The 71,755-nt window shown below is 39.2% G+C and overlaps 4 protein-coding genes and 2 pseudogenes across 7 annotated transcripts; 5 read left to right on the top strand and 1 right to left on the bottom strand.

Annotated features, from left to right (window-relative positions):
* Nucleotides 1-17,779: 17,779 nt before the first annotated feature.
* Nucleotides 17,780-20,493, top strand: LOC139193744 (receptor-like protein kinase FERONIA). The gene has a single exon (XM_070817362.1). The coding sequence runs from the start codon at nucleotides 17,863-17,865 to the stop codon at nucleotides 20,365-20,367; it is 2,505 nt and encodes an 834-aa protein (XP_070673463.1). The 5' UTR covers nucleotides 17,780-17,862; the 3' UTR covers nucleotides 20,368-20,493.
* Nucleotides 20,494-20,754: 261 nt separating this feature from the next.
* LOC139193746 (eukaryotic translation initiation factor 3 subunit M-like) lies at nucleotides 20,755-21,818 on the bottom strand. 2 transcript variants are annotated; one of them, XR_011578207.1, is made up of 4 exons: nucleotides 21,668-21,818; nucleotides 21,471-21,580; nucleotides 21,175-21,244; nucleotides 20,755-21,030 (listed from the first exon to the last, which is right to left on the bottom strand). XR_011578207.1 is itself a non-coding variant. In XM_070817368.1 (4 exons), the coding sequence occupies exons 2-4, from the start codon at nucleotides 21,549-21,551 to the stop codon at nucleotides 20,941-20,943; spliced, it is 261 nt and encodes an 86-aa protein (XP_070673469.1). In that variant the 5' UTR covers nucleotides 21,552-21,580; nucleotides 21,668-21,818; the 3' UTR covers nucleotides 20,755-20,940. The 2 variants fall into 2 exon arrangements, 1 of the variants encoding a protein (XP_070673469.1); XM_070817368.1 differs by having other exon boundaries at nucleotides 21,175-21,264.
* A 7,223-nt stretch (nucleotides 21,819-29,041) lies between these two features.
* LOC139193651 (receptor-like protein kinase FERONIA) lies at nucleotides 29,042-35,367 on the top strand (annotated as a pseudogene).
* A 733-nt stretch (nucleotides 35,368-36,100) lies between these two features.
* On the top strand, nucleotides 36,101-43,506 carry LOC103421906 (uncharacterized). 3 transcript variants are annotated; one of them, XM_070817364.1, is made up of 7 exons: nucleotides 36,101-36,310; nucleotides 36,453-36,538; nucleotides 36,678-36,740; nucleotides 42,078-42,291; nucleotides 42,383-42,416; nucleotides 42,690-42,788; nucleotides 43,326-43,506. In XM_070817364.1, exons 4-7 carry the CDS (start codon nucleotides 42,197-42,199, stop codon nucleotides 43,458-43,460), a joined length of 363 nt encoding a protein of 120 aa, XP_070673465.1. In that variant the 5' UTR covers nucleotides 36,101-36,310; nucleotides 36,453-36,538; nucleotides 36,678-36,740; nucleotides 42,078-42,196; the 3' UTR covers nucleotides 43,461-43,506. The 3 variants fall into 3 exon arrangements, with proteins under 3 accessions (XP_070673465.1, XP_070673466.1, XP_070673464.1); XM_070817365.1 differs by having other exon boundaries at nucleotides 36,670-36,740; nucleotides 42,690-42,773; XM_070817363.1 differs by having other exon boundaries at nucleotides 36,670-36,740.
* Nucleotides 43,507-44,101: 595 nt separating this feature from the next.
* LOC139193745 (uncharacterized) lies at nucleotides 44,102-47,540 on the top strand. The gene is made up of 5 exons (XM_070817366.1): nucleotides 44,102-44,283; nucleotides 45,046-45,145; nucleotides 45,241-45,395; nucleotides 45,976-46,105; nucleotides 47,222-47,540. Exons 1-4 carry the CDS (start codon nucleotides 44,239-44,241, stop codon nucleotides 45,988-45,990), a joined length of 315 nt encoding a protein of 104 aa, XP_070673467.1. The 5' UTR covers nucleotides 44,102-44,238; the 3' UTR covers nucleotides 45,991-46,105; nucleotides 47,222-47,540.
* Nucleotides 47,541-52,813: 5,273 nt separating this feature from the next.
* Nucleotides 52,814-65,273, top strand: LOC139193650 (uncharacterized; annotated as a pseudogene).
* Nucleotides 65,274-71,755: the final 6,482 nt, after the last annotated feature.

Here is a 71,755-nt window from a genome sequence, read left to right as displayed (position 1 = left end):
TTCGGTTTTTGTGGAAAAAACTCATTTTCACATAAAGTAAACTTGGTCTTTCCCTTCTTCATCTTTCATCCAAAATCTAGCATATATTCTTTCGGTGGGCTCCTCCTACAAACTCTGATCCACACGACACGAGAGAGGTTTGGTTTCATCGAATAGGAAACCAAACTGTTAAACAGTTATGCAGATAAAAAATGGTAAATGGGACAAAAACGAGTAAACGGTACGCGGTTATAGTTAAATGAAGAAAGAAAGAAAAAAAGAAAGTCGACTTCCAAACTAAAATAAAATGTATATAAATATAGAAAATTGTTATTAGCACTTCAAAAATCTCATTTGGCACTCCAAACTTTCTATAATTAGAAAGAAAAATACACTTGTGCGGAGTGTAGAATGAGATTTTTTCCACAACGACTTTGAACAAACGAATCGAAATACTTCACGATTTTCATGCAACAAATCTATCACAATTATTGTACTCAAGCAACAAAACAAAACCAATTATATTTTCCAAATGTATATTAGTGAATGACATGTAGGCTTGTATTATTTCCATTTCAATATTTGTCAGGTACGGTCAGCGTTGTACCAAAGTCCTACAGGCTTATCCTTGAACTGACCTGGAGGGTTTTCTGGTTTCCTTCAGAGTATAAGGCCGACTCAAGAATTTGAGGGACAAAACAAGTCCATCAAATCTAGAGTACGTTCGACCCTGATGATATGAGATACTTTTGCTGTTGACAAAGTAGTGGATGTGGCATGGCAAGGCTTTGCTCTTTGGCGACGACGTCAGTGAAAGGTTGTTGAAGCTTCTCGAGCTATTCGGATAAGGCAACGATGTTGAGCTTGGATTTGACTTAGACTCCTCCGTCTAGATTATGCGGTTCTGCAGGGAGAGCGTCGTGCTATAGTGATATGTTATAGCTCATCGTTGAACCTTCTGCTTCAATCTTTTGCATCGCGGAAGTGGTGCGCAACCTTTGCATTTAAATGGTCCTTCAAAGCACTGCTCCTCATCGACTCATCCATGTGTGGCAGCTTCAGTGTAAAGTGTCAATATCGTATCAACTGTTCTGAGGTATTTGCCGAATGACTTCGTGACCTTGACAACAGTTAAGGATAAGTACTCAAGAGCAATGTTAGGCAAGCAACCATGCAAAGATTCCGGGCAATCAGTTCCAGATCGGAAGTTTGATTCTAACTTTGTTCTGACATTGACACGTGTCGTGTTGTGATTAGCTTCTGATGTTGTTGATGCACAAAACCGGATGGTCTTGGAACAACGTAAATCCGACCGTGGATCTGCACAAACGCTCAAGAACACGATTAACACAAAGAACACAAGGATTTTATCGTGGTTCACCCCAATGTATGGGCTACGTCCACACTGTAGTTGATATTGTTTCTCTGTATGTGTATGGATACAAGTGTTTGGGGAAGTCCCCCGGAGAAAGGAGGGTGGGGGAGAAGGAAGGAGAGCCTCTTGAATTGTATGAGGACTCTCTCTCTAAATGTATGAGAGTTTTGAGCCTTGTAGGATGGTTTGGCTATCCCCCCCAGAATGAGGGGAGGAGTCCCCTTTTATAGAATAAGGGGCTCCTCCTCTTTTACAAAGTATGGGCTTTTAGTGTGAGGCCCAAATACAAGGCCCAAGTCCCAAATATACGAGGCCCTAAATATGGTATAAACAGTAGTCCCCCAAGTCTTCAGTCAAGAGAGTCTTTTGGCTGGAGACTTGAAATTCAGTCCATGTGTGGGCCGAAGTAACTAAATGTTGTCTAGAACTGATGCTCGATATGAGGCGGTGCCCAATCTGAAATGATGCTCAACTAGAAGTAGCACATGTTGCGAGGCCGTTCTGCTTGTAGCTTGTGTTGCCTTGGTTGGCTCGGCTTGTGGCGTTTGAAGGTGAGGGAGTCCCTTTTATAAAATAAGGGTTCGCTCCTCAGTACATGAATAATGGGCTAGAGTCCCCCAAGTATTTTTCATAAGTGCTCTCTAAAAGTGAAGGAGTCCCTTTTATAGAATAAGGGCTCGCTCCTCAATACATAAGTGATGGGCTAGGAGTGATGTTTGCAGCAAGACGGTTGCTCAGCTGGCGGCGTTGCTCTCTAATGAAGGTAAGGGAGTCCCTTTTATAGAATAAGGGCTCGCTCCTTAATACATAAATAATGGGCTAAGTCCCCCAAATATTTTTCATGAGGCCCAATTGAGGCCCAATCTATGGTACATAATGTAGTCCCCCAAGTCTTCGGTCAATAGAGTCTGTTGGCTGGAGACTTCAAATTGAATCCATGTATAGGCCGAAGTGGCGGTTGTTCGGAGGCGGTATTTGTATACCCTGCACTGAAGCTTTGTAGGTGAAGCTTTGTAGGTGAAGCTTTGCAAGTGAAGCTTTGAAGCTAGAGCTCTGTAAATGAAGTCTTTGAAAGCCAGAGCTTTTGTAAATGAAGCTTTTAAAGCTAGAGCTTTTGTAAAGGAAGCTTTTGAAGCTGATTGACATGAGTGATGCTCATGAATGTTTATGTTGATTGACATGAGTGATGCTCATGGATGTTGTCATGAGTGATGCTCATGAATGTTAACATGAGTGATGCTCATGAATGTTGACATGAATGATGGTCATGAATGTTTATGTATGATTGTCATGAGTGATGCTCATGAATGTTTATGTATGAATGACATGAGTAGTGCTCATGTATAATTTGGAGTACTAGGCGTACTTTTGATCATCTGGTTTGAGCTATTTTGAGCTGATAGGCTTTCGCCCTCCACAACATGCTAGCCCATTTGTTTTGGGCTTTGCCTTTTTTTTTTTTTTTTTTTTTTTTTTTTTTTTTTTTTTTTTTTTTTGACCCTCTGATGGGGTTTATATATATTATCCTCTGATGGGGTTTATACAGATGTCTCCGAAAGATAATAAAAATAAATTACATCATTCGGATGGGGTGTTTATTCCTCATTTTTAATTTCTTTTTGCTTTCTCTTTTCTGCTTTGTTCCCCATTGCTTTTCTGCTTTTCTTTATCTCCGCACCTTTGTTGCTTTAGACTTGCTTGAATCGACGAATATGACTCATTGGTGACAGCTTGCATCTCTTTTGCTTTTGTGTTTCTTTTTTGTTGGATAAGACCGAATCTTGAAGCTTTTTCTGGATGGACGAAATGTTGGAATCCTTCTTTTCGGATTTGGACTCCAGTTTCTTAATTGGGGCGGGCAGATGGCAGACAGTCATCATATCATTAATAATAAAGAAAATTTATTATTAACTTATCTTCTGCCTGTCTTCCACTATTGTCTTCCTCATGTCCGCTCATCTTTGACCACCATCTCTAAAAGTACAAACCCAGAGTCCTTAGGTGTAGACCGGATCTGTGATTGCAAGCGGGTCAACCGGGCGAATCAGGAGGCGTCGCTGCCTCTCTCTTCAGATCTTCCTCGCAGTTTTGGCGAGAACGTGGTTGCCTCTCTCTTATTCCAACTTTCTCGATTTCATGCAATTCCTGAGCTTTAGACGCCATTTCCGAGTTTAAAGTTTAAAACTTTGGCCTCCAACCCCTTCTCACGCTCCTCAACCTCCTGCTGCCGTGTCTGGAGCGAGTTCCGCTCCAAGTAAAAAAAACCGTCCTAGAGCTCCTCGAACCGAGTCTTGGACGAGTCAATGCGGTCCAAGAAGTGTTTCCACTGCAGGGCCAGATTCCTCTGCTTCAACTCCAGTTCATCCTAACCGGACAACATCGATTCCATCGCTGGCGTTTCTGCAACTTCTAAGTTGCGATTTTCAGTTTTGCTGCAATACGACGATGTATCGGCTATGGCGGAAGCTTCAAGCTTTCTTTTTCAGCTTGACGTTCTCAGTCCCTCAGAGCATATGCAGTGCTCAGTGGGTTAATTAATTGCAAGATGTTGGATCGGGACGGTGTCGTTTTCGATCTGGTTTTCGTCGTCCTCGGAGTCGACGGCGGAGACTGGCTGGTAGAACTCGGCGGCGGGTGCATCGTCGTCGTCATCGAGGTTGGTGTCAGAATCGCTTCCGTTCTAGTAATCTATGACTTGGATGATGTCAGGCGGAGCTGTGGCGTTCATCGTCGTCTTCCAACTTCCAGCGGTGAAGAGAACCAAAAATCTGAGAAGAGTGAAATTGTTGGTGGGGAAATAGACCGGAAACAAAACCTCTTTTCCTTTTCCCCATTACAGTGGGTAACAGATGCTCTTAGGCTCATATCTGAACCAGATCTACCACCGCGGCGCCACCAACAGAGTAATCGGTGGTGTTGGTCGCAGCACATCCTGAAACCGAGCCACAAGTCGTGTCGCACATACAGAAAGTGGTACGTGCCCGGAGTTAGAGGTTGGATGCAAGATCCCAACCAGATGCGACGCCACCATAGAAGTGGTGGTCGGTGTTAGTCGCAGGTGCAACCGAGTAATCGATGATGCTGGTCACAGTAGTAGCTGCAGCCGTGGTGGTGAGTGTGAGGCTTGTGAGCGGCAGATGCAGAGAACCCAGAAAGGATTGGCCCGGAGGTTTGGGTCCTTGCGGTAGAGGATTAGCCTGGAGGTTTGGGGGAGATGGGGCCGGGTCGAATGTCTCACGCGGATCCGGCGGCACCGAGAGAGAAACAAAACACACGATCTTTCCCTTGTTCGGTGACAGGGCTAAAGTCAAGGGTCTTGACGGCTTGCCCGTTCTTCTTCTTCGCATCAGACTTAAAAACCCTGAGGCTCTTGTGGACGGCATTGAGCCTGATGAGGGTTGGCTTTCTTGCTTCTCTTTTTTGTGATCTGGGTTTTTCTTATTTTCTGGAGTTTCTTTTTGTTTTCATAGTTGTTGGATGGAAGAAGAAAATCACAAAAGTAAGAATCGTGAGAAGAGTTGTAAGGCAGCCATTTGATAGCACTGGAAGTTGTTTGCAGATTCACGGTGGAGGTGAAAAAATGAAAGAGAACCGACATAACTTTTTGTATCGTTCCCACAGACGGCGCCAAATGTTGATGCACAAAACCGGATGGTCTTGGAACAACGTAAATCCGACCGTGGATCTGCACAAACGCTCAAGAACACGATTAACACAAAGAACACAAGGATTTTATCGTGGTTCACCCCAATGTATGGGCTACGTCCACACTGTAGTTGATATTGTTTCTCTGTATGTGTATGGATACAAGTGTTTGGGGAAGTCCCCCGGAGAAAGGAGGGTGGGGGAGAAGGAAGGAGAGCCTCTTGAATTGTATGAGGACTCTCTCTCTAAATGTATGAGAGTTTTGAGCCTTGTAGGATGGTTTGGCTATCCCCCCCAGAATGAGGGGAGGAGTCCCCTTTTATAGAATAAGGGGCTCCTCCTCTTTTACAAAGTATGGGCTTTTAGTGTGAGGCCCAAATACAAGGCCCAAGTCCCAAATATACGAGGCCCTAAATATGGTATAAACAGATGTTAACACATATCGTGCTATGATTAGCTTCTGATGTCGACACGTATCGTGCTATGATTGGCCTCCTGGTTGGAGGGAAACTCTTCTGGGTCCTTGACGGTATAACGTTGACTGGTGCTCGGTAGTTTCAGAATTGATCAAGTATGGTACAAACAGTGCTCCCCTAAGTTCCCGAGTGAGGGAAGCTCATCGGTTGGGGACTTGCAAGATCCAAGCCGCTGAGTAATCATGAAACTTCTAAGTACCGAAGTGTGGTATCGTTTTCACTTACCTTTTCTGTCTCATAGGTAGATGTGGTATCTTCTCTGGAAGTATTTTTCCTCCATCCAGGGGTGGTATCTTTAACCAGTGGAGATGTACAAGGTAATGTATCAATTTCACTTGAAGCTTACTTGTAGTTTCAGGCTTGGTCAAACGCGATACATACCATGTAATAGGAGTCCCCCAAGTCGCCGAGCTAGGAGATTTGCCGAAAGAAGTAACAAACAAGGTAAGCAATCAGAGTTCCAAGCAATCAGTCCCAGATCAGAAGTTTGATTTTGAGTTCCGGCTGATTGTTCTCATTCTCTATATTTTACAGGCAGCAATAAGGATAAAGAGAAGAAAAATGAGAAGAAATGATATGAGATACTTTTGCTTTTGAAAAAGTAACTTTCCACAGGCTTATTCTTGAACTGGGCTGAAGGGTTTTCTGGTTTCCTCCAGAGTATAAGGCCGACTCAAGAATTTAAGGGTCAAAACAAGTCCATCAAATCAAGAGTGCGTTCGATCTTGATGATATGTGATACTTTTGTTGTTGACAAAGTAATAGATGAATCGGCACGTGTTCTGTTGCGCTTGTCTCCACATGCTTCCTTGTATCCTTCTCACTTGCCCTATCTGTTCCTCAGGCAGATGTGGTATCTTTTTTGGAAGCATAAGATGTTAAAGATGAGTACTCAAGAGCAATGCCAGGTAAGTAATCAGGCAACGAGTTCCAGGTAGTCAGTTCCTGACTGGAAGCTTGATTACAAATGTTGACTGATTGCTTTCTTTCTCTTTGTCTTGCAGGTAAGAACAAGGTCAAAGGAAAAGACATGGAAAAAGCATGATATGGGATACTCTTGCTTTTGACCCTAATGATATGAGATACTCTTGCTCTGGTGTGGCTGGTTTGCATAGGTATTATTGGGGGGAAGAAAGCTGAGTATTTCGAGAGGATTCGTTGGGAGTGCCCTCTTAGATATGACGAAGGGTTGAGCATTTTTGCAGGTCTGCCTGTCCGTGGAGGATGGAGGTCGACATATATAAGAGTCTCCCTAACAACAAGTAGTAATGTTATTCATTTACCCTTCTTGGTCATAGCAATGTAGTGAGAGCTGCAAGCTTCAGGTGTTTTAACTTTGTCAGAGCATTTTGAAAAAATGGTCTGTGGTATCTGGAAAGTTGATGTTGCGTGTGAAGATTGCAGACAAATTTTATCCAAGGAAATCTGGCTCTCGAAGTTCGGAAAATGGTGCCTCTTCGATTTTCAAACAAGCAATCCTGTTAGGGATCTGGCTCTCGAGATTCAGATAGCGTTGCCTCTTCCATTTTTTAACAAGCAATCCTATTGGGGATCTGTCTCTCGAGATTTAGATAGCGGTGCCTCTTCGACTTTTGAGAAAGCGATCCTGGTAGGAGTCTGGCTCTCGAGATTCGGATAGCGATGCCTCTTCAATTTTTGAGAAACTAATCATGGTGGGAGTCTGGCTCTTGAGATTCGGATAACGGTGCCTCTTCGATTTTTGAGAAAGCAATCCTGGTGAGAGTCTGGCTCTTGAGATTCGGGGAACGGTGCCTTTTTGATTTTTTAGAAAGTAATCATGTTGGGAGTGTTTTCTTGATGTGAGTAAAGGTTGGGTATTTTTGCCAGTCTGCCTTGCCACAGAGCACGGAGGTTGACACACATAAGGACTTTCCAGTTATCAAGCAGTGATGCTGTTCCTTTACCATTGTGGGTAATGGTAGGGTAGCTGGACCTTCAAAATTTATATGTCTAAACTCTGTCAGAGATCTTTGGCAAAGTTATCTGTGGTACCCGAGGAGCTGATGTTGCGTGTAGAGATTGTCAACATATTTTACTCAGGAAAATCTGCTTCTCGAAATCCGGAGAATGGTGTATCTTCGATTTTTTAACAAACGGCCCCTTCTCGAAATCCGAAGAGTGGTGCCTCTTCTCTCTTTTTCCCTCTCTTTTCTATCATTTTTCTCCCCAGGTAAAGTCTCTGTCTAGAACTCTCTCTCTTCTTGTCTCTCCCCCTCACCTCTGCAACTCTCTTTAAGCTCGCACACAGCAAACAACAACGAAAATCCTCCCACCAAGACTCACGTCGGTGAACCACCACCCTCCGGACCTTCTTATAACGATCCTCAAACCTGGAATGATAGAAAAACCCCTTCAAAATCCCCTTCTATCGTGCTGCACTGTACACAGAGTTTTCCCAGCTAGTTATCGCTGTCTTTAGCGAATGTAAGGCTTGAACCTTCCAAAAATTTGGTAGATCATTTATGTGGGTATGGTTAAGATGTTTTTAAGTTGTTTGAGTGTTGTTGGAACGCAATTATAACTCGGGGAACCCTTCCCCAGTTTTCGGACAAGGATCACAACTTTTGCAGGTGTTTTTCGGCAATCTTCGGCCACCACTCGGCCTCTTTTTGGTACTAACCTCTTCGCCTCATTCTAAGCTTCATTTCCATAGGTGAAACATCGATTTTAGTAGAGAAATAAGCTCGAACGGAACTCTGGAAATGTTGCCCAGAAACCGACCAACCTCAGGCCTCGCGAGGAATGTGGGTACGCATGTACTCGCGGATGCGTGAGGCTGCGAGTGGGCTACAATGCTAGCTGCGTGGAGCACACGCGCCTCCAACGGAGGTACTATGCTATGTTGCCGTCCACGGTATCTCCAGTGACTTTTCCGGCCAACTTTTTGCAACGCAAATCAATGCATGCAATGGTGTATGGCCTTTTGGGCCATCGTCCCATGGCGGCACGTGAGAGAAACTGAGGTCCCTCCTTACATTTTTTGACGTCCCAAATCTGAATCTAACGTCCGTTTTTCCAAATTCAATCGTCTTAGTAGGGTTTTAATAATTGTTCCCTTTATGTGCTTATGTGCATGCATTTGTTGGTGGCGATCTCGTCCTCCCATGCCTGAATGGCTCTTCGGCGACGGAGTATTTTGAGCATTTAAGCCCCGATGATTTGGAAGATTATTATTTATGTTTTCGATGCTTATCTAGCAGGTAATCATACAATAATACACACAACTTGAGTATGTATATGTCTATGGCCATAGGACATAGTCGAGGAACGGTGAGATATTATTACATACTTCTAGCTTCATTGGCAAAACCAGTGTCAGACAGCTTCACTAGCCATGGCTAATGTCGGTGTGTTATGTTATATTTATTCTCTGGCGTAACCCAGAGTCGTACAGCTTCACCTTCAGGTGATAGGACCTACCATAATGCTTCACTGGCGTAACCCAGTGTAGTACAGCTTCACCTTCGAGGGATGGTCCTTCGGACGACTATGATACCCCTAGTTGAGTACTTTATTATTTTGCGTTTATGAGCTTTCTCGGATTTACCTTTGGGCGATTTCGGTACCACTTTTAAACATGGTTTTATTATCTACGAAGGTTTTCATGGCATGTTAGAGTTTTCAGAAAAACCTACTATGTAGTATTATATAATATTTTCAAAACAAAGGTTAGTAAGTTCAGAATGGGTTTGTATGTTCGGTTTTAGTATTACCTAATGTTTTCAAAACAAATGGTTAGTATGTTCAAAAAGAAAACGGATTATTATTATTATTATTATTATAAACTTTGGTCCACTCACATTTTGTTTTGCGCTTCCTTCAGGACTTAGAATTGAGACGTACAATCCCGGCATCAAGGCAAACCCGTATCGGTACCTTCGAGTCCTCTCGGTGTAGGACTCCCCTTTCTTTGTAATCTCATTGCTATATAATATTCCTTTTGTAGTATCATTGATTAGTTGTATACTCTAAACACGATCCCGCATTCACCTATTTCATTATATTTAAATTTACTTATTTTATTTACATTCGTCCTTTCTTCATAACTTGCATTCATGTTAAAATAGCTTCATCACCCTCCGGTGTCGGCCAACACGGGACAATCCTAGTGTTTGGATGATATTGGGATCAGAGCATGTCAATACCAGACTGAGATGAGAAAAACTTGATGTATAAAAAGTTAAGAGCCAAAAAACTTCAAAATATTAAACTGAGAATTACCAATAAATTAACATTGAGTTGTTGTAATGTTTCACTTTTGACTTGGTGTAATGCTTTGCCAAAGCTAATTTTTTACCCATTTACCCCTTGTTTTACATGCCCACATGTTTTTTTAACAACTTGAAACGTAAAATAAAAAAATTTCATAATTTTCTTTTTATGACAACTAAACATAGGAACTCTGTGTCCATGAAATAAATTAAGAAGCAGTCTGGGACTCTGGCCTGGAGATTAGTCAGCAGCCAAAAACAATTGCTTCCCTTCCTCAATTATTTACCACATGTCAGACCAATCCAAACCTCCATTCTAATTAATCCGAAATATAAACACTAAATTAATTTGTGGTTGATGGAAGTTGGAATGAGGTGCCGTCATCATCGACGACTAAAAATGGGCAACGAATCCACTGTTTTGCCGGAGATGAGAGAGACGGCGGCGAGGAGAGAGATGAGCAGCGGGAGTGAAGAGGTCGAACAATTTTAGGGTTTTTAGTTTTTTTTTTTACATTTTACATATATTAATATAAATGTTTAAATGAGTATTCGTGATCCCCGTGGATAATAATCATAACCATTTATTTAAATTTTACAGATAAATAATTATATTCATAACCGCTTATTTGTTTAAACGGTTATTCATAATCGTAATCGTAAATTTTAAATGGACCGGTAACCGTAACTATACCTGTAGATATTTTGTTCATTCCTACTCTTGGGTGGAACTCTCAGTCTTGTAATCAAACTTTTGGTTCTTGTGGAAAAAACTCATTTTCACAGAAAGTAAACTTGGTCTTTCCCTTCTCGATCTTTCATCCAAAATCTAGTGTATCTTCTTTCGGTGGGCCCCTCCTACAAACTGTGCTCCGCACGACACGAGAGAGGTTTGGTTTCATTGGATAAGCAACCAAATTGTTAAACGGTTATGCGAATAAAAAATGGTAAATAGGACAAAAACGAGTAAACGGTACGCCGTTAAATGAGTATCTTGTTATGAGTATGGTTAACGGTTAATAACAAACTTGAAGTATTCCTGAATTATTAACAGGTCCCTGTTTATAACCGCATTTAATACCCATAACCACATATTTAAATTTCACATATAAAAGAGTACACCTATAATCGTTTATTTATCTAAACAGTTATTCATAACCATAACAGTGAATTTTAAATAGACGAGTAACTGCAGTTATCCATAACTGCGGGTATTTTACCCATCCCTAGTTGGAACTGGCCTAAGGAAATTGAATTGAATTAATATGATGCAATAGGTACACACAAGTTAGTGCATATCATTAATAACCAAAATTTGGCCATCAAATTCCATAAATGTCAATTCTTTAAGAAACTTCCAAGTATAGCAAAAGCAGACTCGCAACTTTACCCAAATACCCTCACATGATCAAGAGAAATCACAAGTTCTAATCTAGAAGCTGCTCTTTTACTATAGTCGGTATGGATGCAAAGCCATTGTTCTATTATCCAAGGAACAACTTTATTCGAGAAAAAAAAACTACAATGTCTTACAATTTATAATCAAGCAAAATAATAAAAATTTAAATTCAAATTACTGAGTTGCCTAAATCGTGAAAGGGATACAAATTTGTTTACCAGATGAAAGATTCTTGATTGATGCTTGATCAAAATTGCGTTTTTATGCCTTGAGATGAAATGGACATTCACTTCTGAGCTCACCCTTTTTATTTCCACAGAAATTTTTTGACATAGATAAAGTACGTGTTTAGTTTATAAAGGAGAATCAATGATCTTAATTATGAGCATGTTATCAATATGAATTGGAAAAGAAATTATGAATTTTCACCGAGAGAGAGAAGTGGAAGACAATTCAAGAAATATGGACGAAGAATCGCCTTGATAAAATTGTAACAATGGTGGTTGTAGAGATGAGACCGTTGAATGTGGAAGTTTTCTGGGCTAGTTCGACATTTCCCGGCAATTGGCATGCGACTCCCGGGTGTTTCTGTTGAACAAAAAGAGTATCCAAGATAACTCTAATGATCCCAAGGAGAAGAAAATAAAGCACACTCTTAAAGAAAGCTCACAAAAACACTAATTAGCAAAGCTTTTCTTATTTAGCACTTAGCTTTGTTTTTCCTTTGGATGATTTACAAGGCTTGGGGACTTGGGTATTTATAGCAAACCAAATGAAAGCTACTTAATTAAACTAAGATTATTTACTACCACACAAAACACATTAATTGCACCTAATTATTTGTTTTCACACACAACATAACTTTGCCTAACTTTGCTTTGTTTTCACACACAACCTAACTTGCCTAACTTTGCAATTGTAAGCACTTACATCATCAAACTAGATATGGACTTGGACTTTAGATTGGGTTGTGGATTACTTATGGTTTTGGGTTGACATTGATTCTCAACACTCCCCCTCAATGTCAGCTCTCATTCTTTGCACTGTGTTGAGCAGACAACGAAACATTTCGAGCTTACCTGTACTCAAACTTTTTGTGAACAAGTCTGCAACTTGATCATTCGTCTTAACTTGTCTCATCTCAATCTCTTCTTGCAAGACCTTCTCTCTAATGAAATGATAGTGTACCTCCACATGTTTAGTTCTTGCATGAAAGACTGGATTTTCTGCCAAGCGAATTGCCGATTGATTATCACAGTACAATGGTACCGAATAATCTACTGGTTGATGTAGATCACTCATCAACTGTACCAGCCATGCATTCTCTTGAGCTGCCATTGCTGGTGCTCTATACTCTGTTTCTGTGGTTGAAAAAGATACTGTCGGCAGTCTCTTGCTACACCAAGAGATGATTCCAGAACCAAGCTTAAACACATACCCAGTTGTTGATCTCCTGGTGTCATGATCTCCCGCATAGTCAGCATCACAGTAACCAACTAACTTGCAGTCTTCACATTTCTTGTACAAAAGACCATAGTCAATTGTACTCTTCACATATCTCAGTATTCGTCGAACTGCTTCCAAATGAGGCTTCTTTGGATTTTGCATGTACCGACTCATCACACCAACTGCATAAGAAATGTCAGGTCGAGTCAAGGTTAAGTAGATCAGACTACCTACCAATTGTCGATACATAGTTGCATCTTCCAAATCGTTTCCTTCATGTGCACACATTTTGGCATTTGGTTCCATCGGTGTCAAAGTCGGCTTGCATTCGAGCATTCCAAACTTCTTCAATAAATCTTTGGAATATTTTTGCTGACAGAGAAATATTCCTTCTTGTGTGCGATCAATCTCTAGACCAAGGAAGTGCTTGAGCTGTCCAAGTTCCTTCATCTGGAAACGGATTGATAAATTCTCCTTCGTCCGAAGAATTTCTGCCTCGTCATCACCAGTTATGATTAAATCATCCACATACACTAGCACAATAGCTAGCTTTCCTTCATTGGCTTTGACAAACAAGCTGGAATCTGCAGGTGTTACTGAATAACCACTTTGTGTTAGAAATTCAGCAATCTTACCATACCACGCCCTGGGTGCTTGTTTCAATCCGTAGAGTGCTTTCCGCAGTTTACACACATATTCAGGATGATCTTGGCTTTGAAATCCCATTGGTTGGATCATGTAGATCTCCCGATCCAACTCTCCATGAAGAAAAGCATTCTTCACATCCATTTGCCACATATTCCAGTCTTTGTTGGCTGCAAGTGCAAGTAAGACTCGTACTGTTGTAAGTTTCGCCACTGGACTAAACGTTTCATCATAGTCTAGTCCATACTGTTGAGAGAAACCACGAGCTACCAATCGTGCCTTGCACCTCTCGATTGACCCATCTGGACGGCGCTTTATCTTGTAAACCCACTTGCACGATATGGATTTCACATCTCTTGGCTTTGGCATGAGATCCCAAGTCTGATTTTGCTGAAGTGCATCGATCTCTTCTTTCATAGCTGTCATCCACTCAGAACTCTGCGATGCTTCTTCGAACGTCTCAGGTTCTGTTGATTCTTCAATTATGGCTGCATTGGCGTATTTAGGATTTGGCCTTCGGGTTCTTGTTGACCTTCGGAGTTGAGATTGTGGAGTTGATTCTTCCGTTTCACTCGGCCCACCTTCTTCGTTTGGTTGTTGATACACGCCAGTTTGCCAAGGATTCTGAGCCACTATTTGTTCGACATCATTGCCATTTGGATCTCCTGATTCATCTGAACTTGGTTGGAGTTGGATAGTATGCTCCCCCATCTTCTGTTGCAGCTGTTCTCCAAATTCTCTGGAGTCTGGTAGCACCTCATTCTCTGAGGACCACCAAGAGGACACTTCATCAAACACCACATCTCGTGAAGTGTAACATCTTCCACTTGTTGGATCATTATTGTAGTCAATTCGTTCTGGTGTTATTACCGTGAGAGCTAATTCTTCTTCCTCCGTAGCGAATAGTGTTTCAGCATCCCAACCATCTTCGTTATTCTCCTTAGAACTGGAAGTAGCAGCATTACTTTCAGCAGACTTTTTCTTGGCCCAACAATCTTTTGCCATGTGGCCCATCTTCCCACAGTTGTAACACTCGTCATTGAACTTTCTACTATTACTGCGATTCTTCGAAGCTCCCCTGGACGAGAGCCTCCATTTCCTTGGTGATTTTTCATCTTGTCACCATCCTTTTTAGATCCACCACCAGTGTGCCGCTTGAAGGTGTCTTTGCTTTTGCTGGTGTAGAGCGCTTCTTCTTCTCCCTTCAACGAGACTTCTCCCATTTGCTTGGCCATAGCTTCTTGACCTGCAAGCAAATTTTCAAACTCAACAAGTGATGGTTGTGTCGGCCATCCCTGTATAGCGGCAATAAACCCACGATATTCGGGTCTCAAACCATGGATAATTATTCTCTTCATCCTGGTTTCCCCAATAGGAGCTGTTGGATCTAACTCTGAAATTTCGCAGCATATCGACTTCACCTTGTGAAAGTACTGGGCAATCGTCATGTCGCGTTGCGCCATCGATAGCAGCTCGTTCTCGAGAAGTTGCAGTCTTGTATCATTCTTCTTTGAGAAGAGTGTAACAAAAGTGTCCCATGCTTCCTTTGGTGTTTTGGCATCCCGAATGTGCTCCAACATTTCTTCTTCAATTGTGGTCTTTAAAGCAAACATTGTTTTGCCTGCTTTAATTTTCCACTTTCGCAAGACGCCATTGGCATCTTCTGTCGCCGGTTGTGTAACTTCTCCACCACCGACAACCTCCCAAAGGTCCTGACCTTGTAAGTAAGACTCCATACATGTTGCCCACGTGTTGTAGTTTTTGTTGTTGAGCTTCTTGATTCCTCCAACTACTTGAAGGTCACTCATCGTGCCGGCAAGACTTCGACTGTACCGATCAAGCTTGACTAACAAACTTGCAGAGTACCAAACTCCTCACGACTCAAGATAGCTCCACCAAGAACGATCCCTGACCGTCTTGGCTCTGATACCAATTGTTGAACAAAAAGAGTATCCAAGATAACTCTAATGATCCCAAGGAGAAGAAAATAAAGCACACTCTTAAAGAAAGCTCACAAAAACACTAATTAGCAAAGCTTTTCTTATTTAGCACTTAGCTTTGTTTTTCCTTTGGATGATTTACAAGGCTTGGGGACTTGGGTATTTATAGCAAACCAAATGAAAGCTACTTAATTAAACTAAGATTATTTACTACCACACAAAACACATTAATTGCACCTAATTATTTGTTTTCACACACAACATAACTTTGCCTAACTTTGCTTTGTTTTCACACACAACCTAACTTGCCTAACTTTGCAATTGTAAGCACTTACATCATCAAACTAGATATGGACTTGGACTTTAGATTGGGTTGTGGATTACTTATGGTTTTGGGTTGACATTGATTCTCAACAGTTTCCCCTCCCTCTTTGAACAATGACGCAGAACATAAAAAAGATTTTGATTTTTGGATGTAATTAGATTTTAATTTTAAGAGTGTTTGAAATTAGAGATCAGATTTTGGCTATTAATGATAAAAATTCTATTATATACTTCCACTACGATGTTAGTGAAGTTACATACAAAACATCGAAAGGCAAAATTCATTCACTATATTTGTGGAAATTTTCAGGTCGACGGGCCGAGGGCCCACTCCAACAACATCGATACTGTCCCCACTTAACCACCTGCACAATCCTCAGGTGTGGGGTTTTATCACAAAAGGCCTCGATGTTAGTTAGAGAGGGGTATTTCTATTTAAAGCATTTTCAATTGGGCCCTCTGGCCGATGTGGGACAACACTGGGGTTCCAACACTCCCCCGCATGTGAGACCCCATTTATGGGTCACACGTGAAAATCCACATCGGCAACCACGTGGAGCCATTGGGGACTCACCCATCACGCGGGGCCATTGGAGACCCACCCAAACACGTGGCATCTTTGGCCTACGTGGACATCGCGCGGGGCCAAAGGGGACCCACCCAATCACGTGGCAGTACGGGCCCGCCTCCTGGCTCTGATACCATGTGGAAATTTTCAGGTCGACGGGCCGAGGGCCCACTCCAACAACATCGATACTGTCCCCACTTAACCACCTGCACAATCCTCAGGTGTGGGGTTTTATCACAAAAGGCCTCGATGTTAGTTAGAGAGGGGTATTTCTATTTAAAGCATTTTCAATTGGGCCCTCTGGCCGATGTGGGACAACATTGGGGTTCCAACAATATTCAAATGTATGTCGACGGAAGAATAGAAACAGTCTTTCAAATTTTGTTAAAATTGAAGATAAAAATGAATTAGTCGTGAAGTAATATTATCCTCTTCAAATTAAGTTAAATATCCCGATCAATACATTAAGGATGCTTAATTTTCAAGAGTGTAGAAGGAATGAGTGAAGCACAAATATCTCGAGTGCATATTTAAAGATCATGCTTAATTTAGCGTGTAATAGAGGTTCGACATCAACGACATGCTAAAAACTTAAAGGTCATTTTCGGGTGGATGCTATATTAATGAAAGAGATTGAATCTCTACATGTGGTTGATAGACCATCACTCCTATTCTTGTACTCTTGGGGTTGAGGTACTCGGTTAGGGAGTAGGATTCTATCTCCTCCTATTCTCATCAAGCGGCATCACATTCATATTCAAAGAAGCACCTTTGGCATCGTCTTCCATCCGCAAAGTTCCATGCTCCACACATCACAGATTTCTCACTCCGATTTTACTTGCAGAATATTTAACCTCACTACTTCCGGCCAAAGCTACTTGTGTCGTTCATTGGGAACCAAGCAAAATATTTAAGTCGGGTGTGTTATCCCGTAGTCAAGAACACAAGTCTTAAGTAAAAGTATACACATCATGACAGGAAGATACATCCATCCAATGTGATAGAGGAAAAGGAATGGAAATTGCTCAAGTGATGCTTCAGCGCAAGTCTCTTCTATGCAAAGACTTTGAACAAACCCTGGCTGACTCTTCTTGTTTACCTTTCCTTGTTTGTGTTTGCACACCATTGTGACCCTATTGTACGTCCACCATGCATGGACTTAAAAATAAGTTGCGCTATTCTTCATATTGCCAATTGGTTCTATGGTGGAACATTAACTTTCTTTAGGAGATTCGCCAACGATCTACACTCCAGTGGAAGATATCACCATAAAATGTGGCTATTCCCGCAGCATATTTGATCGGTGTGATAAACGAAATTGGAATGGAGATACTTACTCAAACATTTTCTGCTTTAGAAGCACACCAAGCAGCTGGTATCACATCCATATCCAAAGCACCACCTTCAATGTCGTCGTCCTCCGTCCGCCAAGTGCCATACACCACAACACATCATTCTCGCTCCGATTTTACTTACAGAGGAGGAGCTGCTCATAGAACTGATGCAAATAGCAATTTTTGTTAGCACAAAAGTCGTTCTTTTCTACACAAGTAAATAATAAGAGATTTTACTGTATCTCCAGAAAGGTGGTATTATTTCTCCAACCACATCCTCTAATTGAATTGACAAGAACCATGTATTATTTCTCCAACCACATCAAGTGACTCATTCTTCACCGCACAAAGACTTTGTGTAGACTTGTAGCTAAGCAAGATATTAAAGTGATCATTCACAGAAATACAATGCGAATAGACCTCATGAAGAGACCAAATTCCAGTGAGAAAATGAGTTAAACAGGCAACACCTCACCCTTTCTATGTTTTTCTTACAATCATGAACAACCCCATCAGCAAACACCCTAATAAAACTCTCTCTCCTCTTGTCCTTCCCCTTTTTTTCCACATGATAACCATGTGCATGGCTGGGGACTCGCTGCCAATCTACCATCCGTCGGAACAAATCGAACTTCAATGTGGCTCTTCCGGTACCGAAGTCAGCCAAGACTCCAAATATTCGGGTGGAGATATTGACACAATTTTTTTTCCATTCGAAGCAGCTGGTAACAAATCCATATTCAAAGAAGCACCTTCTCCCCCTTATTCCGGCGAAGTGTCTTACAGCACAGCAAGGCTTTCCCGTTTTGAATTTACCTACACATTTCCAATCTCTTCTGGCCCAAAGTTCATCCGCTTGTATTTCTACCCAGCTTCATACGCCCCCAACTTCGGCCGATCCCAAGCCCTCTTCTCAGTCAAAGCCGGTGGCTTTACCCTTCTCCATGACTTCAACGCTTCAGTCACTGCTGATGCTTCTGGCTCGGATACTATATACAAAGAGTTCTGCCTCCACACTGAGTCAGGACAGAATTTGAATATCACATTCACTCCAAGCAAAGCAAGCCCAGATGCCTACGCGTTTATCAATTTTATTGAAATTAACTCCATGCCCCCATATCTTTACTACACTTCACCCCAGAGCCCAGATGGGGTTGCTTATGTAGGCAGCGAAAACACGATTCGCATCGAGAATAACACTGCTCTGGAGATGGTGTACCGAATCAATATCGGTGACGAAAGGCAGATCTATTCCTATCTCGATACTGGTCTGTACCGCAAGTGGGATAGTTTGGAACTCGAGTTCAACTACCTAGACGATTTAAGTAGGAAGTACAGTGTTTTACCGCTAATCAATAGCGTTCAGCTTAACTTTTCTGAAATACCAGAGTACTCTGCTCCGAAAGAAGTTTACCAAACCGGTCGCTCAATGGGTATGAACAAGACCATAAACAAGAGCTACAATCTCACCTGGGAATTCCCTGTGGATTCAATGTTTGCTTACTTGGTTAGGCTTCATTTTTGTGAGTTTGAAGGTGATATTACAATGCCCGGACGACGGGTATTTAACATCTACATCGCCAATCAATCCGCTGAGAAAATGGCGGATATAATCGAGTGGAGTGGTGGAAATGGAAGACCGGTGTACAGAGACTACGTTGTGTTCATGTCGGGGAACTCTGCAATCCCGAAGAAAGTCAATCTCTTTCTTGCACTTGAAGCAAGCAAGAAGGATTGGTTGACTAATTACAACGACGCAATCTTGAGCGGACTCGAAATGTTCAAACTCAGTGCAAATCAGAATCTTGCCGGACCAAACCCCGACTCACCCCCAGAACCAAGCACCAGGTCAAGAACTCCTTTGCTTGCCACGGTCATTGGTGTAGCTTCCGGCATACTTGGACTCTCTGTTCTTGGGTTCTTGGTTTTTAGGCGGCGGCAAAAAGTCAAGTATACTGCCTCAGATGGGTCGTCATCTTTACCCCCACATTTGTGTCGTTGCTTTTCACTGTCGGAGATCAAAGCCGCCACCCAAAACTTCAGCCAGACTTTCATTGTTGGTGTTGGCGGCTTCGGTCACGTGTACAAAGGGCATATCGACGGCGGGGCCACTCCCGTTGCAATCAAACGGCTGAAACCCGAGTCATCGCAGGGAGCCTGTGAGTTCAAGACGGAAATCGAACTGCTCTCACTACTCAGACACCGCCATTTGGTGTCTCTCATTGGGTATTGTACTGATAATAATGAGATGATTTTGGTGTACGATTACATGGCACGTGGGACCCTCGCCGACCATCTCTACCACACCGACAACCCACCTCTCTCCTGGGGACAACGGCTCCAAATTTGCATTGGCGCCGCGCGAGGGTTGCGCTACCTTCACAGCGAAGCCCAGGGTACTATCATCCACCGTGATGTGAAGAGCACAAACATTTTATTGGATGAGAAATGGGTGGCCAAGGTTTCAGATTTCGGATTGTCGAAAATGGGCACGACCACCATGTCCAAGACCCACATCAGCACGGCCGTGAAAGGCAGTTTCGGGTATCTAGACCCGGAATACTACCGACGTCAACAACTGACGGTGAAATCCGATGTGTACTCATTCGGTGTAGTGTTGTGTGAAGTATTGTGTGCAAGACCAGCTGTGGTGCATGCAGCGGAGACAAAGCAAATGAACTTGGCTGAGTGGACCAAGAGCTGCCATTGCGACGGGGAACTTGGTCAAATCATTGATCCGAACATGAAGGGTAAGATTGAAACCGATTGTTTGAACAAGTTTGTGGAAATTGCTATGAGTTGCATCAATGATAGTGGGATTGAACGGCCGTCAATGGACGATGTTGTGAGGGGGCTTGAGTTTGCATTGCAACTACATCAGAATTGCCGTGAAAGGAACGACGATGAAGCCTTCACTAGTGTGCTAGGTTGCGCAACGAATGAATCCGTTCTGTGTATATCCGAGACGATCTTTTCAGAAATCAACGATCCGAATGGGAGATGATGAGCAACATTAGAGTAATCTGGCTAGAATTATATGATGTGTTAGCAAGTCAGTTAACTATTTCTTATCAATTGTGTTTGTACCCAAATGAATGCTGAATTACTTGCAGTGCCTCACATTGCGTTATTCTGCTTCTGGAATAGCTAATAGCACTTTCCACTAACAAACTGCACTTTGCATGTGGTCCAATAAAAGCACTTATCAACAAAGCCGATTACAAAAGCAGTTTCATACCATCTCCAATTGGGTAGGAATGATAGATCCAAATCTTGTGGAAAGAACTATAAAACGGGTAGACAATCGAGTCAAGAAATATCACCTGGGGCTGGAATATGCTCCATTACAATTTCCAGAAGAAGAGAATTTTCCTGTTAAACGCAACAGAAGTCACTACCAATATAAGCTCATTTCGCAAGGGTACAATGTTACAACATTTGTAACCAACAAGAGCCTATTTTCCTGTAAAAAAGTTTCAAAACATTTGATCCAATTCCAAAATAACGGGGAATCAATAACAATTCCGTTCAACCTCCCATAAGTCAATCAAGCACCTACATTAAGACCGACTAATTTCTAACGAATAACTAAGCCTTGCACTGCCTGTGACCCATCGTCAGCCATCTTGTTAGCTTGAATAGTGCTGATAACGTTTGCAATATTACCCTGACAATGAGAAACTCTGTCAATATACGATTATATAATGAAGATTTATGGACAATGCAACACAAACAGTGGTTTGTTATACGGTAGCAATGAATCGGTGCTTAGTGGGCAGTTAATAATGAAAAAGAGGCTGAAGTTACTTACCCTCCAAGTTGCTAACTTTGTTCTTAGTGTAAGCCATTGTTCTTCCCCAAATACTCTCTCAGTACAGCGGCTGCAGATGAAAGGCCAATTCTGTTCAACAACAAAGAAGCCTAAAAGATTGAATAAACAACTATATGCATCTTTGTGCGTACGCAGAAGGTACGAAACACAAACTAACCTCACAATCACCACTTGATTCATCTGGTCCATTTTAGAACCAGAAAGAAGTGCATAAGCATAATTAACAATGATGTCAGATTTACACTTCTAGAACCAGAAAGGTAAGCCAATCTAACCTGAAGCGTATCTCTGATAGCACTGTAAGGAATCCGTCCAGATTCATCAGAACCAAGATCCATCAAGGAAATCAACCTCATCTTAGTTATGCAGTCTTCATGGTCAAGACCTATAACATTTCAGAAAGCATAATTTAGACGAACAGAAAAATGTATATAATCCGAAGAAAACCCAGTCAGATGAAACTAAACTTTACCGTAGCTTTTCAGTAAATCAGAATTTACAGCCTGAAACTCCAAGTAAGCATCCAGCCTCTGAGTCAGAAAGATCTTCAGAAGCTGCTATGCCAATGCATGCTTAGCATCCTTCTCCAGTTGCTCTACAGCAGGCATATTTAGTAAGTCACACTGCAGCATAACAAAACCAACATATCAGTTATCTAAATGCCTAATGAAAGGGGGGAATTTGATCATCGTCAGAGCCAAATGTCAAACACCCAGTTGTTTTGAAGTGATGATATTAAACCAGCACTCCGTCGTGTTTATACAGATATTATATGTAACTGCAGAGGAAGCATAGTAGCATCTTCAAAATGCCAGAAAAACAATAATGTCTATAAAGAGTCGATTCTAAACTACTACACAATTAGATAAGGAATGTTTTTTAACAAGAAAAAGAAACCTACTTTGTAAAGGATCTAACACGAGTAAATACGGATGAACAGTCACCAAAGCGAAACATGGACTAAAGAATTAGTTTAAAAAAAATCTTTGAAATTCCACAAGATTCTACAAAAATACCGAAACATGTCTGGGGCCTTCACAAATTCCACAATTGTGCGTACAGCTTCCTCTTTGGCTTCACTCAATGTATGCATATCCAGGGATGGACAAATACTTATTGGTTATGGGTAATCGTGGTTATCCGCCCATTGAAATTTGACGGTTACAGTTATGGGTATAACTGTTTACCCGTGAAATTTAAATGGACGGTTATGGGTATTACCTGCGGTTATAAACGGGTACCCATTTAATCATTTATTTTAATATATGTAAAACTAAAAAAAATTTAGTTTCTAGCTAAGTTTAGTATCCCGAGACATATTTGGTTATAAAGGGTCATAATATATATATGCCTCACTTGAGAAAAAAATATAGTTGATAGAAAGGGCCAATGTTTAATATATGTGATTGAATGTGCTAAAACATTAGAGTGTTCGACAGTTTTGTTTTGGAGTCTTTTGGAGCTTTGGCCAACTCAAGATAATGATTACATTGAGCTTTTAGAAACATGTTATTGTCGGCTAATGCGTACCTATATATATATTTAATTGGCCTCGTGTAACAGCCCGTCCCTGATTTTAAGAGTTTTTAAAGTTTTAATAAAGGATTTTGCAAAAATGCCCTTCGAGGCACGTGCTTTGTTCGAGGTTAATCGTCGTATTGTGCCATCTAAGATTTATTTTCTTGACATATCCTCGTAGTATTCGTCGCTACGGACGTGTGGGTGCAGACGGTTCGTGATTTGGAGTTATATCGAAAAAGTTGTTAACGTTTGAAATTTGGGATTTTAAGGAATTATAATTTTAGTTAAATCTAGAATTTCTTTACTCTTTGAGATCTTCAATTCTGTATTTTTTTAGAATTTTTGGAAATAGTTGGATTTTCCAGCGAGCCGGGGCGGCCAACCGCCACCCGCTGCGGCCCATGCATGGCCAGTGGCCAGCCAATGTCATTCTTAGCTTGTGTTTAAGGTTCTAGGTTCAGTTTTGATAATTGATGGACGTAAATTGAGTAATTGAACCTAAGTTGGTTACGATTCGTGGTTAGGTGAAAATGTGAATTGACGATCCGACCGTTGGATCGTTACCAAACTTTGATACGTTGTAATATGTAATATTTGAGGATTATAGGAACTTACGGATCGGGAATCCGATTTATGGATCTTTCAAAATTGGAGTTGTAAGTTCATAATATAGAATGTTAACCGTCACTTGGTTTTGGAAATTGATGGAGATCCAACCGTTGGATGGTAATGAAATTTTAGGATGTTGTCCTAGAGGTATATTGTGGACCTCTGGAATTTATGGATTGGAAATCTGAGTTGCGGATCTTCCGGATCGAATTGCGTAGTGACGTGTTTTATATAAGTTATATATTCTATCGATATGATTTCTGAGATTGGATTTGATTATTGTTCTAGGCGCCGATCGTCATGACGCCTTGATGTATTGTGCTAGGGAGTTGTTGGGCGAACTCCAGGTGAGTGGGCAGTATTTTCTGTTTATACCTATATACTATTGATTTTCCCAGAAATTGAAATTAAATGAAAGTATGTTTTAAAATGCCATGCATACATATATATGAAATATATGAATTGGTAATCGTTGCATATATATGTGAATTGGTGCTACGGACGCACAGGTGAGTATCAGGTGAGTTTTATATTGTTCATATGATTTGTTGATGATGTGAATTATGTTGAGAGCTCATAACCTGCACCCATGGTGTTAGTGCTTATATTATTCACCCCGCACCGCACGCTCACCTTGGATCCAAGTAGGTGCATGTCGTACAGACCATGAGAGGGTTCCGACATGTCGTACAGACCATGAGAGGGTTCCGACTGATAGGTGACTTTATATTATGTGCACAGTTGATTGATGAGAGAAGCACTAGAGTGTATTATTACATTATCCTTATCGTACAGACTACTTTAGGTAGTTCCGATTTATGTGCAGAGTAGTGCCGTACAGGTCACAGTGGTGACTCCGGTTGGATTGGATATTGAGCTATAGAATTAACCGAACAGGACCAACTGCAGGGTCTCCGGTTGATTCCTTATTGCACCTGTTATATTGATGCATCTTTATTATGTTTTGATGCATAACATGGCATATTTTCTCGAAAAGTGTTAAAGACTTGTGATTTGAGTTTTGAAATTATATATGGTTATATATATACTATTTTCTGGGAAAATATACAGGTTTTACAGCGAGGGGTTAGAAATGTTGTTAAATGAAATGTTTTCGAAAAACTTTGTTTTACTGACCCACTCAACTTTGTTTTGCGCCCCTCCAGGTTCAAGTTAGCAGAGCTTTGGTGGCCATGAGGAAACCAATGGTGTTCTGACAGAATTCACAAAAGTAGGACTCACCCTCGGGTGTTTCATCTTAGTAATTGTATTTTTTTCAAAGCTTCCGAACTGTGTAAATGGTTACGTCACTCTCACGTGACGGCCAACATGCCCTCCTTCGGGACGGGGTGTGTCAGTTGGTATCAGAGCCTAGGTTGCAGTCCTGGACATCTTGAGAATTCCCTAGTGTCTTCTGTCAGAACTTTACCGCCTCGAAGATAGCCACTTTGTTCAGATGAACTTAGTTTTCCCGATTTGACTTAGTTATAGGAAACTACTACTAATGTGATTCAGTCTATTACCCAAAGGATTCCTCTTGAGACTGTGTATAAGTTGAATTTGAATCACTTTATGGAAATGAAAGACCGGAGGGAGCAGATCGATGGCTTAATCATTTGGAAAAGGCGTTTTAGATTCTGCAAGTTAAAGGAATATTTCTTTTGAAAGGTAGGTCGAGATGACTACCTGGTTTTTGAGTATTGAAATTGCATCCTGGTGGAGATAGGAGTCTTATACGATGTTACCGGAGGAAACAGCTGATTGAGAATTGTTTAAAGAGTTGTTTAAGAAAAGGTTTATTCCTCCGGCATATATGGACGGTAAGAAGCAAGATTTTATAATTTGAGACAAGGAAAAGAATGAGAATCAAAGGAATGATGACCAAGGTAAAGGTCATGTGTCTCAAAAACCTCACAAGACTTAGAGCTTCAAAAGAAGTGGGGTTAATTCTAGTTCTGCCAACAGAGATTTTAGTACCATTGATCATATGCGCGGTGGTAGATTTACTGGAGATCCTAGATTGCAGAGGTGAGGTGACTCTGGTAGAGGAAATGTACCTTTGTGCCGTAGGTACAATAATAGACAATTTGGACAATGTGGGAAGCAGTGAATGTGTTCATGTGGACAGATGGGACATAGAGTTATGAATTCTCCCTAGAATCAGTTGATACCCAGCATTCTTCATTGATCACCAGTACCGATCCAGCAAGTTTCTGGATCTAGTAGTTATGATCAGTTGGGTCGTGGGTACAAGGATATTTGATGAGTTATGAGTCTAGTCGTACAGGTCATACTAGCTGACTCCGGCTGATATATTTTATGTTATTGATGATGTTGCCAAAGAAAGTAGTGAATGAGCACAATCGATGAGTGTATATGTATTTCTAATGAAGAGTAAGATGATAATATTACACCCTTAAGAATTGTTGCTTACTTATCGAGACGACAGTGAGTTATCGTTATTGCGGGCTGCAGACCGTAATATCTATAACTTATTTGTTGGATTCGTTAAGTAGGTAAACAGGTAGGTCATTCTATATCGATTATGATTATTCAGGGTGTCCAGTGATGGTGGAAGAAGTAGTTATGCCAGCAAATCTTATCCCGTTAGACATTGTGGATTTCGATGTGATTTTAGGCACAGATTGGTTGCATTATAATCGTGCCAATATGGATTGCTACGAGAAATCAGTTACTTTCCATTGTCTTGGATTATCAGAGGTTACTTTTGTGAGTGAGCAAAGTGGAGTGAGACATGTCGTTATTTCTGTTGTGAGAGCAAATAGATTGTTATCAAAAGGTTACCAAGGATACCTAGCTCATGTGGTATTGCAGGATCGTACTCCTAGTATTGTGGATGATGTACGAGTGGTAAACATTTTCCTAATGTGTTTCCGGAATGATTTACATGGATTGCCACCAGACAGAGATGTGGTGTTCACTATTGAATTGTCTCCAAGTACAGATTTTATGTTATAGATTGATTCCTACAGAGTTAAAGGAATTGAAAATTCAGTCATAGGAATTGGTTGATAAAGGTTTCAGTCAACTTAGTACGTTACCTTGGAAAACCCCAGCTTTGTTTATAAGGAAGAAAGACGGGACTTAAGAATATGTATGGATATTAGGCAATTGAATCGGGTAACGAGTAAGAACAGTTATCCATTGTCGCGCATTGATGATTGTTTGATCAACTTAGAGGTGCCTATGTGTTTTCAAGGAAAAGAGTTGAAGTCTGGTATACTCTTAAGTTGAAGGTAAAGCATGCTAGTCAACTTTGACAAATGTCAATTTTGGACGAATCAAGTGACATTTCTGGGACATGTTATATCCGCTTAAGGTATTCAAGTGGATCCTTAAAAGGTAGCAGCGGTTGAGAATTGGGAACAACCTCGAAACGTCACTGAAGTACTGAGTTTTCTTGGCCTAGCAGACTACTATAGACGTTTGTAAAGGATTTTTAGTCATTGTTTTGCCATTGACGGAATCGACTAGAAAAGAGATTAGGTTTGAGTGGGATGAAAATTGTGAGCAAAGTTTCAGCAACTGAAGTATTATCTCACTCATACACCTGTTTTAGCACTCCCCGATGATAACGATAATTATGAGGTCTACAGTGATGCATCGTTGAATGGTTTAGGATGTGTGTTGATGCAACATGGTAGAGTGATTGCTACACTTCAAGACAATTGAAACCTCATGAAATGAATTACCCTACTTATGATTTGGAATTAGCAACTATCATCTTTGCTTTGAAGATTTGGAGACATTGTCTTTATGGGGAGAAAAGTGCAAGATTTTACGGTCATAAGAGTCTCCAGTATCTGTTTACTCGGAGAGATCTTAAACTTCATCAACGAAGGTGGATTGAGTTGCTAAAAGATTAGGATCGCATGATTGAGTATCATCTTGATTGTGGAACTATGGTAACTGATGCACTTAGTAGGAAGACTTCAGCTAGACTTCATGCCAGTTATGATTGTTATGGTCTTCTTCTTGATGATTTACGGTTCACTGGAGTGAAGTTAGGAGTGGAAGATAAAGAAGAAGCCTTACTTGTTAATTTTCAAGTTAAGCCAAATTTTAGCGGGTCGTGTGCTTGAAACTCAGATGGAAGATGAAGAGACCCAAGAATTAATTGAGGCAAGGAACGACGAGAAAAAGAAAGACCTCAGGGTTAAAGAATCAGATGGCATGATTATGCAAGAGAACAGGATTATTAATACGGAATCAAAGAAAGTAATTTTGGACGAAGCAAACTGTTCAGCTTATACAATGCATCCTGGAGGTACTAAAATATATCATACCATTCGACCATATAAAAAGGGAGATTGTTGAATTTGTGAATAGGTGTATCAGTCGTCAGCAAGTCAAAGTAAAAAGAAATGAGTCTTTTTGGATTGATGCAGCCACTTTCCGTTCCACAGTGGAAATGGGAAAATATCACTATGGATTTTGTGTACAAGTTTCCTCGTACACGGAACGGGTGTGATGGCGTTTGGGTAATTATTGATCGACTTACTAAGTCAGCACAGCTTATCATCCTCAAACAAATGGTCAGTCAGAGAGAACCATTCAGACTTTAGATGACATGCTAAGATCTTCAATGTTGCAGTTTGGTGACGCTTGGCATAAGCGGTTGGATTTGACGGAATGTGTCTACAACAGTAGCTTTCGTTCGAGCATGGGTATGACATCGTTTGAGGCATTATATGGGAAAACTTGTCGTATACTTTTGTGTTGGTCTAAAGTTGGTGAAAGACATTAGTGGACCCTGAGATAGTAGAGGAGACTACTCAGCATGTTCAAGTGATTAAAGCTATTATGAAAGTGGCCCAGGATCGACAAAAAAGCTTAGTAGACAGACATGCCACTGATCAGGTGTATAATGTAGGTAATTGAGTATTTCTGAAGCTTTAACCTTGGAAAGGTGGGGTTCGGTTCGAGACGAAAGGTAAGTTAAGTCCTAGGTACATCGGACCTTATGTGATCACCGCGAGAGTCGGTGAAGTTGCTTACAGGCTTGAGTTGCCTCCAGAGTTGTCGAAAGTGCATAATGTGTTCTATGTTTCCATGCTTCGATATTATGTCTCAGATCATTCACATGTGATACCTCATCAACCTTTGGAAGTCAATCTGGATTTGACGTATGATGAGGAGCCAGTGACTATCTTGTATTGGAAAGACATTGTGCTGAGGAATAAGACAATGAGTTTGGTGAAAGTTTATGGAGGAATCTTTCAGCGGAAGAAGCTACTTGGAAATCAGAGAATCGGCTGAGAGAGAACTATCCCAGATTATTTTATGGTTTGATGAATTGTAATTATTGTGTGAATTTCGAGGACGAAATTCTATAAGATGGGTAGATTGTAACAGCCCGTCCCTGATTTTAAGAGTTTTTAAAGTTTTAATAAAGGATTTTGCAAAAATGCCCTTCGAGGCACGTGCTTTGTTTGAGGTTAATCATCGTTTCGTGCCATCTAAGATTTATTTTCTTGACATATCCTTGTAGTATTCGTCGCTACGGATGTGTGGGCACAGACGGTTCGTGATTTGGAGTTATATCGAAAAAGTTGTTAATGCTTGAAATTTAGGATTTTAAGGAATTATAATTTTAGTAAAATCTAGAATTTCTTTTATGAAAATGGATGGCCCAGATTAAAGGAAATATGAAATGGATGGCTTGGATGTAAGAGAAAGAAAATAAAAATAAATGATGAAGAAAGTTTTGTATGTGTGTGTGCGTGAGAGGAAAGCACTAGGGAAGAAGAAGAGAAAATTAGAGATTGGGCAAAGCTGCCCAATCGGAGAAGAAGAAGGAGAGGCCGAATGGGGAAAGGCCGAATGGGGAGAGGAGAGAGGAACTAGCTTGGCCAACCAGAAGAAGGAAAGGAGGAAAGGAGAGAGGGCGAGAAGCGAAGGAGAGAAGGAAGAAAACGAGTCTTCACCAGCAACCCGTTTCGACCCGCGACACCCACACCCAAATTCCAACGGTTTTCACCGGAATTCTCACAAATTGGATCAAGGTACCACTTCCAATCATCACCTAGGCCTTCCCTCTTCATGTTTCATCCAAAAAATCAATGAATTTCGTGGTGATTTCGCGAAGAACACCCACACGGGTGCCGCGACTTTCTTGTTCAAAATTCACCCAATCCCGACGCAATTTCTTTCAATTGCCACCACCCATACATTTCTATTGAGGCCTAGAACAAAGCCCAAACATTGGTTGGGACGGCGGAGTTGATTTGAAGACGAATTGGAACTCACCCAATTCTAGGGTTCCGCACGGATTTTGGTGAAATTGGAGCTCTTCCAGGCCAAATTGGCCTTGGCCACAGGTATAAATTTGCTCTACTCTTTGAGATCTTCAATTTTGTATTTTTTTAGAATTTTTGGAAATAGTTGGATTTTCCAGCGAGCTAGGGCGGCCAATCGCCACCCGCGGCGGCCCGTGCATGGCCAGTGGCCCGCCAATGTCATTCTTAGCTTGTGTTTAAGGTTCTAGGTTCATTTTTTATAATTGATGGACGTAAATTGAGTAATTGAACCTAAGTTGGTTACGATTCGTGGTTGGGTGAAAATGTGAATTGACGATCCGACCGTTGGATCGTCACCAAACTTTGATACGTTGTAATATGTAATATTTGAGGATTATAGGAACTTACAGATCGGGAATCCGATTTATGGATCTTTCAAAATTGGAGTTGTAAGTTCATAATATAGAATGTTAACCGTCACTTGGTTTTGGAAATTGACGGAGATCCGACCGTTGGATGGTAATGAAATTTTAGGATGTTGTCCTAGAGGTATATTGTGGACCTCTGGAATTTATGGATTGGAAATCTGAGTTGCGGATCTTCCGGATCGAATTGCGTAGTGACGTGTTTTATATAAGTTATATATTCTATCGATATGATTTCTGAGGTTGGATTTGATTATTGTTCTAGGCGCCGATCGTCATGACGCCTTGATGTATTGTGCTAGGGAGTTGTTGGGCGAACTCCAGGTGAGTGGGCAGTATTTTCTGTTTATACCTATATACTATTGATTTTCCCAGAAATTGAAATTAAATGAAAGTATGTTTTAAAATGCCATGCATATATATATATGAATTGGTAATCGTTGCATATATATGTGAATTGGTGTTGTGGACGCACAGGTGAGTATCATGTGAGTTTTATATTGTTCATATGATTTGTTGATGATGTGAATTATGTTGAGAGCTCATAACCTGCACCTATGGTGTTAGTGCTTATATTATTCACCCCGCACCGCATGCTCACCTTGGATCCAAGTAGGTGCATGTCGTACAGACCATGAGAGGGTTCCGACATGTCGTACAGACCATGAGAGGGTTCCGACTGATAGGTGACTTTATATTATGTGCACAGTTGATTGATGAGAGAAGCACTAGAGCGTATTATTACACTATCCTTATCGTACAGACTACTTTAGGTAGTTCCGATTTATGTGCATAGTAGTGCCATACAGGTCACAGTGGTGACTCCGGTTGGATTGGATATTGAGCTATAGAATTAACCGAACAGGACCAACTGCAGGGTCTCCGGTTGATTCCTTATTTCACCTGTTATATTGATGCATCTTTATTATATTTTGATGCATAACATGGCATATTTTCTCGAAAAGTGTTAAAGACTTGTGATTTGAGTTTTGAAATTATATATGGTTATATATATACTATTTTCTGGGAATATATACAGGTTTTACAGCGAGGAGTTTGAAATATTGTTAAATGAAATGTTTTCGAAAAACTTTGTTTTACTGACCCACTCAACTTTGTTTTGCGCCCCTCCAGGTTCAAGTTAGCAGAGCTTTAGTGGCCATGAGGAAACCAACGGTGTTCTGACAGAATTCACAAAAGTAGGACTCATCCTCGAGTGTTTCATCTTAGTAATTGTATTTTTTTCAAAGCTTCCGAACTGTGTAAATGGTTACATCACTCTCACGTGATGGCCAGCATGCCCTCCTTCGGAACGGGATGTGTCACCTTGAGTTTTCAATAAATATTTGACCCAAAAATTAGAAATCAATTAAATGGTTTGGATCGATGAACATATGTTTCCAAAATAAAAATCCAAATATTATCAAATTAGCTTATTAGCAAACTAATGTGTACTTACATACACACACACACACACACACACACACACACACACACACACACACACATATATATATATATATATATATATATATACAAGAATATTAATTAACCTACAACCATGCATGATTCTTGTAATAGATTGACCGTCAAATAATTAGGTGACATCGTATATATTGATAAATAATATTGCCGTTAATACAAAAATTCATGTTAAATGTATGTATAACAATATTTAATTGTTAGAAAAAGAAAATTATGACAAATTTCTTTTTAATTTTTAAGTTGTTAAAAAAATAGGTAGACGGGTGAAAAAAAGAAGAGTAAACGGGTACGCGGTTATGATTAAATGGGTATGCGGTTATGTATAAATGGGTATGCAATTATGAGTTTGGTTAATCGTTTATAAACGATTATGGGTATGAGTATACCCGTTTATGTAAATACCCAACGGATAAACGATTATGCAGGTAAAAGCTTAATCGGTTATGGGTAAATAACTGTGGTTACCCGTCCACCATAACCGTTGTCTATCCCTACTCAGTACAGCCGGCCAAAAGTTCATTCGCTTGTATTTCTACCCAACATCGTATCCCAACTTCGACCGCTCCAAAGCACTCTTCTCTGTCAAAGCCGGTGGCTTTACCTTTTTCTCCAGGACTTCAACGCTTCTGTCACTGCAGACGCTTATGGGGTGGAGACGCTGTACAGAGAGTTCTGTTTGAAAATTCGCGAAGAACAGAGTCTAAACTTCACATTTAGTCCAAGAAGAGAAGCAAGCCTGGACGCGTTTGAGTTTGTCAATGGAATTGAGATTGTATCCATGCCAAGCAATCTTTACTACACTCCTGCCAAAAGCGCCAATGGTGTTTATTATGTAGGCACCGGAAGAAAGAATGTCCAAATAGAAAACAACACAGCTCTGGAAATGGTTTTGCCGAATAAACATCGGCGGAAGCCCATTCTTACCCAATTCAGACACTGGCATGTACCGGAACTGGGAAGGTTTGGCAGATGAGGAAACTTACTTAGAGAGCCTTTTAAGTTTAAATTCGAGCAGTCTGCAACAAAATACTTATGCTGAACTCAACTTTTCCATAATACCAGAGTATACTGCGCCGAAAAAAGTTTATCAAACAAGCCGGTTAATGAGCGGAGAAACACCCGAAAACTTGCTTACCAGTCAAACAAGTTCACCTACACCATATAATCTCACTTGGCAATTCCCTGTACATTCAAAATTCTCTTAGGCTGCACTTTTGTTATCTTCCACGACAAGAATACACTTTTGGAAGTGGACTTCAAATTTACATAGCCAATCAGACAGCTGAAGGAGCCAATATATTCGAATGGAGTGGCGGATTTTCGATCCCAGTATACAGAGACTACGTTGTGTCAATCGGCCCCAGAAGTACGAAGAAGAAAACAAATCTTTCTATCGCGTTTTATCACTACTACAACAAAGATGTATTAAATGGGCTTGAAATCTTCAAACTGAATTACTCAAATGGAAATCTCGGGGGACCCAACCCTGATCCACCTCCAGGTCCCCCACCACTTCTAGGTCCTCCACTGAAGCTGCTGGTGGGGTCGAAAGGTATAAATTCTCCTCATTTGCTTGGCATAGTTGCTGGTCTAGTTTCCGGCATACTTGTGCTGATCTCTGTCCTCGGATTCTTCATCCTCATGCGGCGATGGAAAGCCAAGTCATCTACTAAGTCAACAAAGACCCACAAATCAACTTTACCCCATTATATGTGTCCTTACTTTTCACTTGCAAAGATCAAAGCCGCCACCCAAAACTTCAGCGAGTCCTTCATTATTGGAGTTGGAGGCTTTGGAAACGTGTATAAAGGATGCATTGGTGGTAGTGAGGCCATCGTCGTTGCAATCAAACGACTGAAACCGGAATCATCACAAGGGGAACACGAGTTCAAGACAGAAATCGAGCCGCTCTCACAATTCTGCCACCGTCATTTGTTGTCTCTGATTGGATATTATACTGATGAAGATGAGATGATCTTTGTTGATGCACAAAATCAGTGAGGACTTTGGTACAACAGAAAGTGTTAAGTTTGTGACCTTCGCTAGATTGCTCCGGTCACTAGTGTGGGTAAATATGTAAATGGATAGAGACAGGGAAGCAAACACAAGATGTACGTGGTTCACCCAAATTGGCTACGTCCACGGAGTTGATGATTTCTCATTAATTGTGAAGGGTTTACACAAGTACATAGGTTCAAGCTCTCATTTAGTGAGTACTAGTGAATGATTTAGTACAAATGACATTAAGAAATATTGTGAGAGAATGATCTCATTTTATAGAAGAGTTTCCAGCTTTGTTCTAACATTGACACGTGTCGTGTTGTGATTGGCTTCTGATGTTAACACGTGTCGTGCTGTGATTGGCTTCTGATGTCGACACGTGTCGCACTGTGATTGGCCTCCTGGTTGGAGGGAAACACTTCTGGGTCCTTGACGGTATAACGTTGACCGGTTCTCAGTAGTTTCGGGATTGGTCAAGTATGGTACAAACAATCTTGGCATACGATTACATTGTTGGAGCAATATTAGAAAATATGAAAATCACAACATCAATAGTATACAAAATTCATATAAACAACTAGAGATAAAGTTAGGAAAACTGACAAACTTGAATATTGAGGCTTGCATAAATGCAATGTCCTAAAGACAGAATTTCGCCCCTACTATTGTGCTTGTAGTTCAGTAGGCGTCCGTCTCCCAGGATTCAACAATCTATAATCTGAAGTCAAAACACTTCAATCTTCGGACTCTGGCGAACTTCATATATTTTGTATTCTCAAGACACGACTCGGATTTCTACTAAGACATTGGAGAAAACTCTTCTTTTCATTCTATTAGACAGGTGGGATGCTTGAGTTTATATAGAACTCAAGGCACCATTTTTGAAACAATATGACTGTTGTATAAAGTTTCAACGAACAGATACAACTCATGAATTTGAATTCAACTATGACACATGACTCTTATTTTTCATTCATACAAAAATTAAATATTATAATATATAATTTCCAACATACATGACACGAGGGACTCTCGCTGACCATCTCTACCACAACAATAGAGACATCCCACTTCTCCCTTGGGAACAACGTCTTCAAATTTGTATTGGCGCCGAGCGAGGGTTGTACTACCTTCACAGTGGTACCAAGGGCACAATCATCCACCGCGATGTGAAGGGCACAAACATTTTATTGGATGAGAATTGGGTGGCCAAGGTTTCAGATTTCGGCCTGTCGAAAATGGGAATCACCACTGCATCCAAGACCCACATCAGTACCATTGTCAAAGGTAGTTTCGAGTATTTGGACCCGGAATACTACTGATGTCAACGACTTACTGAGAAGTCTGATGTGTACTCATTCGGCGTAGTGTTGTGGGAAGTATTATGTGCAAGGCCAGCTGTAATTCATACGGCGGAGACAAGGCAAATGAACTTGGCTGAGTGGGCAAAGAATTGCCATCGCAATGGGGAACTTGATCAAATCATTGATCCAAGCATGAGGGGTAAGATTGAAATTGAGAGTTTGAACAAATTCGTTGAAATTGCCATGAGCTGCATCAGTGATAGAGGGATTGAACGACCGCCAATGAATGACGTTGTGAGGGGACTTGAACTTGCACTGCAGCTTCATCAAAAGAACATTGGTAGTGAGGGTTACAATGAGGTTACAGACCGATGTTGTGCTGCATATGGATCCATTCAGTGTATATCCGCGACAATCTTCTCAAAGATCGATGACCCGAATGGAAGATGATGAGCGTTGGCCACAAGCAAAGGCTATGATATCAATGGGATTGTAATATATGCTCTGTCAGTTTTAAATCAAATATATTTGAACCCAATTGAATGCAAATTTATATGCAGTGACTCACTTCCGATCTTAATCATTGTACTCAATACTAAATACATTGGTCTAAAAATTTCCGCCCAGCACTGCGCTTGGCGGCTGACCACCACCTCGATTATTCATGAGGTGTTTGAAAATTGAGAAAGCATGCCGAGACCTCCTTAGGTGTTTGCCTAGCCCGCCTAGATGCCCCCTTAGCCCGCCTAAGCACGCGCCTAGGTCGCGACTCTTACTTAGATATAAAATCGATAAATTTCATTTTTGGATTTTATTTTTGTTTAATAAATTATAAGAGATTTGTTGAATACTTGAATAAACACTTTTTATATGTTTGTTCTCCATATTTTTCAATATGTTATTTTATTTTGTTTTGTGAGTTATATGTTATTTTCATTTATATGTCATTTTATTTTGTGATTTAATATACCAATACAATTATATATTTTTGTAACTATTAATAGACACTTATTTATACGATATATAATAAATTTACTTAAATTCGTCTAGTCCTCCTAAACTTCCGCCTCACCGTCTAGGCGCTAGACCCAAATCCACCGCCCGACTATGCCTAGTGTCTTTTACAACCTTACTAAATAGTCCATAAAAGATAGATTAATTTGGACTTGGGACAAAATTAAATTCCTGGTTAAGTAATTTGATTTCCAAGTAGCATGTGAAAAAATGAAGCAGGCATGAAAATGTGAGGAAGATAAACTAAAATAAATAACTCAAGTCCCTATCTCAGCATCAAGAACGCAAGTCAAGTCTTCGATCGGTATCTTCTTCCTCTGCGAAGAAGATATACATCGATTGGACGGAAGAGTTGTTCCAAGTCGGAAAGTGAAGCCCACAAACCAAGTAGTGACGGTTGAAAGCCTCAAACATGGCGGGCATGAATTGGAGGTACAGTGACGGTCGACAACCGCCTCCGTCGGCGATGAATTTGGCCGTCAGAAAGAGTCTTATGGTATGTTGAATTTCTCGAATTTCCCTTTATTTGGGTTTCCTCTATCCTTTTTGCGTTTGATTGGGAGTTTATAAATTAGGGTTTTGGGGGATTTAAGGGTTTCTGACTCTTTTTTATTTTTTTTATTTTTTTATTTTTCCAGAAATACTCAAATCAAAACTGACTTTTCTGTTGCCGGCGACCTCTGCTTGCTTGCTCCCTTTCTCAGTCGATGAGTTTATAAGAAAGGTGTATATTTGTTTGATTGATAAATAATGGTCCAACAATTTTTTTCCCAAAAAGTCATGTTTCATTGGTACTTTTATTTGGCGGTTGCTGAGAAAGAAAGAAAGTTCTAAAATTTGATTTGGATTTTGAAGGGGTGCAGAACCTAAGCTGTTGGCCTTCTCTGCAGCTCTTGGCCTTACCATTGGATTATTTTCAAGATGCGGTACGTATATTTGCTAAGGTTTTCTGGGAAATCTAATACTGTTTGTGGATTATGGTTGTATATTCATTGTTGGTTTAACTTCTTTGCCGAAGTTAGTGAAGTTGAGAGGGACAACCGAGTCCTCAGGTCTCTTTCTCTCTGTGCATGCATGTATGCATACATAATGTTGTATGTATGTGGATGTGATGACAGTTTAATTGTATAAACTAGGGTTTCGGGCGATAGGATTGTTTATCATGTTTCGCAATTAAATGGAAAAAAAAAGGCTGACTCAAATTAACTTCATAGCAATTTGTTTTGCCCTGATTGAAATTGAATTGGTTGAAATATGTATAATTGGTTTGGCTGTGTATTCGATTTATTGACGAGGCGTGCAGTTTATTCAAATTGCTTATTCGTAGAAGAATTTGACTAGTTTTGTGGAGCTGCGGACTGTGTTATGCAGCGTAATCCATTAAATGTGATTGGACATGATTAGAAGAATATGTTATGTAGTATTGTTTGAGAAAAGAATAATGGGTCATAGGCTCATAGGTAGCTGAAAGCATTGTCGAATATAATTTTAGGCAAGTGCTCAAATTGTGAGAGATATTACTAGACATTGCTTTTTCTGTGGTTTAATAAAAATCCTAGCATGCCAAAAATATCTCAAAAGTCATATCGCGGAATATCATCGCAGAAATCAAAACAGTAAACGTCTAATAGATCGTCTCGTAAGCGCGGTGTGCTACTAGAAAGATCACTGAATAAATATAACTTCCGGCCCAGTGCCTGCACCGTGGTCTCTGCCCGTAGCCAGAAATTACCAACTCCCGGCCCAATGCTTGCTCCATGTCCCTCAGCCCGTAGCTAGGGATTATTTCTCCCAGCCTAAATGCCAACACTAGATCCTCGCCCCAGGCGGCATAGTGTCCTCTAGGTACGCACAAATAGTTACGCCTCTCATAAATAACCACTTCATAGTATAAAGTCATCCATCGTCTATACTATAAAGAGGGGTTTCTAAAACATGTTCTAGCATCCTATCGTCATCCATCAGATAGTCTATCAAATCATGGTTTTTATAGAAAATACGATATATTAAAATATAGCTCAATATAGGCCAACAATTAATTCCTCACCAAAAACACGAGACGAAAATCAACAAATTCATTAAACAGGCTTAACATAAATCGAATCATAAATTCGTAGGCATGCTAATCATTTATGCAATTAAATTATAAAATCATGTAATTTTAGAAGGGGTTCACTCACCTTTGTTTTGCGCTCCCATTCAGGACTTAGGATCAAGGCACCTAATCCCGGCGTCAAGACACTTCCGCAGCAGTATCTTTGAATCCTCTCGATGTATGACCCACTTCTTTATTCATTCAATTTTATCTTAATTCTTTTTAGTGATTAAGTTTAGTTGTATGCTCTGAACACGTTCCTAAAATTTTAATTCATTGTATTTTAAATTTCTAACTCTTATTTATTTCTTATTCTTCGCTTTTGTATCAATTAATGGCTTTCGTTAGACCTAACAGTTTTTGACACGACACGGTGACACGACACGAAAACGACACGAAAATAACGGGTTTCGGGTCAACACGATAACTTATTGGGTCACTATCGGGTGACCCGTTAAGAACCCGTTAATAACGGGTTCTTAACAGGTATACACGCGGATAACACGTGGGTAACCCGTTTCGACCCGTTAAGAAAAAAATTATTTTAATAATTTTAAAGTTTAATTACTAAAAGATTTATTATAAAATACAATAGTCATATTAATATATACAATATATTCTATATTAAATATATAGTTTTGTATTATTGTTCTATATAAATTATAAAAAAATAAAAAAAAGTTTTAGTCATTATTTATTTTTATTATGAGAGTTCCTTATTATCATTACTAGGATAAATTTTACATAACATATTCTTGTCCAAAATTAAAATATACTAGTATAGTATTTGTATATGCAAGAACTAAGAAGACATACATACAAGTATGAAAAATGTGAAAGAATATATAAACACTCGTGATTTATCATTATTCCTTCACGAAGAGATAATTGTTACACTTATATTATCGTTTAGATTTTTAAAATCCTTCAAACCCTCATGAATAATGTTTTTTATTTGAGAGCAAAATTAATAAAATTAATAATAATTATTGTAGAAGTGTAAAAAATGTAAAAAAATATATATACAATCACTCATATATAAAAAATGTAAATACTTTAAATTAAAGATCAAATTTATTCATTACATTCTTATAGGGTCGAGGAGTGTATATGTACAAAATCATCAAAATCGGAGCTAAAATAACTGTTAAATTATGATTTTTCGTTTATAACTGTCGAAAACTTTTGTTCTGTTACGTAATCTCTGAATGTTTGTTTTTTACAATTTTTTACGTTTGCAATCTTGGAATGTGTACAAATAAGTTTGACGGTTGGATCATTGAAAAAAGTTTCGTAGAATGCATATTGCATCAAAACGGTAGATTAAACAAACACTTAGAGTTAATATTATACTTCTATTAAGTATAAAATAAGTTTTTGTGGTATCCATTAGTGTAAATACTTTAAATTAAAGATCAAATTTATTTATTACATTCTTATAGGGTCGAGGAGTGTATCTGTAAAGAATCATCAAAATCGGAGCTAAAATAACCATTAAATTGTGATTTTTCGTTTATAACCGTTGATAACTTTTGTTCTGTTACATAATCTCTGAATGTTTGTTTTTTACGATTTTTTACATATGCAATCTTGGAATGTGTACAAATAAGTTTGACGGTTGGATCATTAAAAAAAGTTTCGTAGAATGCATATTGCGTCAAAATAGTAGATTAAACAAACACTTAAAGTTAATATTATACTTCTATTAAGTATAAAAAAAAGATTTTGTGGTATCCATTAGTGTAAATACTTTAAATTAAAGATCAAATTTATTCATTACATTCTTATAGGGTCGAGGAGTGTATCTGTAAAAAATCATCAAAATCGGAGCTAAAATAACTGTTAAATTGTGATTTTTCGTTTATAACCGTCGAAAACTTTTGTTCCGTTACGTAATCTCTGAATGTTTGTTTTTTACGATTTTTTATGTATGCGATCTCGGAATGTGTACAAATAAGTTTGATGGTTGGATCGTTGAAAAAAGTTTCGTAGAATGCATATTGCGTCAAAACAGTAGATTAAACAAACACTTAGAGTTAATATTATACTTCTATTAAGTATAAAATAAGTTTTTGTGGTATCTACTAGTGTAAATACTTTAAATTAAAGATCAAATTTATTCATTACATTCTTATAGGGTCGAGGAGTGTATCTGTAAAAAATCATCAAAATCGAAGCTAAAATAACCGTTAAATTGTGATTTTTCGTTTATAACCGTCGAAAACTTTTGTTCCGTTACGTAATCTCTGAATGTTTTTTTTTTACGATTTTTTATGTATGCGATCTCGGAATGTGTACAAATTCGTTTGACGGTTGGATCGTTGAAAAAAGTTTCGTAGAATGCATATTGCGTCAAAACAGTAGATTAAACAAACACTAAGAGTTAATATTATACTTCTATTAAGTATAAAATAAGTTTTTGTGGTATCTACTAGTGTAAATACTTTAAATTAAAGATCAAATTTATTCATTACATTCTTATAGGGTCGAGGAGTGTATCTACAAAAAATCATCAAAATCGGAGCTAAAATAACCGTTAAATTGTGATTTTTCGTTTATAACCGTCGAAAACTTTTGTTCCGTTACGTAATCTCTGAATGTTTGTTTTTTACGATTTTTTATGTATGCGATCTCGGAATGTGTAAAAATATGTTTGATGGTTGGATCGTTGAAAAAAGTTTCGTAGAATGCATATTGCGTCAAAACAGTAGATTAAACAAACACTTAGAGTTAATATTATACTTCTATTAAGTATAAAATAAGTTTTTGTGGTATCTACTAGTGTAAATACTTTAAATTAAAGATCAAATTTATTCATTACATTCTTATAGGGTCGAGGAGTGTATCTTTAAAAAAATCATCAAAATCGGAGCTAAAATAACCGTTAAATTGTGATTTTTCGTTTATAACCGTCGATAACTTTTGTTCCGTTACGTAATATTTGAATGTTTGTTTTTTTACAATTTTTTACGTATGCAATCTTGGAATGTGTACAAATAAGTTTGACGGTTGGATCGTTGAAAAAAGCTTGTCATTACGAGTGTTTATATATTTTTTCTATATTTTTTTACACTTCTACATTAATTAAAAAACTATTAAAGACTTTAGGTAAGCGAAAATATACTTAAAACAAAATTGCGTTTTTATGTTTTGGATGTGATAATATGGAATTATATACTTATTTAGTATTATGTTTTTCATTTGATTATTTATTGGTTTAAAATATATTTTCCTTAACGGGTAACGGGTCGGGTCATATTACCTGTTAATATTATCGGGTCGATTTCGGGTTGGGTCATTTTACCCGTTTATTTTAACGGGTGTTACACGACACGACCCGTTAAGATATCGGGTATGACACGAAAACGACACGAACACGGAAAACACGACACGAATGCCAGGTCTAGCTTTCGTCACCCTCGGGTGTCGGCCAGCACGTGTCTATCCTGGTATTCGTGGAATATCAGGGTCGGGGCGTGTCATTTGAAGTACTGAGGGGAGGATTAATATTTTTGGAGCTTAACTGGAGTCAACAAATGAGACTTCTTTCTGGGAAATTTAAACCCCCGTGATTCAGGTTTACATAAAATAGGACTTATGGAATAGACTTCATAGTTGTACATCTATGGCATCATTACACTATGAAATAGGACTTTAAATTCGCTGCTCTAACTTTGATGGCCTTCCAGATTAGAGTTATTATTACGTTTTCTCTCTCAGTCATGACTTAGGTACTACAGAATAGGTTTTTGTGCATCTGTTTATTTGTAATTGTCCAAATAGCAATGTAACTGTTGAATAGGTTTTTGTGTATCTTTGCTGCTCTGTATGAATTAGCTTGAGGTTGCTTGACATTGACGGTGAATTTACCTTGAGGTTTTGTAACCTTACAAATAAACGTCTCTCTGTCATGACATATATTGTGATTTTTTTTACTTCCATCTGTTTGTTGATATAATCCTTTAGGTAGAGCATGTTATGATGTTTACAATTTGATAAATAACGTTAAGTCATAATGAATTCAACCGTTGTATGGTTTACAGTTATTTAGAATTCATAGATGTAGGAGAAGATACATAGGAACTTAAAAAATCTAGAACAATGAAAAACTATGCATATATTGTGTAGCTGTGTAGCTTTTGTTCTAATAGGCAGCTACATCCAGCAGGGATCAAGCAAGCGTTTCACTTGCCAGGAGTGATTGTCACCATCTTTGTGACATTAGACATTTCTCTAAGAAGCATCTCTTCCTCTGTGAAAATCAATTCCAGAGAAAGAACTGTTCCGATGTTGACGACTTCAGTTAACAAGCCTGTGCTGTTGAGATTTTCCCATGTCAAATATAGAAGTCATCAAACGTTTCTCAGGATCAATGCCACTTGGTACCTGAGTTACAATTTATATTTCCATTGACATTGGGTTAGTTTATTTACTTTCAGTTGTATTCTTAAATTCTTGTTGTACTGAATGCAGGAAGGTGAGAGTGCTCGATTGTGATCAAATTTGGGTGAGAACCGTCAAACTCTAATCCTAATTTTTTCCTCTTTTGAACCATGCAAATTAAGTGTCATTGGATTTACTGTTTGTATTTTCTCGGAATTTCACCATAGGGTTGATGATTTTTGTATTATTAAACTTGGTCGTCGCTTCTTTTCCATCGTTGCTGTCATTTTTTTTCGTATCTCAAATCAAAATTGTATTTGCTTATTTTGTTTTTCAAGTTCAAACGAGGCCATCAGTTTTGTCAATTGTAGTCTGACTGGGTCGTTCATCAATGCAGAAGCATGGCCTCTCACAAAAATGGCCAGACTTGATCAAGCTTTTAGTTGATGGGCCAATCTGGAAGTGTATTCAACTGCTATCTGTACTTGCCCTCCGGGTATTAGATTTCTTGCAATTTTACTTTTACAGTGCTTTTATAGTTTGCCATTTTCTTTTGAGAGCCTTTTAATTCTTATCACATAAGGGAGCGGGACTTCATGTGTGCAAGTTTTTGTTTCGTTGTATTTCGTGTTTAAAAGTTAATGCATGACTCGAGGATGAGTTTTAGCTTATCCCACTTATCTTTTACACTCTTGCTTCATTCATGTACTGAGTCATGGTTTAACTGTCTAAATTCAAGAACTAAAAATGGCCAGCAGGCTAAAAAGCAATTAGATTTTGAGATGCATATTATGCTTTCTCATTAGAGGTCGCACTTGGTGCGATGGCAAGTGCCTTCGCCCATGAGCGGTAGGTCTCGGGTTCGAGACTTGGGAGCAGCCTCTCCATAAATGGGGGTAAGGCTAGCCGACATTCACCTCTCCCAGACCCTGCGTAAAGCGAGAGCCTTGTGCACTGGGTACGACTTTTTTTATTATGCTTTCTCATTATTTCTTTGTTTTGTAATTTTCATTTATTAATGTTCTTTTGGCAGCTTATTCGATTGTATTTGTGGTTTTCCGGGGACAATCAGACCGTCTCCTTAAACATCGATCCTCACAAGATTGTCAAACCCTTACTTTTCACTGCAGCAGAGACCCCCAATTCATTTTATAGTCCTTTCAATTAATTTGGCAGCTGAAGTTTTCCTCATTTTTATTTTTTTTTATTTTTTATTTTTTACTTGAATTTGATTTGATTGTGATAGGTCTAGAGTGAAAGCTCTGCTGGAGGTGGAGGTGAGAAGTATTCTTCCCGTTCAAGATGCTGCCGAGATAGCAATGGCGGGCTTAGTGTTGTCTCAAAGTGATTGTCGCACACCTCGCCTTCTCCTCTCCATCGCACTCCTTACCAGAACTCGAATCAATGGTGAGATGCATGTCGTTGTCTAACTCATCTTCAGCTCTGTCTCTTTCACTCTTGAGGTACCTGCTGTTGGATTCTGTTTGCTGTTGTCGATCTACAGGTAAAGCTTCAATTTCCATATTGGGGTTCCATTTTTCTTCATTTCTGGAATTTGGGTTTTAATTTCAGTAATTTATTTCTATTAATTTTGGTTCTGTGTTTAGTTAATTTTGTTCTTAATTTTACTAATATTTTGAGTTTTTTTTTCCTCTGCAAATTTCGATTAAATTGCTTGCAATTGAATTATTTTGTAATTTTCTATAAAACTCCCTGTATATTAATTATTTGTTTCCAATAGCAGGTAATCAGGTATTGCATTTTTTGAAAACTCCGATTAATTTTTTTCATGTTCTTTTCTGGTGAGAAGGTTAGGGATAAGCTCTGCACCCAAACTCGAGAGTGACCCAGCCTGTTTGCTCTGTTTTTGGATTTCATTTTTAAATTTGATATTTTGTTTGCAGCCACTGGAAAGAGGCCGCAGGAAAATTTCTCTTCTGGGAGTTATGAAGGAGTTGGGGAGGAAGAACAGAGTCTTGCTGTCAGATTTAGTAAGTACTTGCCTAAAGCCATGGGATTTTGAAATATCAATTTCTTGCTTGCTTATTAGCTTTAAACATCTAAGAACCTAGGTAATCTTTTTTTTTTCCCTACTGTCTCACTGCATACAATGTGTTGATTTACACAACAGAGTCGTTCCCCACATGTGTGAGGATCTGTGCGTGCAACCTCATTGGTTAAGTAGACCTTGGTGCTCCATTTTGTGATACCATGGACAAGCAAGAGAGTAAAGAGGAGTTTGATTGCATAATTACTCAGAAAAATAAGTGTATTTATTTTTAACTATTCTGAAGTGAAATCAGTGGTCATCTACTGGTCCAGTTCAATGTTGTCTGAGTTTACAAGGGACGATGCAACACTTACATGATACTTTTCTTATTGGCTGTATGTGAATCATCAATATCTTATGGATTAATATGCTTACCATTTCGTATACATATGTTTTGATTCATGTTAAACTTTGTTTGTATTATTTTTGTGTTTGTCATTGGCAGTTGAATTTGAAAACATTCATAGTTATCCATAGGACCTTGAGGGAGTATGCAATTAGTATTCATATAGATGGTTATTCGTGTTAACGATAAAAGCATCTGGTTTAGGTTTGTCCTCAAAATTTATGCTTAGTTGTAAGAATGCTTTTGCTTAGTTGTTCATGTAAAAATGGAACATTTTTTTTGTACATATATCATTTTATATTCGTTTAATGTTTGAACTTATGCTTATTAACTTGGTTATTGGTAAAGCTCTTCTAGAGGCAGTGTTGGCGTTTAGATGATGAGGAATTAGGCGATGAGGAGGAAATGGCGAAGGCGGAGGACCAAAAGGTCCATATGAAAGCTGAAGAATCCAAAGGTAAACCCCATCAAAGTTTTCGATTATGGTGTTCTTTAGTCGATTGCTAGACTAGAACTTGAAAAACTAACACATGCAAATAATTTTTTGTGAAGGAATTGCGGTCCAGTGGCTGGATAGAAGAAAAGGACAATGCATGCTCTCTCTCTCTCTCACGGTAGATCCGTGTTCCTCTCCCCCCAAACCTAATGGCTTCAGCCCAATTCGGACCCTGCTCAGATCGGGACCTCTTGGAGATTCGGAGCTCCATGTGAGATAATTTTCCCCAAATTGTATTCAATCTATGTTGCTTCATTTCATTTTCCATTTTAATTTGGAATTGTTGATATTTTAGGCGGGTATCGCATGTATAACCAGAACAATTTTTGTATTGGATTGGGGTCAAATTGTCCAGCTTTATTAGCTATTTGGTCGCCTGTGTATTTGTAATCTGAATAATATGAATTAGGGTTTTTCTATTAGTGTCCGATTAGTCAAGAAAGGATGCTTTTTTTTTTTTTGTTATCATGCATATTTAAGCTGTAAACATCTGAAAAACTGCTTTATTGAAGTGAGATTTCCAGTTTTTGAGCTCAATTTCAGGTCTTGAGCTTTGAATTTGTTTACATGTAGCCCAGCGAAAGCTATCTACGTCGTAGTTTGAAGTATTTGTATTGGTAACTATGTGTTTTCGTTGCGCAATCTGAGTTGCCCCAATATCTTTTGTATGCAATTTGGTGTAGACAAGTAGTTTTTTTGGTGGGTATTGGAAAAAAATATGAAATTGATTTGCGCTCAATGCATAGTTAATCTTAAAATGCGGTTTATTAAATTGGTTTGATGATATATAGGTGGTAGCAAATTAGCTATGTCAACTCCTACAAGGATGAGGCTGATGAGAGACTTCAAGAGGCTGCAACAAGACCCGCCTGCAAGGATTAGCTGGGCGCCTCAGGATAACAATATAATGTTGTTGACGAGGTTAGTTATTTTTTAGGCTCTGCTTCTGCAAACGTGAACTCTTTACATGGATACCTAATTTTATGTGAGTTTTAATAGTTATATATCAAACTCCACTGCACTGTGAACAATTATAATTAGAACTTGATGAAATGGGTTCCATCCAGCAAAACTCCTGCCCTATTAAAAAATATAAAAAACTCAAAAGAAAATTTGATAATTTCTCATAGTTTAGGCCATTTATCCAAGTCAGAATGAGAAACACAGATGTTTTCTGTATCTTTAGGCTATATGTTTGGCTGTAAATTGTATGGAGTAAATCTCTTGGTGTCATTCTAAATAGACTGGAAATATGTCTCATGCAAAATTTACGTTGATGTTTATCAATGGAAATAAGTTTTGAAGTGATTACCTTTCTTTATACAAGTTCTCTTCACAAAGAAACCTATATTATGGTTTCACTTTTACTTGCTTTGGCACGGGGGGAGTGTCTGGTCATGTAATTGGCGTGTCATTACACACTACATTTTTATTTTCCTTATCTTCTATATTAATATCACCATTCTCACCCGAAGGTTGCCTCTTCCAAGTCGGTATTTGATGATCTCCAATCCCTTTTGTGTGATTTCTCTGTTTTGAATCTCGGATGGTTCCTCAGGGAGGGCAGATTTTTGGGTTTTTGGTTTTTAGGGTTTTATGTCTTGGAAGTTTTCTTTATTTTTTGGGTATAAATCTCCGGATTTTGGGGTTTTTAAAGTGGTGGATTTATGGAAATTCAAATTCTTGCATTCACAAATCCATGTAAAACCCTTCAATTTTGTTTTGTTTTAACTTTTGAGGTATGATTTTATAGAAATTAACGGTTGGAATTAACTTTAGTAATCTTGATTTTGGTTTGGTTCAGCTAGGGTGTAGTTGAGTCCACCTGTTATGGTGAAGATGGAAGATGCTAAATTTTGCTAAATTTTAGTATTAAGAACTTAATACATATGTAGTTGCCCTGTTTGGCTTTGGCGTTTTGATTCGGTGTTTGTTTGGATTTTGGGAATTACCATTGATAGATAGCATTCAAGCAAGATGCATAACTCATACCCACATTTTTTTTTTCATATTCCTTTTCTGCCATCTCTTATTTAGATTTGTGTAATTGGTTGGCTCAAAGATGGTTTACAAGGCAGGGCTTTATATTCATCTTCAGATTGGTCCATATATTTGTTCAGAATGGAATTTTGGGTAATGATCATTTTCCTCAGCAGTTTGTTGTTTCATCAAAGATATAGTCCGACAATTGCTCAGGTGACAATGTCCTTTGGTGACTGGTTGGATTAGCCCACTTTTCTGTTGGTATATATTTTCTTATGTGGCTTTCTGTATATATTAGACTTCTTCTACTGTAATTTAACAGATTTAATAGTTACTTCGTTCAATGAATAGCTCTTCAGTATCCATTTTGAAATCAGCATCATTTACTTTCATATTGATTCACCATCACCTAACAAGGTTTATTTGGACCCAAAACAAATCATAATTAATTGTTCACTAATCTGCTGCTTTATTGTCAATAACCCTTTAGATTGGGAAGCACCATGCTGTTTCCAATCAATTAGTTTGATAGGTGTTTTAACAATTTCCTAAGGTGGGAAGCACTTAGCTTTTTTTGTGTGGAAGATTAATACCATGCAACCATGATAGCTATTATAACTAAGAATCAATATGTTGTAAAGATATCTCAATTATTGAGAACGACGTATATGTTCTGTTAGTTTGATTGAAACTACAATTGGTCAAATTACAAAGAAAATGAAACATTCTCTCTCGTCTTTTTCTCTCCTATTGCATTTGGGTTTTCTCCTGTTTCTATTTCTATTGATCTAATTTGGGGTGCGGTTGAATTTGGTTGTGTCAGTAACTCGAGATGATTGTAAAGCAGTACATGTTGTGTTGATGCCTTTTATTTTACATGCATATTTGTTTCGTTGGAATTAAACTTGCAACTAAAAAAACAACGTGGTACCTAAGAATCAATGAAGTCAAACTTTGCTTCCTATACATGGATATGCATGCCATAAGAAACATTCATTTGTAGATCGTATTGTGTCATCAATAATATAGTTTCAATTAATTAGTCTACTACATGGAGGAAAAACATAGAAAAGAGAGAGTAGAAAAGTAGAAGGCATAATACCTGAGCACCTGGCATGAATGGTAAGTTTTTGAAAAAATTGCTAAACAGTCTTACAAATTTAGTCGTTAAATGTTGTACTATAACCCAAGACAAATATATAGCTTGTTTACAAATCAAAACAAAGTGCTGCTATAATCCGCAACAACCATGAATTATTTCCGCATAAAGATATTCAAATTTGATGGCACATCGAATAACTAGAAAGCAAAGCAAAATATGCCATGGGCTAACACGGAGCTAAAACAAAAGAAGGATTAAATATCGAAAATTTTCCATAAGGCATCAATTGACAAAATGCTTCTTCTTAATGTGGTCTTCCAAGAAATGAATGCAGATCCAAAACAACTAAAAAAACATCTTAGAATTAATAAATAGAAGCATAAATGGACATGATAGCTCCCTAATTTTGTAAACAAACTATATCTTTGTCTTGGGTTATAGTATAATGTTTAACGACTAAATTTGTAAGATGGTTTAGCAATTTTTTCAAAAACTTACTATTCATACTAGATGCTCAGGTATTATGCCTTCTACTTTTCTACTTATTATGCCTTCTACTTTTCTACTTTCTCTTTTTCTGTGTTTTTCCTCCACGTAGTAGGCTAATTAATTGAAACTATGTTATTGACACAATACGATCTACAAATGAATGTTTGTTATGTCATGCATATCCATATATAGGAAGCAAAGTTTGACTTCATTGGTTCTTATGTACTATGTTGTTTTTTTAATTGCTTTGTGTGAAAACTATTCATGCATGTTGCGACTAATACATTTGCGCGTGCACATTTTCTATTATATGGTATAAAAACAAGGATGCTTTTAGACATTTTTCATTCTACCCCTATCGTTCGTGTCTTTCGATTTTAGCAACCATAGTTTGAAAAAATTTCTATCCGTAATTTGAAAATTTTTCTATCCGTAGTTTCAAAAATTTTCTATCGTAGTCAATTTTTTTAAATTTTTTTTTATAAACAGTATCTATTGTTATTTTTTCATTTCAACAACCAAATAATTTTAGGTAGATGTCAACGTCAGCGACTAACTTCATCATGATTCATGTTGATTATTCATCGCTCGGGACGTATCTCGATCACACTCTCTCGATAGCAAATAATAAGAAGATATACATCCAATATGAGTGGCAGGAAAAAGAATGGAAACTGCTCTAGTGATGCATCAACGCAAGTCCTTTTCATTTCTTTGTTAACTTTTTTTTTTTTCATGACGACTTTGAACAGACAAATCGAAATACTTCACGATTTGCATGCAACGAAAAAATCACAATTATTGTACTCATGCAACAAAACAAAGCCAATTGTATTTGCCAAACCCTTGCTAGCCACAGTCGCCTCCACGAACAAAGGAGAAAAAGCGTTCACCACCGCAGAAATAGAAGCAGCCACAAATTCTCCGTTTCCGTCTCAAATTATTATTCCAATACCTCTAACCTTCATGTCTATATCTAGACCTGTAAACGGGTCGGGTTTATTGGGGTTGGATCTGGTTCAACCCAACCCGTTAAGTTAACGGGTCACCCGAAACCAACCCGTTTCATCTGTTAACAATTATTATTATTATTTTTTTGTATAGAGTTTATATTTTGTTGTTAAGATTTTATTGAAATTACTAAAATATCATCAACTAAGGGGTGTTAACGGGTCTAACGAGTTGACCCAAAGTGACCCGTTATTTAACGGGTTCACCCGTTAAGCATCCACCAAAATATTAATATTAACGGGTTGGGTCGGATCGGGTTCAAAATGCCAGGTCTATCTATATCCCAAGCAGCCACAAACTCTTCATTATCTTCAATCTTCTTGAAAGTATTGTTTCTCTTAAAAAAATTGCTGACATGGAAATAATACATGTCACTAATGTACATTTGGCAAATAAATTGAACCTATATTCACTTCTATCATACCCTATCCAACTCGAGTTGAAATCTTCTGCACCCAAAGCCTCTGTGACATACCTGTGGCCTTTCTTAGAGCTTGACACCTGTCAACTACTAACTCTAGTTTAACACTGTTAACTCAGAAAAAGATTAAAAATAAATAAATAAACGGATCCATCTCCATCGCGCTCTCAGCTCTCTCAATCTCACCCTCTTCTACCTCTCAACCCATAGAAACCATAGCGCCAACTCCTTCCTCCCTTCCCTGCCATCTTCACCCCTACAACCTATCTACCACAGCTTTCCTTTCAAATTCCAAATTTATAGCACATGGCTTCCAAGCATCGGACGGTTGTCGCCACCGTCCTCATTATCCTCCCAACACCAAAAGTCTTCTTCTTCCGAGTGGTGGTTTTGTAATTGTACAAAGATTAAAGCTCGAAAGGATATACTGGGAAAAGCCCAATCAATGGCGGCGGAGGGCTTCGATTTCTCTTAACGCCGACTGGTAGCCGCGGACCTCACGGATATGGCGGGTCTCTGTGAAGTAGGTTTGTAGTATCGGGGATCTGGAAACATACAGCGAGATTCTTAATCAAGAGGCCGAGAGGGATGGTTGTGGGATGCTTTGGTGGTGGTCGGCGTTCGGTGGGAGAGATTCTTAACCACTATACCACTTATGTTGTTGTGATAATATGCTATAATATTTATATATATGGTTTTGTTTTGAATTCTTTTTACAAGAAACAAATTTGCACATATTCCAAATTTTTTGTGGTATTATATTTTAAATTGTGTCAATTAAATACTTAGTCAATGATATGTGGTTTTTAATTTTTCTATTTTTTATTTGGTCACTTACATGGTAGGGCTGGAAAAGATTCCGGAAAATCCCAAACCAAACTGAAAAGTCCCAAACCCAAACCGAAAAATCTCAAACCAAAACCATCCTGAAGTTCGGGAATCCCATCCCGAAAAATACTGAAATTTTCGATATGGGATTGGTTTCCAAATCCCATTTGTTTGGTAATCCCGAAAAATACCGAAGTATTCGGTTTCCTATTGACTTTTGGGTTGTGGTTCTTGAAAACCATTGTCATGGTTGCTAACTACTCTTCAAAATACACTCACTCTGCACATAGAGATGATGAAGATAGTGAAAATTTTGAACCTCATGGGAACTCTATGTGGTATTAAGTCACTCATGTATCTTACCATGCAATGTATAAAGTGTAAAATATTGTACTAATTCATTATATATAAATGATTATGGTGTGTTTAGACTTCTTTCATTAATTACTACATATTTTCTACACTCACAATGTTTGTCAGCTCGCTATATAATCAACTTGATAATGTTAAATCCATTATGCAATGCATTTCCTTCCAATTTTTTGTGATAAACTAATAGATAATTGACTAAATAAACATCATGCAAAATTTCAATAAAAATTTCCAAGTTTTTCTTACAATTTCCGTGGTTTCCATGTAAATTTTATGGATATCGATATTATCCCGATATTTCCATCGATATTTCCGTGTTTTCGGACTACCGATATTTCCGATATTACCGATATTTTCTTCCTTGATCCTGAGAGAGGCCACAGGGGAGCCACGGAGGCTTTTGGGTGCAGAAGATTTCAACCCATCCAACTCAAGGTAATTAATATTAGAAAACTAATGAAAAGGGTTTGAAAACTTTGAGTTTTAACGATAAGGACAAAATAAAGGGTAAAGTAAATAGTACCATGATTGACTTTTTAATGTAAAAATATGATTTTTCGTTAAAGTTTCCATTAATATTAGATTAAATTACAGCAGTGGTCGCTAGTATTGTATCGCAAGTTTTGTTTCGGTTCCCGAACGCTAATAATAATTTCTCATGTCTTTGAATTAAGTTTAATGTTATGTTTCACTAAAAGTCCGTTTCATTATCTCTGTTAACTTTTTCATTAACTTAGTGTAAAGCAGGAATTTCATTTAAAAATAATCAATAATTGGAAATAATACTATGTTTGTGAAAAATCTTGACTTATCGGAGGAAGAAAAATGTTAAATAAAAGATAAAGAAAATTATTTTGATTAATTTCCAGGAAGTTTCTTCAAACTTTTTTTTTTTTTTTTTAGTTTCTTCAAAGTTAATTATGACAAAAGAGAAACAAGAATATTTCTCATGTTCACACACAGTTGATAACGAAAAACAGGACAAGAACCAAACCAGCTTACGTATTATAACCAATTTTCGAGCTTCATCCTCCATCGCCATTAGTTCAACCCCTCACCCTCACCTCATCCATTTCATCTCTCTCTCTCTCTCTCTCTCTCTCTCTCTCTCTATATATATATATATATATATATATATATATATATATATATATATATATATCATGAAGAACGTTATTACAAGCAGCAAACACGTTTATACAACCTTAAAACAGTGTTCGCCTCGTCTTCACCTCTCACCACTGTTTCTACTCATGATCCCTACCTTGCTCGTGGCCCAAGACGACTTGCCGCCTGTATACACTCCAGTCGACTTTATCACTGTTGCATGCGGGCCCCTAAGAGCAATTACACCCATGGAGCCCTTCTCCCTGGCAATTTACTATTCAATCCACCCTATTAAACAGTAACTGCCATAAATAAATAGTAACTACCATTAATAAACAGTAATTACCATTTACATCTCCACCCTTGAAATTTTCGCAATAAGCAATTAAAATAATAATTGTTTTGTTTGTTTAAATAATAAAAAAAACTTCCCTCTCTCTCTGTCTCTCTCTGTCTCTCTGACTCTCTGACACAAAAATAAAATAAAATATTACAAAGCCCTCGAGCCACAGGCCCGTCGACTTCCCACCCCCCTTCGCTCGGCCTCCCACCCTCACTCGGGCCCTTCCTCGCTGGAGCTGCTCCCACCGGCCCTCAGGCCCTTTCTCCTCCCCTGTCGCCCGAGCAACCAGCATCCGCTGGAGTTGCTCTAATGCAAGATAAGCAATATTGGACTGGAGATATGTACTCGATATACTCCCCCTTAGAAGAACACCAAGCTGCTAGCAAATCCACTGTCAGAGAAGCCCCTCCATCGTCCACCTCCTCCTTCATCAAAGTACCTTATACCTGGGCACGGCTTTCTCACTCTGAATTTACTTACAGATTTTCCTTCAAAACTGCCGGCCAAAAGTTCGTCCGGTTGTATTTCCGCTCGGTTTCTTATGGCCCTAGCTTCGAACGCTCCAAAGCACTATTCTCTGTCAAAGCCGGTGGCTTTACCCTTCTCCACGACTTCAATGCTTCAGTCACAGATGCTAATGGGGTTGACACTTTGTACAGAGAGTTCTGTTTGAACGTTGAAGACACAAAGAGCCTGAACATCACATTTGCTCCAAGCATGGCAGCAAGTCCAGATGCGTATGCCTTTATCAACGGAATCGAAATTGTATCCATGCCGAGCAATCTTTACTACACTCCTGCCCCAAGCTCCAATAGGCACAACAAGAAAGTATGCACCGAAGAAAACGAGTTTCGCATAGAGAACAACACTGCCCTAGAGATGCTCTACCGAATAAACATCGGTGGACCACAAATCTTATTCACTCAAGACACTGGCATGTACCGCCGCTGGGATGGTTTGGAAGTGGAGATAAATTATTTACAGCCGCTAAGAAGTGTAAGCAGTCACCTACAAGAATTCGGTAGTCAACCTGACTTTGCAGTAATACCAGCATATGCGGCGCCAGAACAAGTTTACCAAACAGGCCTGTCGATTAGCGCGGAATCGGAACCAACCTGGAACATTGGGTACAACCTCACCTGGGACTTCCCTGTAGATTCCAAGTTTTCTTACCTTATTAGATTGCATTTTTGTAGTTGGCACGAACCCGGAGAAGAGTTTCAAATTTACATAGACAAGCAAACAGTTGAAGAAAGAGCAGACATCTTCTTCTGGACCTGTGATCGAGGCCATGGCCGTGGGATTCCTGTGTACAAAGATTACGTTGTGTCAATGGTTGGCCCTGAAATCATGGGGAAGAAAACAAATCTTTCTATCGCACTGAAGGACAAGTACAACAAAGGAATATTATTGAATGGGCTCGAAATCTTCAAACTGAATGATTCAAATGGTAATCTCGGCGGACCGAACCATGTCCCAGCTCCGTCCAAACCAGTGGAGTCGCAAAGCCCCCCAAATAATTCGTCAAAGAAGACGGTGTTTGAAATCGTTGCTGGTGAAGTTTCCGGCATACTTGTCCTGATCTTTATCCTCGGATTCTTGATTTTCCGACTACTAAGGAAAGCCAAGTCCTCGGGCGCCAATTGCAGGACGACCAAGTCAACAATGACCTGCAGGTCAACTTTACCGTCTGATTTGTGTCCTTGTCTGTCACTGAAAGAGATCAAATCCGCCACCAAAAACTTCAACGACATGTGTATTATCGGAGTTGGAGGCTTTGGAAACGTGTATAAAGGATGCATCGGTGATGGTGAGACCACAACCGTTGCAATCAAACGGTTGAAACCCGAATCATCACAAGGGGCACACGAGTTCAAGACAGAAATCGAGCTGCTCTCCCAACTCCGCCACCGCCATTTGGTGTCTCTGATTGGATATTGTACGGATGAAGATGAGATGATCTTGGTATACGATTACATGGCACGTGGGACCCTCGCCAGCCATCTCTACCACACTAACAACCCACCTCTTTCCTGGGCGCAACGACTTCTGATTTGTATTGGTGCGGCTCGTGGTCTGCACTACCTTCACTGTGGAACCAAGGGCACTATCATCCACCGTGACGTGAAGAGCACCAACATCTTGTTGGATGAGAAATGGGTGGCAAAGGTTTCGGATTTCGGCTTGTCAAAATTGGGAATGACTACCGCATCCAAGACCCACATGAGAACGATGGTCAAAGGCAGTTTCGGGTATCTGGACCCGGAATATTTCCGACTTCAGCAGCTAACTGTGAAGTCAGATGTGTACTCATTCGGTGTTGTGTTGTTTGAGGTTTTGTGTGGGAGACCCGCTCTAATGCATACGGTGGAGACAAGGCAAATGAGCTTAGCTGAGTGGGCTAGGACTTGTCATGGAGACGGAACACTTGACCAAATCATTGATCCAAATTTGAAGGGTGAGATTGAATTCAAGTGCTTGAGTGTGTTCGTTGATATTGCTATGAGTTGCATACATGATAAAGGAATCGAACGGCCGTCAATGAACGACGTTGTGAATACCCTTGAGTTTGTGTTGCAGCGTCATCAGAGTTGCCTTGAAAGGAATAGTCACAAATGACAATCAGGTGGCCTTCTTCAATGACACTACCGCCTAAACTAGTAGTAGTGAGCAAAGTTCTTCGGAAAGGGAACCCATCCAATGTATATCTGAGACATCTTTTGCGTCAAATCTCAAGCATTGTGCTGTCATAAATTGAATATCTTACGGTTGTATATGGGGGCATCATTGAGCTCACTATGGTTCATACTTAATAGAATCTTTGTTTATATTTTTGTATTGACACCATTTAGCCCATTGTGGCAATAAAATCAAAATGCATCCAACACTTGTCCTCTAACAAGTGTCATCGCCATCTTAGTTTAAAGTTTCTATGTCAGTAACAAACTGTAAACAAACGCATCCTTCCCATCAAAATCCACAACAACTTGTCTTCGATTTTCAATGCGAGAGATTTGGTTAGATGAAGAATCATTCTCTTTTCATCATGTCGTCATATGGATAACGACGTCGATGAACTTCCACTAGTTCGTCTCGAGATCACCTATTGTGAGTCATAAAATTTGACTCCACGAGAATCCCACCATACAGTTAGATCTGATACTAACTGATGCAAATTCGGAAGCACTCATGAAACTATGCTATCTTTCAAACTTAATTCTCCACACAGTGACGCGGAGCTAAGGATAGCTAATAGTAGCGGCCAAATTTCCGATCACCCACTCTAGCGACCACCCAAATTCCAACCGCCGTTCTCAGGCCAACATCCAAAACCCACCATTCAATTTTCGAAGTAATCTTTTACCCTCACCATGTGCACATCTGTAATAAAAACTCAGCGAAACACTCATAAAAAACTCCATCCCTGCAAACTCCTCTACACCAACATAAAAACCAAACACTCATAAAGATATTACAAAAAAAATTAGTATAATACATATTCTCAATTGGGTGGATTATTTTTATTTAATATATATATATATATTAAACAAATCTTATAGGAGTAATTGACGAGATCAAATCTTGTGTATTCAAAATTAAGAACAATACTTGACTACTTAAAGATAAATAGGAACTCTTACTTAAACCTCTTAGTGTTTAACTCATAAAGTTTTGTGCTTATGATCAAAATCGTTCATACTATTAATCACACTGTAAAGATCTTTTCTGCAAAAAATAAATTAAAACTAAGGTCGTTTAGTCAATTGATTATAACAAATACATATACAGTTTGTAATGCTTTTACCAATACTGTTCATTTGTTTTTAAACAGTTTGATGAGTGGATCTTAGTTTTAATGGATTTTCGGCAAAGGCGATTTTTATAAGATAATTTATAATATAAACGATTTTGATTATAAACACGAAGTTCTATAAATTGATAATGAACAATTTTGAGAAATTTTGAGTAGAAATTCATGCTCATTTTTTAGTAGCCAAGTATTGTTCCAAAATGAATGTGGCTTCTATGTAATCCCAATTATGATTTAACATATGTTAAGTTTATGATAATAAAATTTTAAAAAGTTAAGTTTATAAAAATTTGATAATTAATGATTGAAGCCACATTTATTTTGAGTACCGATCACGTAATTGACGGGTGTCTTGCAAGAACGCAAGTCAATGAGTTTAAATATCCGGCAAGTCCACACTGCCGACTCAAAAGCGACCGAATATAATTATTACTACCCTCATATTTGTCAAAAATCTTGACGTATCAATAGGAAATTGACGCGTAGTATCAGACAAAAAAAAAGATAAAATATTTATATTTTCAAACTCAAAATCTCATGTTCACACTGGAAATTTTTTTAATTGTCACAGAAATAAGAATATATCACGTATTTTTATGCAAACGGTGGAAAATTTTAATTTTTAAGTTATTAACTTTTTAACGTACATAACTCATAATTTATATAAAAACACATAATGTATGTCTCGTGATGATCACACTGAAAAATCTGGTTGTTCACACAGGTTCATTTCATACAAAGAAAAACAAGAACCCAAGCAGCTTGCATATTCTAAGCAATTTTTGAGCTTCATCCTCTCTCTCTCTCTCTCTCTCTCTCTCTCTCTCTCTCTCTCTCTCTCTCTCTCTCATGAAGAACATCCCTTACTTGTCATCCATGTTTCTACACATGATCCTCACGCTACTTGTGGCCGGAGACGACTCGCCGCCTGCCTACCCTCCTGGCGATCTGATCACCATTGCACGTGGGCCTATGATTGCCATTGCATGTGGGCATACCGTCCCCCAAATTCTTAACGATCGATCTTGGACTGGAGATAGGCACTCAATATATTCTCCCTCCGAAGAACGCCAAGCTGGTAACACATCCATCACCAAAGACGCCCCTTTGTCGTCCTCCTCCTCCGCCAGTCAAGTTCCTTACACCAGGGCACGTCTTTCTCGCTTTGAATTTACTTACAGATTTTCCTTTAATACCACAGGCCAAAAGTTCATCCGCTTGTATTTCTATCCAGCTTCGTTGATGAATATCGTCTTTGCTGATGAATAATCAAGCTCTCTTACTTCAATACCTGCTGCAATGGCAGCATGGTTTATATACAAGTTTACAAGCATGCAATAAACAATAATACTGTCCTTAACCCTTGCTGTACTGACAGCATGGTTTATATACAAGTTTAATACACGCATGCAATAAATAATGCAGGTGGCAGAAACCATGTGAAGTATTCCTTCTGTCAGGTTGTGCAGCTAAGTATTCCTTCTGTCAGGTTGTGCAGTCTTCTGTCAGGTTGTGCAGCAAGTGGATTGCAGCTGGAAGGTTGAGGTTGAATTGGTGGTGCTGTCGTGGACCTTGCTGTCGTGGACCTTTCTTTAGGGTTTGGAGTTTTATGTGAGGTTTATCACGCCCCCGCAAGCTGACGGGGCGTTGACGAACGGGAAGCTTGGAGATAAGATAATGGAAACGGACAGAGGACAAACCCTTGGTTAAAAAATCAGCAATTTGATCTGTGGTAGCCACATAACCAACCTCTAGTTCCTTGCGAATGACCTTTTCCCTTATGTAGTGATAATCCACTTCAACATGGCGCATGCGAGCTTGATAAACAGGATTGGAAGCAACAGCAATGGCGCTGATATTGTCACACCAGAGACGAGGTGGCTGTAATGGTAGATATAAATCACGGAATAGATTTCGAAACCATGATAGATGGGCAGAAGTATAGGCAAGTTGACGATACTCCGCCTCTGTGCTGGACCGGGACACTCCACGTTGCTTTTTCGAACTCCAAGAAATTAAATTATCTCCAAGAAATATGCAGTGACCTCCAGTGGAATGACGGTCATCAGGGTCGCCGGCGTAGTCAGCGTCAGCGAAGGCAGTTAGAGTGAGGGGACTGGGTTTGTAAATTAAGCCATGATCATGTGTGCCTTTCAAATACCATAAGATGCGTTTGACTGCAGCCCAATGTGCAGTAGTTGGAGAGTGCATGAACTGACACACTTGGTTGACAGCGTAAGCAATATCAGGACGTGTAAATAGAAGATATTGAAGGGCGCCCACAAAACTGCGAAAAGAAGATCCATCTGAGATAGGCTCTCCATCATATAAACTCAAGCGTTTACCACTGGGAACTGGCGTTGAGATGGGCTTGGCGTCAGCCATATTAGTTGTCTGTAGAAGCTCCAAAATATACTTGGATTGAGTAAGATAGAAAGCAGAAGGCGTCCGTGAAACCTCCATCCCCAAGAAGTAGTGTAAGGGCCCAAGATCTTTCATTGCAAAATGAGTACCAAGCTGCGTGATAAACTGAGACAAGTGAGCATTGCTGTTCCCCGTGATTAATATGTCATCCACATAGATAAGAAGATAAATGATTGTTGAGCCGTCAAAATAGGTGAAGAGAGACGAGTCAGCTTGGGAAGCAGTGAAGCCCAAGTCTTCGAGTTTCTGGGAAAAACATTGAAACCAAGCACGGGGTGCTTGTTTTAAACCATATAGGGATCGTCTAAGTCGACACACATGAGAGGGAAACTGTGGATCAATGAAACGGGCAGGTTGGCGCATATAAACTTCCTCATTCAACGTGCCATGAAGGAATGCATTTTGAACATCAAGCTGGCGGATAGGCCACTGAAAATGAAGAGCAATAGAGAGAATGAGCCGAATTGTGGCATGTGTGACCACCGGACTGAAGGTTTCCCAGAAATCAATTCCCTCTTGCTGATGAAAGCCATTGGCAACTAGTCTCGCTTTAAAACGCTCGATGGAACCATCAGATTTCTTTTTGATGCGATACACCCATTTATTAGGTAATACATTCATAGAAGACTTGTAGGGTACCAAAGTCCAAGTGCCAGTACGCTGTAAAGCGTTGAATTCTTCTGCCATTGCTTGGCGCCATTGGGTAGACTTATTGGCCTGTGAGAAACATGTGGGCTCAACCAAAGTATTAGTAATGTTAGTGATGCAAGCATATCTTAGATTGGGTTTTCGAATTCCTTGTTGACCACGTGTGATCATGGGATGAGTGGATGGAGCAGTAGGAAAAGTGATGTTGGCAGGTTCAATATTCACGTGAGTAGTCGGAGTTGGTGAGTGAGAATGAGAGGCTGGAATAGATAAGGGAAGGGTAGTATGGGAAGCCGTGGTAGGTAGTGGTAGGGGGTGAGGGAAAGAGGTGGGGACAATGGGGTTTTGAAGGGAAGGAGGGGTCCGTGGGTTCGGATGTGGTTGGGTGTAATGGAAGGTATCAATATCCAGGACATGGTCCAACTGACTAAGGTTTGACAAGGTCGGAGGAACAAGTTCTTTATATGGAAAACTCTTTTCATGAAAACAACATGACGAGACAGAAAAGACTTGCCAGTGGTAGGATCATAACATTTATAACCTTGATAATTTAATGAGTATCCTAAGAAAATGCATTGTTTAGATCGAAACTTAAGTTTAGTATCAGTGTATGGACGTAAATAGGGAAAACAAGCACAGCCAAATACCTTGAGAAAATCATACTGTGGTGATTTTGAAAACAGTTTTTGGAAAGGAGAGATGCCATTCAATATTTTGGTGGGAAGACGATTAATGAGATAATTTGCAGTTTGAAAAGCGTCATCCCAAAAAGTGTGAGGAAGAGACGCATGAGCAAGTAAAGTTAAGCCAATTTCAACAAGATGACGATGTTTGCGTTCCACGAGACCGTTTTGCTCGGGATGATGAGGACAACTGAGTCTATGATGAATGCCATGTTGAGTGAAAAAGTGTTTAAAAGAAGAATTGACAAACTCTCCTCCACCATCAGATTGAAAAAATTTAATTTTGGTGTTGAACATATTTTTTGTAAGCTTTTTAAAATTAACAAAGGTTGGATAAACATCAGATTTTAACTTTAAAGGATAGAGCCATGCATATCGAGAAAAATCATCCACAAAAACAACATAATACTTGTAACCATTAATGGAATAAGAAGGAGAAATCCACACATCTGAATGTATTAATTCCAAAGGAAATGATGACTGGGAAGAGGATAAATTAAATGGCAACTTATGACTTTTGCCGAGGGGACATGATGAACAAAAGTCGTAGGTTGCATTACCAGTTAATGGTAATATATTTTTGGAAATTAGATTACGTAAAACATAAATTGCAGGATGACCCAACCTAGAATGCCAAGTAGCATCCGACACTCTAACACCGACAAATGCAGAGACTCCATTGTTGACCACAGAAGAACTTGAAAATGGATAAAAACCATTTTTACTCCGGCCTTGCAAAAGCATCTTCCCCGTTTGAAGGTCCTGAACACGGTAGGAATTGGGATATAAGGTCAGTGAACAATGATTGTCTTTGGTAAATTGATTGATGGAAATAACATTAGTAGAAGCATTAGGGCAGTGAAGGGTGTTGGGAAGGGTAAAGGAGTGATTGGGTGTGTGAATAATAGAAGTGCCAACATGAGAAATGTGCAAACCTGATCCATCCACCACACCATTAACATTGTCAGTGCCATTGTAAGGACGAGGATTCGAAACCTGATTCAAATCATGAGTGATATGTGCATTGGCTCCAGAGTCAAAAAGCCAGTTTTGAATGCCAGAGGGAGAAGCAGACGCCGGAGACGGTGCAGCAGCAGCATAAGCTTGGAGACGTGGAGCAGGAACACGTCCTTCATAAGCCATATTGAGGCGATTGAAACAATCGATGGCAGAATGGCCGTGACGACGACATATTTGGCATTGGATACGGCCACCAGATTGGGTTGGAGAAGGAGGAGCACCAAGAATGCCATAATGGGTTTGTCGGGGTGGAGGAGCATGGTGTTCTTGGCCTTGTGGACGAGGAGGAAACTGGCCACGGCCGCCATTGAAGTGACCACGGCCTCCTCGAAAAGCACCGCGACCACGAGAAGGTCCTGAACTACCCCGTCCAGCAGCAAGGGCAGTGGGCCCATTTTCAAACACAGTATGAAGCTTTTGACGTCTCTCTGCACCAAGAAGAAGAGCCTCCAAGGCACTGTAAGTGATGGCCTCATCCCTTGCTTGTGCAGAAGCAACAGTACTCTCATAAGCAGGCCCAACATTATTTAAAATAATGGCAACAAGATCAGAGTCAGTCACAGGAGAACCAGAGAGGGAGAGAGTGTCAGCAAGACCATTAATACGATTAAGAAACTCAGCAATAGAGGAATCACCACGATGGGTATTCATAAGCTCACTACGCAATTGGAGGAGGCGGCCAGTAGATTGAGAAGCATACCTGTCTCGTAAACAAGTCCATGCAGAATGAGAACTTGTCTTATTAATAAGAGAGGCAAGAACGGTGGGATGAACCGAACTGTTGATCTAAGAGAGGACCATAGCATCGTGTTGAATCCATGCATCAAAGTCAGGATTGACTTTATCAGTGAGTTGGCCATCATCATCCTGCAAGAAGGCAGGAGGACATTGGTTGGTTCCATCAACAAAGGACACCAGATTCCTACTTCGAAGCAAGGGCAACATCTGGGCATGCCATAGGGGATAGTTGGTACGATCCAACTTTATAGTCAGAAAGTTGGAAGCATTTGGAAGAGAGGGAATAGCAACGGGAGTTGAGGGATTTAAACTGGACGCCATGAGAGAGAGAAGAGAAAAAAAATAAAAAATTAAAGCTTTTGGTCGTTAGACTGTTAGCTCTGTGATACCATGATGAATATCGTCTTTGCTGATGAATAATCAAGCTCTCTTACTTCAATACCTGCTGCAATGGCAGCATGGTTTATATACAAGTTTACAAGCATGCAATAAACAATAATACTGTCCTTAACCCTTGCTGTACTGACAGCATGGTTTATATACAAGTTTAATACACGCATGCAATAAATAATACAGGTGGCAGAAACCATGTGAAGTATTCCTTCTGTCAGGTTGTGCAGCTAAGTATTCCTTCTGTCAGGTTGTGCAGTCTTCTGTCAGGTTGTGCAGCAAGTGGATTGCAGCTGGAAGGTTAGGTTGAATTGGTGGTGCTGTCGTGGACCTTTCTTTAGGGTTTGGAGTTTTATGTGAACTAGGTTTATCATTCGTATCCCGACTTCAACCGCTCCCAAGCGCTCTTTTCTGTCAAAGCCGGTGGCTTTACCCTTCTCCACAATTTCAACGCTTCAGCCATTGCAGATGTGTATGGGAAGGAGACTTTGTACAGAGAGTTCTGTTTGAACATTGATGATCAAGAGCAAAGCTTGAACATCACATTTACTCCAGCAGCAAGCCCAGATGCATACGCATTTATCAACGGAATTGAGATTGTAGACATGCCAAGCAATCTCTACTACACCGAATCCCAGAGCCCCAGTGGGGTTTCTTATGTTGGTACTAGAGGAAAGAAGTTTCTTCGAATAGAAAACAACACTGCTCTAGAGATGGTCTACCGCTTGAACATCGGTGGAGACCCAATTTCGGACACTGGACTGTTCTTCAGATTGTACCGCAACTGGGATGGTGTGGCAGAGGAGGAAAGTTATTTAGATGCATTAAGTTTACGTTCAAGCGGTCGACTACAAAGCCCTTCTGTTAATCTCAACTTTTCCATAATACCAGAGTACACTGCACCATTGGAAGTTTACCAAACAGGCCGGTCAGGGAGCAGACCGGAAGCAAGTGCACGGCCGTACAACCTCACCTGGGAATTCCCTGTAGATTCCAAGTTTTCTTACCTGGTTAGGATGCATTTTTGTGAGTTCCAATCTGATAGAGGCAACCGGAACGGTTCTGGAGACTTTCAAATTTACATAGCCAACCAAACAGCTGAAGAAAGAGCCAACATCTTCTTATGGAGTGGTGGATATGGGATTCCAGTGTACAGAGACTACGTTGTGTCAATGGTTGGCCCTGAAAGCATGCATGGCAAAACAAATCTTTCTATCGCACTATATGACTTACACAGTTATGCAACCTTAAATGGGCTTGAAGTCTTCAAACTGAATGACTCAAATGGCAATCTCGGCGGACTGAACCCCTCCCCACCTCAATCAGAACCAGTGGAGCCACAAAGCCCCTCAACCGCTCATGTGCTAGGCATCGCTGCTGGTCTAGTTTCCGGCACACTTGTCATGATCTCTGTTCTCGGATTCTTCATTTTCATGCAACGACGGAAAGCCAAGTCCTCGAGCGCCAATAACGGGACGACCAAATCAACAAAGATCCAGGGGCCCCCTGTACCGCTTTATTTGTGTCGATACTTTTCACTTGCAGATATAAAAGCAGCCACTGAAAACTTCAATGTCACGTTCATTATAGGAGTTGGAGGCTTTGGAACCGTGTACAGAGGATGCATCGGTGACGGTGTGGCGACCTCCAATGTCGCCATCAAACGCCTGAAACCTAACTCATCACAGGGAGTCCACGAGTTCAAGACAGAAATCGAGCTGCTCTCCCAACTCCGCCACCGCCATCTGGTGTCTCTGATCGGATATTGTACGGATGAATGCGAGATGATCTTGGTATACGATTACATGCCACGTGGGACCCTCGCCAGCCATCTCTACCACACTAACAAGCCACCTCTTTCCTGGGAGCAGCGGCTTCTGATCTGTATTGGCACGGCTCGTGGGTTGCAGTACCTTCACAGTGAGGCCAAGAGCACCATCATCCACCGTGCGTAAAGAGCACCAACATCTTGTTGGATGAGAAATGGGTGGCCAAGGTTTCGGATTTTGGATTGTCGAAAATGGGCATGACAACCATGTCCAAGACCCACATCAGCACGGCTGTGAAAGGCAGTTTCGGTTATTTGGACCCTGAATACTACAGACGACGGCAGCTGACTGAGAAGTCCGATGTGTACTCATTCGGTGTTGTGTTGTGGGAGGTATTGTGTGGGAGGCCCTCTCTGATGCATACAGTGGAGACAAGGCGAAAGAACTTAGCTGAGTGGGCAAAGAGTTGTTATGGAGATGGGACGCTTGATCAAATCATTGACCGCAATTTGAAGGGTAAGATTGAGCCCGAGTGCTTAAATAAGTTCATTGAGATTGCTATGAGTTGCATTCATGATAAAGGAATCGAACGACCCTCGATGAATGAGGTTGTGAGGGGGCTTGAGCTTGCATTGCAGCTTCATCGAAAAAGCATTGGAAGTAATGCTGACAATGAGGTTACCTTCTTAAATGACGGTGGCGTTAGTACCGAGCAAGGTTTTGCTAGCAATGAATCCGTCCAACGTATATCCGCGACAATCTTCTCTGAGATCAACGATCCGATTGGAAGATGACGCAAGCAACATCTTCAATGAAATGGGAGCAGTGCAGCCAGAAAGCAATAGAATTTGAATAGGATATTAGTAAATATGTTGCGTCAAATTTCATATCAGTTGTATTTGAATCCAAATGAACACCAAGTAATTCAAGAGAATCATGTTCCAATTGCATTCGTAATCACTGTACTCATTACTAAATAGTCCGCATCCGATGTGATTAGTTCGGACTTTGTACAAAAATGCCTAATTGAGTAAATTTTTCACCAGGAAGCATTGAAAAATGAAGAAGCAGACATGTAAATGTGAAGAAGATGAAGCAAAATATCTAAAGGGGCCACCTGCCTGCTCAAATAACTCAAGTCTATCTCTTCATCAAGAACAAAAGTAGTCAAGTCTTCGATCGGTATAATCCTCCAACCACATCCTCTGAATTGACGGGGTGCCTTACGAGAAGCACTATATATCTTATTTTATTTTTCCACTCATTATATGTTGTATTTGATTCACTAAGTTTCGACGTGAAACTTGACGTCCTTTAAACACATCCCATTACATAAGGACACCAACACTTATAAAAGGAGAACTCGCTCAATTTGTTCTCTTATATTGAAGTCAGTGTTCACAATATCTACATTTTAAAATATTTACGAAATTGTTGATATTTCCATTTTAATATTTGAAAAATCAAGGATCAATATGGAAAGGGGTGAAATGTAAAATTCACCCTGTATCAACGAGATATAGGAAAAAATCAATGAATATAAAAAAATCAATGAATATCGATGATATTTACTAATTCACTACCTATTGCAGATTTAGAGCTTTTGAATTTATTTTTTATTTTTTATTTTTGAGAATTTGTTTTCTAATTTTGATGAATGACTTGATTGACCCACCCATTGCAAATTTCCATTGAAGACTACCGATATTGATATATTCATCGATATTTCCTAAAATTGCATATTCATATTTTCATCTATATCGTTATTTTAAACACTGGTTAAAGTACACGCATAAAGATTTGAGGAAATGACTTATGTACACCTTTTTTTCTTTCTTACACAATCATTTTTTTTTTCTAATCATTCATTTAAACAAATAAAAAAAATCAATGGCAATAAGTCAGAGAAAGTGTACAAAAATAAAAAAGAATGTACAAAATTCAATTTTCGAATCCCAATTGAATTGCATGCAAGCCAATGACTTAATCAGTGGTTATCCGAGAAAAGTCTGATAAACTTAAATCTCGAGAACTTGCAATGAGAGACACACACACACAACCACACATGACATATCTACTCATAAAAAAGAGCTAAGTGTATTCATGCATACAACCAAATCAACAAATAAACACCTTCATAAAATTTACCATGACGAAACCAATTTTCTTCATCTTGTTGGATTTGTTGCCAAATTCTATTGGGCCTTTAGTTGATCTCACCTGCCCACCAATGGGCCTTTTATCTAGCCCTTTTGAAAAGCCACGGGGTGGCTAGGGTTCTTTAATAAGGCAGGGCAGCCGCCCTTTGGTTTAAGCAGCAGCAAAGAAGATTAAAAAGAGTGCCGCAGCCTCATTTTGAAAGCAAAGCGCTCATTTCTTTGGTTAGCAATCACTCTATCAAAGTTGTAGTTGATGTATTAGGTTTGAGCTTTGTATACGGAGGAAATTATTCTCTATATTTTCTTCTCTATTTGTTATGTGGTGTGTGAGAGCTATTGGGTGTATTGGGTTTTGGATTGTGAGATTGTCAACACTTTGTAAACACTCCTATTTGATTGATAGTGGATTACTGGTAAGCTCCTACTGCTCTGAGGACATACTCCAGTTACACTAACTATCGAGAAACCTCGTTAAATCTTAGCGTTTTTTCTATTTTTGTTCTTGCATTTCATTTGATATATTCCTTATAGGTTAGCTTGAGTTGGTTTTCAATTGGTTTGGTGTTATCCTAGCACAACAATTGGTATCAAAGCACTAGTTGCTCTTGGGTACCGTCTAGTAACTAAAGATGTCAGGCGGGCAAGATGAGAATAGTTTTGGAAACAGCTCAAGATTTGCAAGAACTACGGTGCAAAATGCAAAGTTTGAAGTCGAACAACTTCGGAATGTGGCAATGTGAGGTCAAGAATGTGTTGACTCAACAAAATCTACTTGCAGCTTTGGGAGATAAGGTGGAAATTATGTCGAAATTAGATTGGGAGAAATTGAATTTGTGGGCTTGCTCCATAATTTGGTTGTGCCTTACAAAAACTCAGAAGTATTTTGTGATGTGGGAGACGTTGGCAAAGTCGTTGTGGCAAAAATTAGAAGACAAGTATATAGCGAAGAGTTCTGAGAACCGACTATACTTGAAGAAAAAACTCTACCTCTTCCAATATAAAGAAGGTACAAAAATGATTAGACACCTTGATGCTTTTAATAAGTTGATTGTCAATTTGATGAATTTAGATAAGGATATTAAGGATGAAGATAAGGCCTTAATATTGTTGAATTCTTTGTTGGATTTTTATGAGCATTTTGTTACTACTACTATGCATGGTAAAGAAACTGTGAAATTTGAAGATGTGTCCAATGCCTTGATGAATTATGAAATGAGGCATAGAGATAAAAATCATGATAGTATCTTTGAGGCTTTATTTGTTAAAGGTAGATCGTTGGAGAGGAATTTTTCTCTAGTAAGAAAAAATCAAAGTCTCGACCTAGAGGAAATTCTAAAAGTAGAAAAAGTATGGAAATGGATGAATGTGCTTTTTGTCATACTAAGGGGCACTGGAAGAAAGATTGCCCCAGGTTGAAGACCAAAGATAAAGGTAAAGTGAGTTCTAAAGCTAATGTTACTAAGCTTGAGAATGATTTTTCTGATTTTGCTTTAACCGCTTCATCATCTTTTGATTGTTCTACCAAGTGGGTGTTGGATAAGGGTTGTATTCATCATTTGACTCCTCACAATGATTGGTTTTTAAGCTTTAAAGAGTTTGACGGTGGTGTCGTTTTTATGGGATATGATAATCCTTGTACAACGAAAGGGATTGGTACAGTTCGTTTGAAGTTGCATGATGGTATGGCTAAAGAGTCGACAGGTGTTCGGTATGTACGAATTTGAAGAAAAAAAATCTTTTTTTTGGGTACTTTAGAATCAAAGGGCTTCAGGTTTTATTTAGATAGGCAGACACTGAAAGTTACTTATGGCGCACTTGTTGTGATGAAAGCTCCTCGATGTGGTCATTTGTATCTATTGCAAGAAAGCACTATGACAGGTGAAGCAACGGTAGTCTTAGAAAATATGGTCACATTTGATTCAGATACTACTAGACTATGACATATGAGATTAGGCCATGCCGATGAGAAAGCTCTATAAAGTCTAGTGAAACAAGGTCTTCTAAAAGGTGTCATGACTTGTAAGCTTAATTTCTGCGAGCATTGTGTCTTAGGGAAGCAAACTAGAATGAAGTTTGGTACTGCAGTACATCAAACGAAGGGCATATGAGTGAGGTGTTGAGTATTTTCTTAGGTTGGTGACATTTGTTGATGATTATTCTAAAAGGTCTTAGGTCTATGCTATGAAGCATATGAGTGAGGTGTTGAGTATTTTCTTAGGTTGGAAGAAAATAGTTGAGAACCAGATTAGGAGGAAGATTATGATTTTGGGATCGGATAATGGTGGTGAATACACATTTGACCATTTCTTTAAAGTTTGCAAGAGGAATGAATTGTGAGGCATTTCAGTGTCAAGGGAACTCCCCAGCAAAATGGAATTGCAGAAAGATTGAATCGAATATTGCTTGAGAAAGTTAGATGTATGTTGTCTCAGTCGGGTTTGAGCAAGTCATATTGGACAGAGGCAATTACTTATGCATATCACATCATCAACCAATTACCTTCGGCTGTTGTTCTGGGTAAGATACCAATGGAAGTTTGGATTGGAAAAACTTCTTTTGATTATGACTATATCCATATTTTTGGTTCACCTGCTTATTTTCATATAACTGAAAATAAACTTAATCTTAGAGCAAAAAAAAGGGCTATCTTTCTTGGTTTTAAAGTGGTGCCAAACGTTAGAGGTTGTGGTGCCCAGAAATGTGACATTCGATGAAGAAAGTATGTGAATAGACTCTGAGAAGAATGTGAAAGATGTCCAAAGGTAGAGCTTGAGAAAGTTGCCTCTAGTACTTCAAATCCTATTTCAGCTGATGTCGAAGCCAATACAAGTGAATAAGTGGGAGATCATGAGGATGTTGAAGATGTTGAAGTTGAAGACTCTTTTCAAGACGAAGGGCAAGTTTTGCCTCAAAAGTCTATTGCCAAGAACAGAGGAAAGAGACATATTACTTAGCCAACTCGGTATAGTGACTATGTTGCTTTTGCTCTTCCTATTATCACCGATGAGTTTCCATCCAATTTTGAGGAAGCCATTGAGAGTGAAGAAAATGAAAAGTGATGCAATGCCATGGGAGATGATGAGATGAATTCTCTCTTGAAGAATAAGACTTGAGAGTCAGCTAAATTGCCTAAGGGCAAGAAAGCTATCAAATACAAATGGGTGTATGCCAAGAAAGAAGGTGTTGATGAGAAAAGCAATGTGAGATTTAATGCTAGATTAGTTGCTAAAAGGTATGCACCAAAAAAAAGGCATTGACTACAACGAACGGCCATCAATGAATGACGTTGTGAATTCCCTTGAGTTTGTGTTGCGGCTTCATCAGAGTTGCATTGAAAGGAATAGTCACAATTGACAATCAGGTTGCCTTCTTCAATGACACTACCACCTAAACTAGTGGCAGTGAGCAAAGTCCTTAGGAAAAGGAACTCATCCAATGCATATCTGAGACATCTTTAGCGTCAAATCTCAAGCATTATGCTTTCATAAATTGAATATCTTATGGTTGTATGGGGGAGCTCACTATGGTTCATAGAATCTTTGTTTATATTTTTGTATTGACACCATTTAGCCCATTGTGGCAATAAAATCAAAATGCATTCATCACTTGTCCTCTAACGAGTGGCGTCACCATCTTAGTTTAGAGTTTTTATGCGAGTAACACAATGTAAACAAACGCCTCCCTTCCATCGAAATCCCAACAACTTGTCGTAGATTTTCAAAGTAGAGATTTTATGAACATTTTAAATTAAAATTTTTAAAAATAAATAAATATGTAGACTATCGTAAATTAATTTTATGAACATTTTAATCTAAAAAAAAATAAATTATGATTTCTGAGCTAAATTTTAGGAGAAATCTGGTCTTGGTTTAGCATTTAGCATTTAGCCAAAATTTTCCCCTTGGGTTGGATTGGGTTTGGGGGGTAATTTAGCTTTTAGCCCACCATTGGAGTTAGTCTTATGATTCTAATTATTGTTTGCTACGTATTAAATTTATGAAAATAAAGTTAAATTTATAAACATATGTCATTTAATGACTGGGCCCTTGCGCATTAATTTTGGGCCGTGATGAGGGGTGTCTTGCAAGAACGCAAGTCTATGAGTTCAAATATCCCGCAAGTCCACACTGCCGACTCAAATGCATCGAATCAAATTATTACTACTAATAGGAAATTTGACGCGTAATATCAGAAAAAAAATATATATATAAATATTTTTTTTTTTCAAACTCAAGATCTCATATTCACATAGGTTGTTCACACAGGTTCATACAAAGAAAAACAAGAACCCAAGCAGCTTGCATATTCAAAAGCAATTTTTGAGCTTGCATTGCAGCTTCATCGAAAGAGCATTGGAAGTAATGGTGACAATGAGGTTACCTTCTTAAATGACGGTGGCATTAGTACTGGGCAAGGTTTTGCTAGCAATGAATCCGTCTAATGTATATCTGCTACAATCTTCTCTGAGATCAATGATCCAATTGGAAGATGACGCAAACAACATCTTCAACGAAATGGGAGCAGTGTGGCCAGAAAGCACTAGAATTTGAATAGGATATTAGTAAATATGTTGCTTCAAATTTCATATCAATTGTATTTAAATCCAATTGAACACAAACTAAATCAAGAGAATCGTGGTCCAATTGCATTCTTAATCACTGTACTCGGTACTAAATAGTCCGCATCCGATGTGATTAGTTCGGACTTTGTACAAAAATTCCTAGTCAAGTAAATTTTCACCAGGCAGCATGTGAAAAATGAAGAAGCTGCAGACATGTAAATGTGAAGAAGATGAAGCAAAATATCTAAAGGGGCCACCTGCCTGCTCAAATAACTCAAGTCTGTCTCTTCATCAAGAACAAAAGTAGTCAAGTCTTCGTTCGGTATTATTTCTCCAATCACATCCTCTGAATTGATGGGGTGCCTCAGGAGAACCACTATATATGCGAAGAAGATACATCGAGTGAGTGATGCAGGAAAAAGTATGGAAACTACTCTGCTCCAAGTGATTCTTTAGCACAAGTCTTCTATCATTTCTACACAAGACTTTGAACAAACGATGCAATAGGCAGTTGAAACAGGCAACTTTTGTTACCGCGTTATCTCCCGTGATCAATCCAAAAGACCGTGATGTCAAATTATGGGCCAAAAACTAGATGGCTTTAAAATCTTTGATGATCATAAGGTACGCACAAGGCACAACCATACATATATCTATCACTATAAACAAGTGTAAGTGTATCGCGCCATAAATAAAAAATAAACCCAAGCAA

This window comes from Malus domestica, chromosome 17 (genome assembly GCF_042453785.1).
Source record: "Malus domestica chromosome 17, GDT2T_hap1".
Classification (NCBI taxonomy): domain Eukaryota; kingdom Viridiplantae; phylum Streptophyta; class Magnoliopsida; order Rosales; family Rosaceae; genus Malus; species Malus domestica.
The sequence above is the reverse complement of the archived record's forward strand: the minus strand, read 5'-3'. Positions and strand labels throughout refer to the sequence as shown.

Excerpts from the sequence above, each read along its gene's own strand:
- LOC139193744 (XM_070817362.1), top strand. The coding sequence starts at position 17,863 with ATGAACAACCCCATCAGCAAACACCCTAATAAAACTCTCTCTCCTCTT.
- LOC139193746 (XM_070817368.1), bottom strand. The coding sequence starts at position 21,551 with ATGAGGTTGATTTCCTTGATGGATCTTGGTTCTGATGAATCTGGACGG. Across the intron at positions 21,265-21,470 it reads CTATCAGAGATACGCTTCAG|AATTGGCCTTTCATCTGCAG; the intron begins GTTAGATTGGCT and ends GTTGTTGAACAG. Across the intron at positions 21,031-21,174 it reads CAAAGTTAGCAACTTGGAGG|GGTAATATTGCAAACGTTAT; the intron begins GTAAGTAACTTC and ends TCTCATTGTCAG.
- LOC103421906 (XM_070817364.1), top strand. The coding sequence starts at position 42,197 with ATGTTGACGACTTCAGTTAACAAGCCTGTGCTGTTGAGATTTTCCCAT. Across the intron at positions 42,292-42,382 it reads CTCAGGATCAATGCCACTTG|GAAGGTGAGAGTGCTCGATT; the intron begins GTACCTGAGTTA and ends TACTGAATGCAG. Across the intron at positions 42,417-42,689 it reads TCGATTGTGATCAAATTTGG|AAGCATGGCCTCTCACAAAA; the intron begins GTGAGAACCGTC and ends TCATCAATGCAG.
- LOC139193745 (XM_070817366.1), top strand. The coding sequence starts at position 44,239 with ATGAAGGAGTTGGGGAGGAAGAACAGAGTCTTGCTGTCAGATTTA. Across the intron at positions 44,284-45,045 it reads GAGTCTTGCTGTCAGATTTA|AGGCAGTGTTGGCGTTTAGA; the intron begins GTAAGTACTTGC and ends AAGCTCTTCTAG. Across the intron at positions 45,146-45,240 it reads GAAAGCTGAAGAATCCAAAG|GAATTGCGGTCCAGTGGCTG; the intron begins GTAAACCCCATC and ends TTTTTTGTGAAG.